Source organism: Stegodyphus dumicola, chromosome 4 (assembly GCF_044657685.1).
Source record: "Stegodyphus dumicola isolate Sdum_Otavi_A_Nest chromosome 4, ASM4465768v1".
Classification (NCBI taxonomy): Eukaryota; Metazoa; Arthropoda; class Arachnida; order Araneae; family Eresidae; genus Stegodyphus; species Stegodyphus dumicola.
Genome location: NC_140771.1, coordinates 189,116,254 through 189,188,342, shown reverse-complemented (window position 1 = coordinate 189,188,342; position 72,089 = coordinate 189,116,254). Strand labels below are relative to the sequence as shown.

General features: G+C 32.3%; 1 protein-coding gene across 1 annotated transcript; it reads right to left on the bottom strand.

Annotated features, from left to right (window-relative positions):
* Window positions 1-37,683: 37,683 nt before the first annotated feature.
* Window positions 37,684-57,358, bottom strand: LOC118182545 (kinesin-like protein KIF11). Its single transcript, XM_085814394.1, is given in 3 exon segments — window positions 37,684-38,814; window positions 38,816-41,020; window positions 57,080-57,358. Coding segments are annotated over 3 exon segments (3,615 nt in total).
* Window positions 57,359-72,089: the final 14,731 nt, after the last annotated feature.

The window sequence follows — 72,089 nt, the reverse complement described above, 5'->3', positions numbered from 1 at the left end:
TGTTAATTAATTAGTTCCATCTATAAATTTAATGCCCTATTATACGTCTTAATAAAATGGTCTCTTGTTATTTCAGGTAACATTCAGATGGAATTTCTCAAAATTTACGAGGTATGCGCAATAAATATAAGTAAGGTGTGTTTCAGACTGCATGTGCACAACTATTCAAAGCAACGAAATGTGTGTGCACTGAATAGACTGCAACTGTATTTTATGAAATAAGATTAAAGAAAAAACATATTACTTTTCGAAAAGGTGAAAACGTTCAAGCCATAAAACATCTTATATGCAAATAATTGCACAATTATGCAAAGAAATGTGCATGCACTGAACAGACTGTATCTTCGAATCTCACTGGGAACCTACCTTTGCCTCCAGTATGCTTAAAAATAGAATTCCAAATGAAATCTAATTTTATGGATTTTATTGAACATTATTTTAAAGCTTATTTAGCTTCTAGTATATATAAAATAACTATCGCGATTGCCTTTTTATCGCAGAAGATAACAGAGAGAAAATTGTATGAAATAGGTTTAAGCAAAGAGAATATTACTTTTTCAAAAAAGTGAAGATCAAGACATGAAATGTCATATTTGATTAAATTTATTTTCAATTTAAAAACAAGTTACGGATGTCACGAATTCCTTATGTTCTTAAAATGAAGGTGCGAAGATGACTATAAAAAGCAATCCAATGCAAATAAACTTCCAGGACTTTTCTACAATCCTGAATAAATACATCTGATTTATTTTGTAAACTAAATGCAAAAACATGATTTTAGAATGAGAATAGAGAATGTATTTTAAAGCGGGGATTTTAAAGAAAGTATAATACTTACATGTGAATCTATAACTGAATAACAGAATAAACTTAATTCATTTTTATAGCGACAAAAGTCACAAACAAATTTTATTTACTTCTTATGCGATTCCAATGTTCTTAGAATTTATGTATTATGTTATTTATTCTGATTCTGATAGTTATAGTATTTATAATTTAAAGAGCAGTATAAAAAGTAAAATGCTATTGAAAATACTGTTTTTCGAGGTTCTTGGATTTTCTAACTCTAAATTAAAATCAAGTTTAAAAATTCAACAATAGAATTCTTTTCGAACTGAATCTATATAAATTCAAAACGTATATAATGTTTGAAAAATGTATACGATCATTTGTAGAATCTAAAAAGAAATAAAAAAAATAAATCAGATTATTTTTATAATGCAAATATTGATGAAGAAAGGTAAAACTGGTCACTAGTAGCCTAAATTAAAGAATGAAGAAAATTAAAGAATGAATTAAAGAATGACATGAAGTAGGCATTCTATAAAATCCATAAAATAGTCATTTCTTGCACCTTTGGGACAGTATTTGGAAAGCAACCAGCTCGTATGGAAGCTAGAAAATTATGCTACTGTGTTTCTGTTGAAATATTTTTTTCACAATTTTCAGGTTTCTGAGTGCATTATATATATGCACATATATATATATATGCAAAGATACATATATATATATAAAACAAAGATCCATTTATATATTTATATACATTTAAATGAATCTTTGTTCTTTAAACATACAAATCCACACTTTAACTTCGATCTTTATTAAACGTGCCACATTCGACTTTCAAAAGAAAGAGGAAGGTTATTGTTTACATACGATTTCTTAAAACCCAGCTCATGGGGTCCGCACTCTTTATATACATATTTTTTACGCTAATTTAACGAACTGTGTATTAAAAACTCAGCGATTTAAAAGCTTTGCGTTGTTGCAAAGCCTAAGATGTATATTTTTCAAATTTAATCAGAAAATTCAACTATATATATATAAAAAAAAACTCTTGCCAATCGGGAAAACGCTACTATATTAATTTGACTCGAATAAACAAACTCGGTTATTTAAAACAAATGTGTTGCTAATGCCCAAATTATGTTATCGTTTTGTTTTAAAGGTTGCTATCTACAAGTAAAAATTCTACAGACATGAAATGAAACACAAAATCCCATACATTGGCTGAGTACTTAAAACCTCTGTTTAATTACAGTTTTGTCTGTTCTCACTTTCTACAAAACTAGCGGGCTGCAAGAAGCTCTCAATTTTGCCTTCACATGTAAAATTTAAGCGAGAAAGAAATACGAATAAGGCAGACACATCTAGCACATTTTGCCACTATGATTAAGTAGCCAATTAATTATATTAGGTTTCGAAGAATTCTATGATTCTACAAATAGTAAACTATTACTAACTTTGTTCTGGAATATGAAAGTATCCCTTTTAAATCACGATATCAAGTTACTCGATAAAGTAGTATATAATAGTTTGACTGAGACATCTTATCGCATGATATATCAGAATACTAAAACGCCTCATCCTAGTAAAGTACTTAAATATTCCATTTCCATAACTGTGTACTTTGCAATGGACTATTTTACTTAATGACGTACTTCTGGATGCTGTGTTTCAGGCTAAATTATGCAAACATCGTTTGAGGTTAATCAAAGCGAAAGGAAGCTTGTCCATGATTAAATCTGGACTCACTTAATTTATGGTCACCTTAATTCGCGGTAATAGGGATGGAAGAAACAATTTATTTTCTCCCCGGCTCAATTACATCACACAATAATCTTCACAACGACAGAGTAATTTGTCTCGTAATCTGGGCCTTCATCCCATCCCTCCCTGATATTGAAAAAGAGTATTTTCTTTTCATTCTTTATTTTTTTTCTTTTTTATGGGTGAAAAATGAGAACATCTTTTCATGCGTGTCATTACCCAAAGTAATATCACACTATTTGTTTGACTGGTGACGTAATTACGCGATGATGCTAAATAATGGTCAGCGTAGTACCAGCAACAAAGTGCACTACGTTGCGCAGAAAGTGATTAAAGATTCTATCCCTAAAGTGGGGCAGCTACTTTAATAGTGCCTGGTTACATTTTGCGTGTAGAAAATAGGCATTACATTATTTTAACATTTACGAAAACTCAAATTTAAATCTCTTCCAGGCAATGGAGAACTAACTCTCGTTACTCTTTTACAAGGCTATACATTGTTCTTTTTATCAGATAAAGTAGAAGTTTATTTTATGCATTTTAATCTGATTGTTATGTTTCTAAACCCAAATGTATGGTAATTTGTGCGTGTTTTAAAACGGTAAACGTTTTCTTGATTTTTATGTTTAATCAGTTACTTGCTGTTAATGTTTCTTACAGGCATGATTTTAAATAATATTTGATTAAATGTTGATTTTATAACTAATATATATATACTTATATATATGTCAGGTAATCGGTTTTTCTAATAAAATAGGATCCTTAATGGTTGATGTATTAAGCATCAAGAATGTATACCATTAAGGAATCAAAACAATACATACTAATAAAAAGAAAAATCGCCGATTTTTAAACTCATTTTCGCAGCTTGTTAAACTCAGATTGACAATGACTTATTTTGCAATGCTAGGATATTCTATTTATAACTATCAACGATTTTCCTTATTCATCTGTTTAGCGATTGAGCACTGTGGTTTTCGTTTTAAGTATGTAGTGTTTCAGGAAAACGAGTTTGACTCGAAAGTTCTTACAACCCGTCAACAAAAACCATTTTCTAAAGACACTGTAAATAATTGAACGTATCTCCTTGAATATCAGCTGATAAGATAGGAGGTTAAAGTGAAATTTCTGTATCTCATCTTTAAAGTTTTCCACCTTCATAATCCTCCGATTGGGAAACATACATTATGTTCAATGAGAGTTATAAAAATTTCATGAAATGGATTCAAAGCATTATTGTATGGTAAAATTCTACTATTCATTAAACGTATTTCTAATCATTAAAACTATTGGCACACAAAAGTTAGTTTAAATTAAAAAGAGTAGATTAAATTTTATTAAAAACATCATTAAAAAAAGCTTGTAAGATTCTCACTAGTGGCATTTCTCAGTTACTGTAGAAAGAGACGAAACTTAAGAACTAATTAGCGAATAATTGCTTACGTTCGTGTAACAAGAAACAACAAGATGGAAGGGTAACTAACCCTTTATTATTCCAACAAGATTTAACAAAACTCCGTCTTGGAGTGTACAATAAAAACCGACACTTGGGCTTGAACTTAAGAGACTAAGAAATAAATTAAAACTAAGATTAACTAAAGTGATATAGCCGAAGCTATCAAGATTCTAATCGAGTTGGCCCCTTAACTGTATTTGACTACGAAGCTTAGCAAGGGCCTGAGTACGGCCAAGTGTAATAACAGCTTTGAGAGAGAGAGTGGCCAAAAAGGGAGACGCCCGCAAACCAGAAACTCTGATTCTCTCTAATTCAGCATGTAGACTTCGCGGTTTAAATACCGCTCCTCCTCATTAAGTATTCAGAGTGATTCCAAAACTACGTTCCGGCCGGAAGTAGTAAGTTGAAGTTAAGAATTGGACAGGAAAGGAACTTAAAATTTAACTATTAATAAAATTAACATAATGCTTACAAGCTTTATTATTTTTGACACAAGTAGTATATATTTAAAAAAAGAATAAGCACTTGTTCATGAAGTTCTAAAATTGTGCAAATAACTTGGACAGCAATCACATTCAGAAGATATTTATGTTTCCAGATCTGTATGCATAATTTTTCATTTTAATCTGAAGTATGTATAATTTATCAGTTTTATTTAAAATACGTACTTATGTCTAATTTTATACTTTATAGCATTGATACAAGGTTAAATATAGTGTGTTTTTCACGTTTCTGAGAGAATAAATCATAAATTATAGATTCCTTTAATTTTTCATTTCAGCTGGTCACTCCTTCCTTCTATATTTACTAGTAATACAGAACTGACTTTTATGTGTTATACAGAATTTCTGCTTAAAACATTTCATTTAATAACACATATTGCAATAAATCACACATTCTTAATACTTTAAATCTAGAATTTTCAATACAAGCAGCATATTTATTCATTAGAAGAAACAAAAACTAATTAAGTCGGTTTTAATATTCACTAGCATACCAATAGTTGGATAGCTAAAGACAAGAAAATTAGTAGTTTTCCCTGGATTTTAATTTACGAACGCATGCCAGGCGCATTTTATACAGAAATGCTTCTAAAGTTTGTTACGAATACTGAATATTCTGTTTGAATTAACCATATTCATACATTAATAAGTATTTAGTAAAGATCACAATGAGACCTACCGTGATAAACAACTCTAAAGTTACCGTTGCTGGGCACAAAAATAAAACGTTGTAATTGAACACCCACTCTCTAAAACAATCTCCTTCACACAAGACCGAAATCATACGAAACCATAAACAGTCATCTTGGAGAGATGTACTTTTAATCTAGATTATAATTATGAGTTAATTTTATAGAAAACAACTATAAAATATTAAAAGATACTACTATAGTAGATTTATAATTACATGGTATTCAAAATTCTTTTATTTTTAATAATAATATTTCAAGTATTAATAATATAAATTATATTAATTACGTTTATTGCTAGACGTTTTCCACAAATTCCCTCTCTCCTCAAAGCCTCTTTCTGGCGGGTCCGTAGAGGAAAATGCTGTTATTCTGCTCCCAGTATGAATTTCGTTTCTATACATGAAATAAATTATATTTTTATATTTAATCCTGTCCCACGCTGCTTCAGTAAAATACAAGAGTCGGATCAAAAATCACTCCTTTAAATGCATAGGATATTATTTCATATCTTTCATTCTATAAATTTGGTAGTAGAAAACTAGCGTTTATAAATATTTAAAAACCAGTCATTTCATACAAATAGACTGATTTAAATTTATATTTTAGAAAAACATAATTTGACACCTTTAACAATGAATTGCATTTTGCCGTAATTTGACAAGAATATGCTGATATGGAGTAGCTGTGTTTTACACTTGAAAGTTACAGTTACGGTTTTTTTCTCAATTCCATGTTTATTGAAATATTTGTAAACTTTCATCAAGTACATTATGTTTGTTAGGTTAACTATCTATGAAGAAAAGAATTTTTCGAAATTTTCATATTTGTTTCTATGGGAAAACTGAATATGTGCCCCACAGCGAAACGTATAATAGAGATGTGTGTGTGATTATGGCAAAGCCTCGGGGGCTATCTGCCTAAGAGGAGGGATGCCTTCGTGGAGGACTTTCTAAGGGAAACTGGCTCGTATACATGTTACACATGGGGAAAACCACGAAAACGCCAATGCAGCCAGCCCGTTCGCGGGATTCGAACCTCGGACCGAACTACCAGTGTTCAGCGACTTTAGCGCTCGGCCGCTGGTGGGCAAAACGTATAATAACAGACTGATATGCTGATATGGAGTAGCTGTGTTTTACACTTGAAAGTTACAGTTACGGTTTTTTTTTTTTTCTCAATTCCATGTTTATTGAAATATTTGTAAACTTTCATCAAGTACATTATGTTTGTTAGGTTAACTATCTATGAAGAAAAGAATTTTTCGAAATTTTCATATTTGTTTCTACGGGAAAACTGAATATGTGCCCCAGAGAGAAACGTATAATAACTGACTGTTACAACAAACAAAAATAATAAATGTTACTAGTATCAAAAAACGTTTATGAAAATTTTGTTATTAAGAGCAATGTTTACACAGTTGCAATGCTCCTGTGGTATGACAAAGTTTCTTTTTGCTATGTACAGCTATGTTCTGCGATATGAAATTAAAGACTCAACTTTTCTTTTAATATGATTGTAAAATAACGCTATGTGCGCGGTTGTGAGACACATCGCCACGCATAGCTGCATTTTATAGTCATCTACATTTAAAATAACAGTTGGGCCTTTAATTTCATCGTCCCTAATGACAAAACTTATAACTTATTGCTTAAATGACAAAACCTATAACTTAAAGCATTATTACCTTCTCATTATAACTTAAAGCAACTGCATCTGAAGTTAAGCCTCGCTAATAACACTTAATCGCTAATAACTCGCTAATAACACTTAAGTACTTTGTCGGTATGTAATGAGACATAACCGACAAAGTACTTAAATATCAGAATAAAGAGAATTCACGAGGTTTAATAATACTCAAAATTAAACACATAAAATAATTATAAATAACTAGCATCAAGTGAATTATTTTATACAGTATTTGAAATATTACTTTCTTTTGCAGACAGTATGTGAATAGTTCCATAATATCCTCGCCAAATATGTAACACTGATTTGCACATTCTCGTTTAGCACGGATTTACTCTTCAAAAATCCTCCACTTCTCTTCATTGACTGCGAAGTGCGCAATCCCCTTTCCCCTTTAACCCAACCCTTCCTCGCACGCTCTCTCCTCTCTTCCAGACATTTGGTGCACTGATATATAAATTCATCAATTAAACGTTGAAAGATTAATAGCACTTTCACTCAGTGATATCTCTGTCAACATTCTTAAAAGTTACACGTGGAAGCATGATAAGCATTAATTTAAATCTAAGCGTTATTTACAGATATTAGTTAACTGAAAAGGAAAGAAAATGGTTAAAAAGAAATTAATAATTAAAGTATCCTATTAGCACATATGAACGTGAGATCAACAACACAGCTGATACAGTTCCACAAGCATTGTTTCGGAAGGTGTTTATCCGAAACTGAAATCATCAATATAAAAATTACATTAAAATTTAGAGCAAGCATTATAACTGGCACTGTTTTTTACTTCCTTATACGAAGTAAAGAAGTATTGTAATCACGAAAAATTCCAAGTACCATATTTCATCCAAAATATTAGGCATCATATTCAACGAAAATATCCATTTTGACCGCTATGGAATGAAATTTAACGATGTCTTTGCATGAGATCTGTACGTAAGAACAGAATAAAGGACTCTTTTTCCCCAAGCAAATTATAAAACTGATTTAAAATGGATTCAGAAGAGATTTTTTCGTGGCGTCAGTATGTAAGTATCTCACATAACTCAAAAACGAATAGCCTCATAAATTTTGTATATAGGACTGCTATAACATGTAGATGTGCACCTCCCTTTTTTGGTTGCAATCAGCCGCACCAAAAGTATTTAAATATACATATATCTACTCTGTTACTCGGCTGAGTGAGTTCGGTTTCTTTATTCTTATATATTTGTAAATTGTGCATTATTTGCTTTAAAAGTGATTGAATTATGTTGTTAATAACTTCCAGATAAGGGTTTCATGCCTTTCGTTAACTTGTATGTTATAGTTGTAGAATTTTCAGCAAGCCTATTTTTTTACCATAGCACCCATATTTGTTTACTTTTGAAACTTAACAGAATAGTCGAATTTGTTGCCAATCTAGAAAAACTAAACTTCACAACAACAAAGTAACGTCTTCTTTTATTATTGCTTATTAAATTACGCTTTACACATTCCGGAATTATCATTTAAGTTATTAAATTTTCTCATATATTAACTCGGCACAGCGTCCATAACAAATTATGTCCGTTTCTACGCCTTCAGCGTCTTTTTGCCGAGCGAGACCAAAAGTAAACTATCAGCTTTGTGAACAGAAAAACCTGCCTTCTTATCCGCCCGGCGAATTGCTTGTTTTTGCATAGAAACAGTAATTTTAATTGTAATTTTTAAAATTGTTAATTAATTAATTTATTTTATTTTATTTTGTGTTTCATGTTTTTTTACATCTTTCAATTTTTAATATAGATATTTTGAGTTTTTATCTATTTTTGCCTTGTCGCGAACTGAATTGAAGGAGAAATTTACCTCTAATGAAATTCGAGAAAATAAGTTTAACTGAAATGCAGAAAAAATGGTTTATAATTTAATATTCCGTACAAGGAAGTCATTAGGTGTAGACATCAGATTTTTTTTCAAAACACTTTTTGGTTTTCTTTTAAAACATATTATAAATCTCAAATGATAACACCAATTCATTCTTCTAATTGTTGCTTTTATTTTAATAAGTAGTTAATTTATACTCACGCTTTTTACATTTGTAAGACAGTTATCAATACTATTTTCAGGAAGTACTGCTCGAAAGGTACCTTACTATTATCAGAGTTCTTTGTATCCTTAAACAGGATTAATTTATTAAGTTCCAGAGGACATGTAACAGGATATTTATCTTTTTGACACAATATTTTTTAACAACCAGTTAATTTTCATAAATGTTATTAAATTTAGACCCGCGCACATATATACACCCTAAACAAACTACATACATATATATACTACATATATATATATATAATAATTGTTTAAAATGTTATATATATATATATATATATATATTATGTAAGATACAGCAAAATTTGATAGCTGTTTCAAAATATAATTGACGACCTCAAAATTAACATTCTAAATTTGGTAATCTGCCCCTAAATCCATCTCTTCTCACAGGTTCCAGACTTTTCTATCTTACGTAACGTTTTAATGCAGATAACTCTTGTCCAATCAAATTAATTGTAAACCAGAACTGTGAACTGAAACTTTTCCTACTCCCACCCTTCTTCCTCTGAAGTTCTATGATATTCTTCCGTTTTCTCCGCGTTAGCTCTCCTGCTGGTAAGACGCTATTCATCCATGCTGCTGCCGCTTACTTGCTTAAGATGACGTCGTACTTCAAAATGGGAGTTATTCTATTCAAATATTATTAAGAAATATCTTGTCTGAAAAAAGGATTATTTGATATGCATGGAAAAAGAAAAAGATTGTGATTTTTCAAGATATGTTGTGCTAAATTGCGTCATCATGCTTTCCACTCTGCCACCTTCAAGCCACTACGCTCTTCTCGGTCATCTACGCAGTATCGTAAGCTGTTGGGAGGTCCACTGCTTTCATCTACGCATTTTAAAATCATTACATATATATATATACATATAATAATTGTTTAAAATGTTATATATATATATATATATATATAGTATATAATAATTGTTTAAAATGTTATATATATATATGTTACGGTGAAACACCGAAATCTGGAGAATGTCGACTTTCACCGGTGAATGTCAACATTCACATAGTCGCTTGGTGTATGTCCGAAATACTTTCCAAATACTCTTATTTCTGACTTACATCGGTCAATGTCGACATTCACCATGTACTAATGGTGAATGTTGAACATATAACAATATTATATTTTCTTCTCCGTAATTCAGTCACGAAAAAACGCACTTGAGACTTGAAATAAGAACTTAAGAACATAAGAACCTGAAACACACAATATATTCAAAATGAGATAGGAAAATAATAGAAGTTAAAAAACTTACTTAATTATACAGTACGTTTTAAATGAGAAAATAAAATAACAGTAATAAAAAACTTACTAAATTATGTGATTCAAATCTTATTTATTGCAACAACTTAAACTATTATGACACTTGATGACCTCACTTTTCGACCTACACCAGAGCATATCTGTGATTGTCGACATACACCGGTGAGGGTCCGAATGTACAAGAATGTAGTTCAATATTCGATCTTTCACCGACGTATTTGATGAATGTTGACATTCTCCGGTGAAAGTCGACATTCTCCAATTTCGGTCTTTCACGGTAACATATATATAACATTTTAAACAATTTACATTCAAGTTGCTTTAAACCACAATTTTCGGAATTATACTTCCTACATATGGGTTCACTCTTTTTAGATACTTCTACTAAATTTATATTAGGATATAATATAATTAATATTTCTTTAGTAAATAAATTATATATATATATATATAAACCAATAATTCATAATAATAGGAAAACGTTCCATATACCATCTCCAAAGAACGCAAATTGAATTTAAAACCATGAATGAAAACTTTTTTTATCATTTAAAAAGTATTGTATGTTGTAATTTTAACTTCTGTTTAAAAATTTTCAAAGAAAAATCTTTAATTGCAAAGTCAAAAACCAAAAGTAAATTTTAAATATTGAATAAGCAGATGTTGTCATTTATTGCAGATGTGTTCTTTGGAGATGATATATGGAAAGTTTTCCTATTATTATGAATTATTGGCTTATTACTCTGCAGCTTTAGCGCAAATTACTTATTTGGAATTTATATTCAAACTAAAAGCAGGCTTTTAACGCAATTTTAGTAACAGCCTATTCTCTATGTATCATCTCCAAGAAGAATTCCAATTTTCTCGCCAATTTAAGCTAACATTTCTTAAATAGAAAACTACACTTTAGGGCAAACTTTTTTTACTTCTAACACTTAATACTTGAACTTCCAGTCATTTGGTTTTAAAAAAATTTAAGGTAAGTTTTTAAATTTTAACATACTAGTTTTATCTTTAAATTTCTAATTTAAAACTTGTTTTGAACTTAGCTTAAGATTGTATCATTTTTTATCTTCTTATGATTTTGAATTAACTTTTACTGTTCTAATTTTTTTACTTTTGTTTTTGAATTTGAATGAGAGTGAAGGGGATATGTCTTCTGAAGTAAGCATCACGTACAGATTAATTGTACTCCTAGTGAGAATATTTAATTTTAGATTATTTGCTATTTTGTTTTACAAGATTCTTTGGGCTTAAATGGACTAATGTCTTTATTTGGATTGAATATTAATTGTGACTTATGGTTTGAGTCTAGAAAATAATTTGATGCTTACTTGGAAGTAAGAGGAAATACTCTCTAAATTTAGTAGTTGTTGTTAATTGATGGTAGAATGGTTTATCCCCTTCATAAGTCGATTAATCTGCGATCAATGACAACAGCTGCTTATTCAATATTTAAATTTTATAGCAGATAGCCGATTTACCTCTACTGCAACCCACGACTCTCCACTTGTGTCCAATGAAAGAAACCTTATTTTCAATCAAGTGGGGCTCCTGCAGCAATACCAGGTCAGGGTAAACACCGGTGATTTTTTTCAACCCCCGAGAGCTGAGCAGCAGCCACCGCACAGTCGTTTAAATTAATATTAAGTAGATGCATGAAAACAGCAATAACAAAGTGTAGTCTGATGTATAAGTAAGAATACATTACAAACATATCGAAGACATGGCCGCTAATATTAAAATATCTCAGAAATCAATACAGTAGAAACGATAAAATTTTAAGAAAAACGTTTAAAATCTACATCCAGATGTTTCTTAAGAAATTCAATTTCTTTTAAAATTGTCGGGAGTCTTTATCAAAAGCTTTATGATTACGATATAAATCAGCTTTAAATTTCTGATTCATGGAAACACAGTTTTTACATCTAACTTTATCTTTGTTCTTACATTCTGACGCCAGATGATTACCTGAGCAAAACGCACAACAAACGTTGACTTTGCAGAACCTTTTAATATGTCCAAAAGCGAGGCACTTGCTGCACTGTTTAGGTCTAAGAATCTAAGAAAAAGTTTGAATAAGAGCGACCTGATATATGTTTGCCCTGACCTGATAGCTAGGCGCTGATCATGAAGGATGACTTTTTGATAAATAGAACTGACTACGAAGATGCAATGAGATGTTTTTTTCTGAACCACCAACGGCGATATTAAACAGATGACGCACACAATCCCCTTTGCACTCGCAGTTTCGCTTCAGGGCTTTCTTCAACTCGCCGTTATTAAGCGACTCTCCGATTCCATATATGTTCCATATATGATGATTTTTGGTCTGATAAATCGCCTGCGTCTGTTAACAATAAATTTTAGCAAGTTATCCTTATTTTCTATTGCATTTTCTAATCGCTCAACCTCAGCTCTGCTGCCCAGTTTCAGAAGAAAGTCACCATTTTCACGTCTGATGGATTTTTTAATATTGACCTTTATATCAACCGGCTTAATCATATTGTTGAGATCATCGAAGGCGTCATCGCCGTCAGACATCGGCTGCAGAATTATTTCATCCAGACCCTTTAATTTATTATTCAAAGGAATTATTTCATCCAGACACTTTAATTTATTAGTCAAAGGAATTTTTTCATCAATGCCGGTGAGGTTACCTTTAAACATTTGATAAACTCTACTTGCAATGAAATTTTTAAATTCAGCAATATCTTCTCGGATACATCTAATCTCATTGCCATTCGATTTTATAATGTCTGCCTCCACAAAATGTACACTTTGTGCAGATGCCATTTCTTGAATCTTTTCCAAAGCCTCTAAAAGTTTATCTGGCAATGCATTGGCGATCTGTTTTTGATTTTTAATTTGTTCAACAATTTTACATAATTCCCTTGCCAAAGCTACAATGTTATTAGACTCATTTACTAACAGTATCAAAGTCATCATCATCGCAAGTAGTCATAGCGTCGTTGTTATACAAGTCAAATAACAAATAGTTTTATCATAAAGTAAATTAACACAATATTGCAAAAGTGCGCTACTCTTAAAATCACCAAAACTCTACAAAATACTCATATAGCTGCAGATTTTCAAAAGAAAACATGCAAATTTACGTAATCAAATATCACAAATATGCAGAAAACCAAGTACAATTAAAATACAATTTAAGTTAAAACACATTAAAAAACACAAAAATCCTTTAAAATTCAATAAAATATAGTGTAAATAAAGATAATTCAGAATAACTCATATAATAAGAATAACTCAGAATAAAGTTCTACGCAAAGACAGCAATATTAATCAGCAGGCTAAAAGTCATTAAGAAACACAAAACCGTTCATTTTCAAGTGTCAACAACTATCCAAATTTAGGCCTAAGATTAGGCTCAGCTACGCTGCATAATAAATTGAGTCAAAGCAAGAAAAATACTGTAATTAATGCAGCAATAATATTATTTTACTAAAGCGGAACGCAAATTCAATCCAAAAAATGCACTTTCACAATGAAATAAAGTATGTTTACCAAGAAAAAATAAGTTTAATCGGAGCTCACAAATCTCGCTGATGCATCGATCCGGACATGCGCAGAATCCCGGAGTGGTAGAGATTCCTAATGTCAACCTGGGAAACATTCTGCCAGACATTCAAAAGTTGTCGCTCCAGATCTGCGGTATTTTGTGGTGCCCGAGTATGGCGGCCTACCATGTCCCAGACATGTTAGATTGGTGAGAGGTCTGGTGACCTTGCTGGCTAAGGAGGAGTATCAACCGCACAGAGACAGTCCAAAGATATGCGAGCGTATTATTGTAATTATCTTGTTTTTATCTTGTTGGAAAAATGTATTGTAATTATCTTGTTGGAAAATGGCCCTAGGATAACGTGCCATGAAGGATAATGCAACCGGCCGCAGGATGGTATCAACATATCGTTGAGCTGTTAAAGATGTACGGAGGGTGACTAAACATGACCTGCTGTCATAAGAAATAGCGCCCTACACCATCACACCAGGGGTTATAGCTGTATACCTTTGTAAAACAAAGGCTGACTGGGACCGCTGGCCCCGTCCTCTCCAGACACGAACACGGTGGTCATCTGCTTCAAGAGAAAAGCGGGATTCATCGCTGAACACTATCCGATGCAATCTCATGGCCGCCATGATTATCGGCTCGTGACACTACTCCAGACGACTCCGCCGATTTGTGGGGTCAAACGCAAACGTCTTAAAGTCTCCTGCGAGCGTAACCCCGCCTCAGACAAGCGCCGTGAGATGGTGGACGGTACCGCGGGAGGTATATTTTACTTATTTATTATTATTCCACCTGCTTTACCCCTCAATGGGCACTACAGGACAGTCATGTTATTCTGAACCTTGCTACAGCAACCTATTTTGGTTGTTTATCTTTTCAACCTTATTATAGATAAACAGATTTAACAATAGTTATTACTTTTGTTGGGTGCTCCAACTTACAATTTTTTGGGAATGTTAGTATAAAATTAGCAAAAAGGGTTAGTTAGCTTAGAGATATTTACATATATACATGAGTTGAGACTTGCTGCCTTTACATTTTGTCAAATGCTTAGACCTGGTTATCTGCTATGATTATGTTTCTCTTAGAATAGACATACTCTATGATAGTTCTGACGCGCCGCTGTCCGTAGTAATCCTGAAGAAGTTCTTTGAGGCTATGTGATCCCTGAAACTGAAGAAGGAAGGCTCTGATGGAAGGAGTGAGTGGACAGTCGTGGATGTAATGTGAAACGTCTGCTGAAGAAGCTGAAGCATGGCAGGAGGTATATACATGGCTGTAGTGCCGTTAAATAGTCGACAACGTTACCGTTGGGGTGGTTCGGGCCTAATGAACAATCATTCTATCTTGCCTCTCATTTGTGCTCCTCGGCCTTCTAGAGCCTTCATTTCGTCGGCAATTTCCGTGTAGCAACCATTGCTGCCAACATTGTTGTGCAACAGCGTCTGTACACTGCAGGTGACGGCCTATTGCTCGGTATGACGACTCTGCTTCACGCAATCCTACAATTCGACCATGTTCGAAGTCGTTTAGTTGTCTGTAAGGTCTTCGATATCGTCGTAATGGCATCTTTAGTTGCTTCTTTACGGAATTACAATGGCAGCAACTTGAGCCTTTGATATTTCCCATGTTCGATCAAGATGTTTTTGCATTCCAAATTTCGTCACTATCGCAAAAGTCCTTCTTCGTGTTTCGATTTTTTTTTTTTTTTTTTTTGCCAATTACAATTATGTAGTTTTCGTATAATAATCTAATCTCATCTAATTTTAATAGTTAACAAATAATCAATAATCCTGCTCTAGTATGCTTGACAAAAATATCGAGCTATTATTTTTAGCTTAATACTAAGGACTGGTGTTGATTATGAGTATTCCATCTTCCATATCACATAATTTTATGAGCAGAAGGAAGTAAAAGAGAAATTTCTCATTCTAAAGATGTGGATTAACAGCGCATGAAATGCCACTGAAAAAAGCTGCTAGAAGGTAAGTTTTAGAGTAAACGATAATTTATATAAAGAACGTGTAGTCATAAAATAAAATGTACCAAGGAATATTAATTCTGTTCTAGTCTATGTGCCGACAATACTAAACTATTGTTTTATCGCTTAATTTCGTATATTGTTTGGAAATGTGAGCATTTCATTCTCCACGTAACATAATTATATGAGTAGAAGGGAATAAAAGGTAAATATTTCATGTTCTACGAAGCATATTTATAGTGCAAGATGTATCATTTAAAAAAAAATGCTGAAATGTGATTAATATAGCAAATTTATATACAGGACATGTAGTTATTAAGTAAAACGTAGGGACAAATTTTTTAGAATTCATATGTCAAGCAAAAATTGATTTAAAGCACATTTAGGAATAAAAAAAAATCCTTCTTTAAATTTTGAACTGTAAAAAGAATAAGAATTATTTTGGGGAATTCTTAGGCTCTTAAAAAGCTATCTAGTACTTTCTCCTTTAACGTAAAAAGCTTCGAAGACTTTGGATTCCATATTTTTGTGTTTTTAAAAGATTCAAGTCAACTATGCAACGAATAAAAATGCAATTATTTTAAAATAATGCTAAAAAGCAATTATTTTTAACATATTTCATATGAAATCAAAAATATAAGTATGATTTAAGTTTGAATAACTCCCCATATTGCAAATACAAGTAAATACAATTTTTCGAAAAAAAGTTAAAAGTGTGTATTTCAGTTAGCCTCATGTAAAATAAATTTCATCTTTTTAAAATACAATAAGTTTCGAAATCACTGTAAGTTAGAGCATTATATATTAATGTTAAATGCAGTGATAAAGAGGCAGATAACTATTGGTTTGATCTGGATTTAGAAAAGCAGGATTGAGAAAATGCTTTGCATCAGACTACTCTGAAATCTACTTGACGTAAACTAAAAGCATTTACAATTACACAATGTTAACAAAAGTACAAGTTATAGCAAAACTTTTTTCAAAAAATGAAACCATAAACAGAAGAAAAATATTAAATTCGCTTTGTATTTATCGAGAGATATGTATACTATCCATACTTGTGAATTTAATTTTAATTGTCAATATTTTTAGGCAATTATTCGCTTAAGTTCTGAAATGAAAACTGATGAAAACTGCCTTAAATGTATTTAAATTGTACTTTTTAGTAAATATTTATATTTTGTTAAAAATCAATGTATATTTCTACTATTTAACTTAGTTTACAGATAAAACTGTTTGTAGATAAATCTTTTTGAGAAGTAACATAAGAGGCGGACTGTACTATATTTACATTTAAAATGGAATTTTTAAAGCATGAATTAAGAAGTTATCTAACTTTTAATTTGTTACTGTAGTGCATAAAAGACTAAAAGAAAGTAAATTATGTTTCTAAATGCACAAAAAATAGCACGCGAAAAGAACAACATTTTAATTACAAGTGCTGAAAGGAAAATAAAAAACAAATAAACAAACGCAATTTAATAAGCGCTGGAAATATTTAGGTGTTTAAAATAAATTCACTAAATTACACACTTTAAAGTCCTTACAGGTACTCAAACTATAATTTAAAATTTAATGCAGTACCAATTTATCTTGCTTACTTCTAAGGAACTTAAATAGTAATTATATAATTTAAAAATATTTTATGTAAAATATATGTATTATTTTATTGTAATAAATGCAAACATCCATTATTAATAAGTTCATTTTATCGTCATAATTTTTAATAGTATTAAGTTAATTTTTATCATTACTCATAAACGGCATAAGTAAAAAAATTCAAATAAAAATAAAATTGTAATTTAGTTTTATATGCTATTATATGCTCATTTAATATAACATGAAACGAGCAAACCATTTAATTAACCAGCAAAAGAATCGAGCTTTAAAGAAATTAAATGGTAAGAATTTCCAACATTTCTTTTGAAAGTAATCATATTAGAAATCAATGAGAAAAAAAACAATTCTATAAAGTTTTTACATTATATAAATGCACAAATGTTACTAAAGTAAAAAATGGATAAAATAATTACAGATTTCAATAAATGTTGCACGAAAATTGATTATGGAAATTAATGTTATAAATACATTTATAAAGCATTGAAAATATTATTATATCAAAAAATTACTTGTATATAATGAACCTGCGTATTTTACCCAAATCTTAAATTTCAGAGAAACATATGGAAAATTTAATAAAAAAACGTGAAACTATTGACGTCATGAACAAGTAATCAAGATAGACAGTCGACGAGCAAAACCAGTCGGCAACTAAATTTGGTCGGACTAAAATATATGGTATAGACAGATTAATTAATTAAAGTCTCCAACGGTATAGTTTTAACTAACCCATTTCGAGGATAATATCAAAGAATCCTTCGCCCAGCAGGCACGTAAATAAATAATGAACTCTTAAGCTTTCTTTCGATTTAAAAGTGGATAAGGTATTGATTAGTTACTGGCTAACACTGAACTCTGTTTTAAAATTTCGAATTTTTTTGGTAAAGCCGAAAAAAAAAATAATACTTTAAAGTACTAAATATTTAATGTCTCCCGATATGGTAAAAAAATCCTGAGAAAAAGAAAAAATATTGAGTTGTGTAAAAAATATTATTATTATTTGAACTGGGAAGTATTTAATTGAAAATGACTGTCGGGGTTGGGGGGAACAATCCACCTCATAGTAATTGAAGAAGGATCTCAAAATGTTTTGTTAGATAACAATATATGAAGTTTACGGACTTTTCACGTTCGTTGAAGAAAATAATATAATTTTCAATCTTGTACCGTGACATCTTATAATGTGTATACTGCTAGAACATCTACAAGACACACCCAGTGCTGTTAGCAAAACAGAGTAACGCAAAATAACTTTTACAAAGTTACCTCCCTTGTGAACATAACACTTCTTGGCAGATGGATAGTACGAAGAAGCTTCCGATCAAATAACACTATACTACTTTGTTTCTTTTAATTTTTTATCAAAGATTATTTTTTTTAATTACTCGAGTAAAATGTAATTAATTTTTTAATTACATTTTACTAAAGATTACATTATCAGTCATTTAGAAGTAATGAATAAAAAATATATTAGTATATATATATATATATATATATATATATATAACAACAAATCAAATCAATTAAATGTTTTTTTTTTTTTTTTTTGATTCAGTCAGGTTTTCAGCATGCACAATTGAACAAAATATTTCCGCTGGTAGCAAATTCCACAAGCACATATTTTAAAATTACAATTAAGACTAAAAAATCGAGATTTGTTTATAGAAACAACTGGAACTTGGAATACAAAATAAAGGTTAGGTTAGGTTATTTAATTGCGGCAAAGCCTCGAGGGCTATCTGCTAACGGGAGGGACGCCTTCGTGGAGGAGTTTCTAAGGGAAACTGGCGCGTATACACGGTACACATGGGGAAACCACGACAACACCCATGCAGCCAGCCCGTTCGCGGAATCCGAATCTCGGACCGAACTACCAATGTTCAGCGACTTTACCGCTCGGCCGCTGGCGGCCAAATACAATGTAAAGAACATGCGAAAACAGCGATGTTGCTTGTTTTGAACACGTTAAATGCACGGATTGTTATGAGGTCATGATTGCCAGAAAAATAATTATGCACATTTCTATCAGAATTTGGCGCAGTCAGAAAATTTAGAGCTTTCTACCAAGTTGGTTGCGATAGCACGTTAAGTACGGAAAGTTCTTGATGCCTATTGATGATCTCTCCAGTCGAAAAGAGCACATGAAGTTATTCGCAGTTCCAAGACAATGAAAATTTAACAAATTAAATTGATCATCAATTAAAGTCTAATGAAAAAGCAGCTTAAGTCATTTATCAACTTAACATTACAACATTCAATCTAACATAATTTATCAACTTAACATTACAACATTCAATCTAACATAATTTATCAACTTAACATTATAAACATTACAACGTTCACTTTAACATAATTTATCAACTTAACATTACAAACATTATAACGTTCACTTTAACATAATTTATCAACTTAACATTGCAAAATGCAAGTTAACATAATTTATCAACTTATTATTACAACATGTAATTTAACATAATTTATCAACTTAAAATTACAACATGCAATTTAACATAATTTATCATTTAAAATTTGTGGAAGGTTTTGAATTCCTCTTACAGAAAACAAAATTTTTGAAATTTATTTACTAATATTAGTCTTTACTTTTAATTAATATTCTGTTTGTTTTTAGCTGACACGTCTAAGACTGCTTCGCATGAAACGCGACTTGCATGACTTGGTGGTGATTTTCAAAGAAAACAGTTCTATATAAGACCACTTTAAACATAAACTTGATAGTTTCTGTAAGTAGTGTAATTAATCAATTTAATTGCAAAACTTTGAATTAAAGCTATGTATTTTTTTTATTTTTTGAAAATAACAGGTAAGAGACAAGCTGCCTTAATATATCTCTAAATGTTATATTTCACTTGTAAGAAAAGTAAGATTTCCAGAGAGGACGTTCCAGAGAGGATATTTTATTATAACAGATAGGTTTAAAAGTTTACAATCTAAGGCTTGTTTATGAAATCTTGCCCAAATGCAAATTTTCTGGGTTTACCCATTATCCAAAAACCACAATTGCCTATTGCATAGCCGTAGTTTTAATAGTATTCAAGTTACAAAAAGCACATCTGTTTGGTTAAGTTCGAAAGCTGAAAATGTCTATATACGCTTATGGGTTTTTCAATTTTATTGAACAAGAGCAGGTTTAAAATTTCGTAACTCTTATATTATCCGTTTCGTACATTTCTATAATGAAGTCATAATGTTTGTGTTTTGACTATGTTTTACAACAGAAATTTATGTACATAATTTTGTCTTACATCAGTGGCAGGAATTATATTGTCTTACGAAGTCTTATCGCCCATAGCTTCAGGATTAAACCCTTGCGTTAGATCGCTTGAGTTATATTGTAAGGCTCTTAAGTTTGACTAACATTTATTTTGTTTTAAAAATTTACTATTCTCTCTTATTTTCCATTTCTGGCCAGAGTAAACGCGTGAATATGTTTATTTAAATTGTACTTGCTAACGATTAAGTACATGGCTTAAGTACAATGCTTAAGTCGTGGCTTTTTGCCAAGAGCAGAGTTTAAATGGGGAGAGAGTGAGCCTTCTTGCGACTATACTTCACTCGAGCTTCAATCAGTTGCTGTCTGCCTTTAATGCCAGAGGTTTTAGTCATCTTGAAGCTAAAGACGTATTGTAGTTTTCCGCAGTTTGCGTGCTGCGTACTACATACATGGTAATTTAAATGGCCAGTCTCAGAGTTAGTCATCTGTGTAAAATATCAAAAGTTAGCTCTTATTTAAATTTTAGTTAGTTAGTAGTCTTATATTTTTACGTTCAGACCACAAGTGGTTGGGCTTTGTATCCCGAGGTGCGAAAGCGCCGGTAATATCAGAAAAAATGAAGGGTAATTTAAACCTCCTCATCCTGTCGCCTTTGCTGCACTCCATAGGACATAATTTGTAGTCAAACTCACTGTCTAGTCAGGATACATCATGCTAGCCAAACACATAAAAAGAAGGTGGTGTGGTGTGTGGTGTATTTAATTATGGCAAAGCACACTAGGGCTATCTGCCTAAGGGGAGGGATGCCTTTCGTGGAGGACTTTCTAAGGGAAACTGGCTCGTATACACGTTACACATGGGGAAAACCACGAAAACGCCCATGCAGCCAGCCCGTTCGCGGGATTCGAACCTCAGACCGAATTACCAGTGTTCAGCGTCTTTACCGCTCGGCCGCTGGTTGGCTCCATAAAAAGAAGGAAAAGCAATCCTAATCATATTAGCGAAATATATATTAAAATTAACTAAAATTTAATGGAAATCAGGAAACTTTTATATTTACAACAAAATAATTAAAATAATTCATCTCCAAAGAAAGGAAGTAATTACTAAATCATGCTTTTTACAGTTTTCTAAAAATAAAGTTAAGTGACAATATCCCACCGTGTTACAAAGACTGTTTGCACAGTCTCTGTCCTTACAGTTACAAAAGTGAAATTTTTCTCCTCAATCGAAATGTGTGAATGAAAAATAATGGGAAAAATGGGATGCAGGTGAAAACGTCGTGGACGGAAACGTTGCGCATTAAAATCAAGGTAAGAAGAAAATCTTCTTTTACAAAACATCATGAGTGAAAAGAAATATCGCAGTAGATTTTTTAAAAAGCTTTTTTACAAATTATTGCATGATGATAACATCGCAGACATGTGTTTTCGGACTAAAAATTTTTAGTGAATTTTAACGTAAAGATTTTTGAGCACAAGAAAGAAAACTCTAGTAAGTTTTCCCCCCCTCTGTGTTTTAAATCTCTGTATTAACTAATAAATTTTAATTGAAAAAATAGAAAATAATCCTACATCTAACCAGTTGATACGTCTTCCCTTTATTTAACCTTTTATACACAACATTTCTTCATGAAAATCGACTAATACGCTTTTATAAAAGCAGTTAATAAAATAATGCATTTTGATAATTAACAACATACGTTTAAAATGCTATTAACTGCTATATGCAGTATTAACTTATATTAGTTAATAAAATAATGCATTTTGATAATTAACAACATATCCTATTAACTGTTATATGCAGTATTAACTTTTATTAGTTTCGCGATTTTAAATGAAGTTTCCTTCTTGCTTTTTCACTAAAAATGTATCAGTTAATTAAAAAACATGAAACATAGAGGTAAAAATATTACTTAATTTTTTTAGTTCTCACAAATCATTCCATAAATGTTGTTTTATGTCATAGAATCGTACATAGAAGCCTTACGTGGTGTTACATCCTTTTTTTTCTTTTTTCCCCCTTACAATGTTGCGTTTGAGCTATTATTTGAAACACCGAAAAATGTCCATAATGGATTTTGGTAAGTCCTAAAAATTCCATCCATCCTTACAGTGGTGCGAGATAATATTCTACATTTCAAATTAAATGAAGTAAACTGATTTATTTAGGGGAAGTTCGATGCTATAAATAGTATAAAATATTTCTGCTTATTTTACTATTATTTATTTTGTATTTTACATTATTAAATCTAGGTTTGAATATAAACTTGTCTAACATAACAGAACGACTTTAAAAATTAAGTAAACTATTTTGTTAATTCTTTGCATACCTAGAATAAAATTATGTTATTCAGATGTAGGTCTGCATCTGAATAGCATAACTTTATTCATTAGTTATCATATGAACTACGCTTGTAATACTTTCAGTTTTACATATAAGTGCTTAAGAATCATTATTATAAAAAAGCTCAAGAATCGGTCTTATTATAATATTTTTCCCTTAAAAAAGAATGACAGTGAAAAGAATAGTTCTGGAAGGCAAATAACGATCTTATAACGTTTCTGTCTGAATAAAATACTGTAGATTACCTAGAAATTCAAACTGTTCTAGTATCGTGGAATTTAGTCTCTAATTATCGGTCTTCATTAATATTTAATTTGGCAATTTAAAGTAAAATAACAATTTATAGTACAGGACAAAAATATAAAATTTTCTGCTTTACGAAAACATGTAACAGTAAACATATAAACACAGAACGTAAACAATAAATTAAAATTACAAGACGTCCGAGATTGACTCGGAAAGTCCAGAATCCTAATTACAACTGAAACTGTGTTCTGTATTGAAAAAAAATTCCGGAACCATTAAAAGAATTACTAAGAAAATTGAACAAATATTTTATTTATAGAAGAGGAAAGAATCCTGCGAATACTTATTAGTGTTTCAAAGGCAGTGCAGACCTTTTCAAATCAAATCAAGAAATTTTCAGGATCTTCAGCTGAATAATTATGAACAATTCCCTTGACAGAGTCTCCCATGATCAATATTATCACAGCAGACTTTCTGCAGAATATAAAGCAATCTCGTTTTCAATACTTTATTCTTTGCATAGTTATTTTCTTTTAATTATTTTATCAACTTCTATCTGTCTCAAACGGTGATAACGTTTGCATAACATACTTGTGCTGGATTATCTCTTTCATAATACAGTAAACTTATGGCACTTTTGCTGTGATTTGCTTTTAGTTGTTTGGATTAATGTTACTAATTCAGCTAGCTTTATTGAACTTAATTACAAAGTGCATTAACTTCCTTTCCCGAGCTATTGAAATATAAGAGAGACTTGCTTGAAGACCACGATTTAATTTAGCATTTAATATTAAAACTTTAAAGGATCCTTTGAGCATTACAAATAAAATCTACAAATAAAAGTCTACTTGACAAAAGTAAAATTCACGTTTCAAAGATAATCCCACGAGGAACCACAATTCACTACGTTTTATCAACCTAGCTATAAAATCATTATCTTACCGATTTGGACAGGACTTTTCTCGTCACCACGTTCTCTAACATACAAAATCAACGACTGCTGCTTTTCAGTGATTCCATACATCTGAACTGCCACACTCATGACCAGACTCAGCTGCCCTTCTTCAGTTCTTCAGTGTTCTTCAACTCAGGTGTGTTCAGACATGCGACATAAGACAACTGCAGTCTACTAACCGAATGACCGACTACCGGTTCACTGCTTAACGCTGTTCTCAAAATTTGCATAACCCCTTAAGGACAAACGCGCGGATAACAACGCGTAATCATGGGACCAAACCCCAACCTCCGAAATGGAACGTTTCCACCGGCCCACGTATTTTCAACAGTTTAGCTTAATTTTATGAAAAACATCCATATAAAATCAGCCTTTCTATGTAATGACACAATTTTTGAAATTGCGTATTTAATACAGTAATTCTTAATATATATTAATATGAAGTATGTCACTTTACTAAACTTATAACTATACACATGGAAACAAAATTACAAATGCGAAACTTAAAATTAAGCAATAATTATCTGTAGGTAATTATATTCCAATTTAAAAATTCTGCTGTGTGTGGAATAATTCGAAACGAGATTCGGCACACATGATAAAGACGGTTCTTTTCGAAAAAATGACGATCGAGTAAGACGTATCATTGATCGGAGAAGCTGATGTTTATATTGCTCTAATGTTACTTTTTCATTAACCAAGAAAGCCCATGTTCAATTTTAAAACAATTAAGAAAGGACAACTGTTCTGAGGTTTTCGATTACGGAAGTTCAGGGACGTTACACTTGCTATTGTAGTCAATAGATGCTTTTTCCCACATTCTCCTAACAAAAAAGCAAATAGCATAAATGAAATCAATGAGCTGGATGAAATTCCCCACATTCTAATAACGAAAAAAAGCAAAGAACAAAAACGAAAACAACAACACAAAAAGAAATTCCTAAGGAAATAAACAAAAACACCCGTGTACCTTTAACTTAGGAGCTGTGATTCCCAGTTTGCTTACAATAACAAATCTATCAAACCCAGAAGCACAGAACAGAATACATAAAGGTCAAAAGCCATACAACTGAACAACAGCTGTAAAAACTGTTATGATTTAGCGCCATCTACTGACGCTACTCTGGGCTGACGCGACTGATCAAAGCTCGCGTAGAAGCGACGCGGTGTTAGTAAAAGTTGAATCGCTGCATCGCCATCGTTGGTCATAAGTGGGTTAAATCCCTACGCTGTTCTCAAAATTTGCATAAAATTCTGAAAGGAATGAGCTCGTGACTAAGTTCCAAGCAATAGAACAATATGCAAATTGTCGCAAACTTACTTAGAACACAACATTGATTATTACTTTATTCCATAGTTTCTGAAAATTTTACACATTTACAGTGTGGAGGCAACAATTTTGAACAGTAACTTCCATTCGAAATTGTATCTCTAGGTTTTACCTCCAGATATATTACTAGGAAATGTGTTCCCTTCAACTTCAACTGTCCAGCAAAGGAAGCAAACTAGATCTGAGCTGTCTGGAGAGAGCTCTGTAGTTTTAAAAACTGAATAGGTTTTTGAGTTTGGTGTTTTTATTACATGCATCACCATGGGGAAGATGCATGCTTATATGACGAAAGCTGACTACATTTTTGTTATTATTCTTGCTTTTTAAAGCTTTTTTTTTTTTTTTTTTTGGTTCCCCTAAAATACACTGCAATTATTTTCAGTGACTGTTGAAACAAGTCCTAGAGACTTAATGAACATAGCTTGAGTATTTCAGAATACAGTAACCTTAAATTTGGCAGTTGAGGAAAAGATGTTCAGCAGTTTTTAAGAGATACAATGAAAGATGTTTCTTTTACGCTAATGGATACTTGGTATGAGAGTAAAATGATGCCTACGCAATAGTGAATATAATTTGCACGATCTCATTTTATTCGTTAGACAAAGGAAATTTTAAAGCAGTAATTATATTTTTTCATCTTTTAATTACTTTATCATTCTTACTGTCAGGATTACTTGCAACTCCTTTTTTCATAAATAATGTTGTAAACTATCACCTGGAAACAGATAAGGAAATGCATTTTATATTTAATCCCGCACAACCATTTATTCAGATCTTGCTCCCATCAGAAAATCTTTCACTTTCTATTATGTGTTCGAAACGTGCCGCCCTTTCGTCATAAATGTAGAACTATTTTTTTGAATTCCATATGGAAATTATATTTACATCGTAAAAGTCATTGCATAACTTCTAAATCAAAACTTTAAATTTGGCGATGAAATCCACCAAGTTTAAAGATGCTTCTTTAGCTTGCTTTAATGATTGCATTTCTACCCCATTTATTATTTCATCTCTATAACATCTAGGAATGACATAATTCGAAAGATTTTGCAGGAGCCTAATATTTCTTTCTAGCTCCTTAATTATCTAGCTTAATTAATTTCGGTGAGGTTACATATTTAATTTTAACTAATTTCTCAGTTTTTAATATAATTAATCTGATTTTTCCTAATTTAACAATTACAAAATGAAGTTTTGAATCTTAGGATTAAATCAAGAATAAATAGCACGATTTGGGCTTAATTTTGATCACATTTTATATACAAACCTTAAATCGTCGTTATACTGAAACCTTAAATCGTCGTTAACTTTGAAGTAAATAAACAGTTAAACTAAAGAAACATTTTAAGTCTCAAATTTTACGTATTCTAGAACAAATGTCGAATTACCAACTCATCAAACCAGCTTTAAAATTTAATAGAAAATTTAAATCTTTCTCGAAATACGTCCAAAAGTTTCAGAATTTCGAAAAGAGCAAACATAAAGATTTCAGATCTTTCATAATTGCAGTTGAGCAACATATTACAGAAACATGGGAAATTAAACAAATCTGCACTACATAAATTCAGTTTAGATAAGAATTTCATGATGCACTTTCAAATTCTCAGAGAGAGCATCTTAAAGGTGCACATACATTTGGATTCATGGGTTTAATCTTAATATTAAACATTTGAACGTGATGCTGTTGACGGTGAAGCCAATCAATTAATTGTTCATGTTTCAAATATTATGCTGAGTTTAAAAATTAATGTTTACATACAAGCAGCATAATATTGATTTAAAGAAGAAGTACTCAGTTTTTTTAATTAATTATTTTAATCTGAAAGTTAAAAATGCGTTCCAGTAACACACCTATTTGTTTAAAGTATTTCTTGAAATGTTAACATAAGAAGGTAAATAAATATTGATACGGATTTTGTATAATGTAACATGAAGCTGTGCTCAAAAAGTAAGATTAAAGGGTAAGTCTGCTTAACATTGAGGTAAGTGGCTATCTGGCTAAATTGACGAGATACTGCCAGGCTAGCAATGGTTTTCGTCACCAAATTTGGATCAAAACCGCCAAAAGTCGCCAAACGTAGCCACCATTTAACAACATTTTGGTCTGGTCCTGTATAACTGTAACCGATACTTTAACTGAATAATTCTAATTGATCTAATTGATCCCTATATGTAACTGTAATCGTATCTGACTCATATGTAACTTTTAACTGCATACCATCAATCAGTTCGGAGTTTTTCACTTCAGAGTACTATATACTTCGGAGTATTGAGAGATTTCCGTGCGAGTTTCGCTCGTTAGATGCACTTTGCATGGCGCTGCCTTTAACTTCCTTCGTAGTTTCACTACTGATTGTGTTAACTACTGAAAGAGTTGGCTGAGCGTTTTTGTGGAAAATTTCCAGACTGCGAAATGTTCCGTTTGAAAAATAAACTCTTTCGAGCTATCATCAGTTGTGTGTGCATTCAATCCATTATGAACACATAGGCAAGCAATCAATAAAAAGTATGTTATTTAATATTTAAATATTTTTAAAAAAATGTTTCCCCTTATTTGTTCTCATTTTAATTCCTTTTACTTCGCTTGGTTCAAACCCAGACGGGCTGGCTGCATGTTTGGTTTGCGTGTTTTTCCCATGTTTAACGTGAATACGAACAAGATTCCTGCAAAACATCCTCCTCTTAGGCAGATGGTAGCTTTGCCATATTTAAACAATTTAAAATATCTAGACCCCTAAGCGAATTCTCCAAATTTGAACCTTTAATGTTCGAAAGCCGAGTAAACGAAAAAGCGTAAAAAAAATCTCTTCTCTTTACTTTCAGTACGGAAATTATATTACATACGATGCTAAGTTATTTTTAGACTGACTAACTTTTACACTTAAAATGAAAGGACTTGTATCTAATATTCCTCAATATCCGTACTGCTTATATTCGTATTGATTTGAGCTGCGTTATGTTATATCTGTAATCTTATCACATATTTACGATTGTTCACGGAAATGAATGTCATATTAAATATTGTACGTTAAAGTCGATTATTTTTTTAACTGACTTGTTTTGAAATGAATTGTTGCTATTATCTTCTATGCCGTGCAACCACCGAGAGATCAGTCTATTGCTTCGATAGAGCATTGTAGGAATACGTCTATATGTTAGTTTTCAGTTTTAATTCATAAAGTTCCATGACCTTATATTAATAACTATATTGAGTTCTTGCATTGGAGCATGTAAGCTATCCATTAGATTTACTAGGTTTAGATTTTATTCTATAAACATAGAAATTAAGGAAATTACGTTTCACTCTGGTTTAGAGGAGAGGAATTTAAACGAAAAGCATATAACCGCTATGTTGACATTATTCCCGCAAAATGTTTCTAAAATTGCAAACTGCTAAGTTTATTTATCATGCATTTTAAGTCCTTTTTTAGTGTTCTGGAAATAAAAGTGGCATGAATGGATTAAGTGTAAGCTCGACATTTTTCTGTAAAAGGTCTAGAAGTAAGGTGACATTCCCTTGTATACAGACCACAAAGATTCAGTTTGATTGGACAGCAAAGCGACACGAGAGCTATCTGCCCATGGGGAGTGGTTTCTTCGTGGAGAACTTTCTGAGGAGAAATACCTCAAAGTTCCTTTTGCACACGAAAAAAACCACGGTATTTCCTATGCAGCAAGCCACTTCGCTGAGACTTGAACACGGATCCAACTATCAGAGTTCAGTGATCTTACCACCTCAGTGGATCTTCAGTGATCTCGGCCAATGGTCGGGCCCGTTGCGCTCAGGAATTTGCGAAAATATTGTAGCCTATAAGAATAAAAACGTTTTCATCACAAATTGGATACGACTGCTTGAAATCTCGGTTTCACTCGGAAACTATAAAGCTATACATGAGCGCTTAAAATACCCAGTTAGAATTTCGGCAGCAACGGATGATTGAGTACTCTACTCCAGTTCTCCGCAACCTTTTCTCACCTGCGATGCACAAAAAATCTTTCTGGAATTTCGTGGCACACCGAAGAGTTCCGAGTTATCAAGGAAGTGCCGAAAAAATTCAAATGCTGACACACTTACACACACAACCACACAACAGTGAAATACATAAAAACATTTAAAATAGACATTATTAAGGAAAAAATGTCATTGTGTATTAAATACATGATAAAAAATTGCAAAATGTCAAATACATGTATTTGATTGCGGCACACCTATATGCTACTCATGGCACACCGGTTGCGGAGCACTGCTCTACTCGGCCATCCCTTGTTCCCGACAAATCACAAACTGTTTCTCCAGTTTTCCTCATCATACTTCCTCTGTTCTGAAATCCTTGACTCTGCTTATTCGGATGGCTTACGGTCATAAATTTTCCGTTTTTTTTTTCAATTACATCTTTTTTTTTCCTCCTAATAGTTCAACATTATTAATTTCCATCATCTGAGTTTCCAACTTTATACTTAGAAAACTTAGTTCCTAAATTCTTATAAATGTTAAAATGCTTCTTATAAAAGCTAAATGATTTGTCATCTAGGAGTTTCATTTTATTTTGCCTATGAGGCTTAACTGAAAAAAAAATGTACGATTGGAATTTTTGAAGGTATGTTATGGAAAATCTACTTAAAGTACCATTTTTGTTCCAAATAAAATTTTAAAAAATCAGGGCAAAAAACACATGCTTCCCCGTTTTGCCTAAAAAGAGTCATCTCCACGAAAGAAAGGAAAAAACACCGTTTTTTTAAAAATCCTTATTTTCAAATGACATTGATGGATAACAGAATTCAAGAGACGAAAGATAAAAGTAAACAAATAAATGGCTAAAAAAAGCTAGCTATGGCTTAATAACGTTCAATGCTGAAAACTACACATTTTTCGTATGTCTAGTCAAATTAGTTTTGACACAAACTAGTATTCGAACTCAGTGACTCAACCGCATTTATCCTCAGGAATTTTTATTCGAAATCTGACAATATCACGAACTGCCATTTCTTTTGTTAGCGAGATCGAAAGTAGCGTTAAGTGTGTTGGGGAAAATTACTACAAGGTATCACGATTATTCTATCGGCTTCTTAGTTATTCCATAAGTAATTGTATGAAAATAATCAAAATCTAAGTACACAAATCAGAAAAATTTATATCGTAACAAAAATGTATGCTATTATCCAAGCATATAACGACATTATTTTCATATTCTAAATTGCAGGGTAGTGTTTTATAATGTGTCAACAGTATTCAGCAAATTTTAATTATAAATAGGTTTACTTTTGAAAACTTAGCTGCATATTTGCCTTTGAGAAACGAATGCTGTGCTTACGCTGTAGGAATTTATTAATTTTTATGTAACCAGTTATTTGACGCTAAATAGTTTTACTGCCATTCTCTCTTTCACTTTTCCTGCCAGAATGCTAATTGCTAGTCAGCGCTTATTCAAATGAGTTTAAAGAGATTGGACATTTTAGTTTGTAATCAAAGCCCTTCCACCTGCGAAAGGCTATGTTATTAGCTCCAATTATTTGATAGCATTCTGTTGTCGTTGTTGGTTGTTCTTGCAAATAGCGCTTGTCACGTTGGTAGAGTCTTGAACAAACGTGCGTGTTATTTATTCCTTAAGGCATATCTTAAGGTAGCTTTTGGGATATCTTAACATTTAACTTAATTTTAAATCTGAATTCTTTAACTTTGAGTTACTCCATAAATGCTATATTTGTAAGAAAAAGACGTGCCTTCTGTCTAATTATTTCGAGTGCTGAATAAAAGCGCCTTTTACTTCTGTCTTAAGTTCTGTTTCATCATAGACAAGTCAATGAACAAGTCGCTTACTCGTCTGTTCAAGGATTGTCTAAGTTGCATTTAGTTACAGGCACAATCCGTAAAGTGCATTCATATTTGTATTAAATAAAATGCAATGCCTTCTTGAGGGCCCACCAGCGGCCGAGCGGTAAAGTCGCTGAACACTGGTAGTTCGGTCCGAGGTTCGAATCCCGCGAACGGGCTGGCTGCATGGGCGTTTTCGTGGTTTTCCCCATGTGTAACGTGTATACGAGCCAGTTTCCCTTAGAAAGTCCTCCACGAAGGCATCCCTCCTCTTAGGCAGATAGCCCTCGAGGCTTTGCCATACTCACACACACACACACACACACATACGCAATGCCTTCTTGCATGTGTATGCACTTTTATTTCAAGTGATATAATACCCTACTTAATCTTTGTTTCGATATTAAAAGTAGCAAAGCTTAACCCTGTCCGTTCTTAATAGATTAACTCTTTATCAGCAATCCTTAAATTTCACTTGAGCTTCGGAAAAAAATCAAATCTATCAGGACTATTATTTCTTCTTATTGACTGCGAACATGCTAGAATCCTGAGTAGAACAGGGAGTTTGCTTAAAACTATGTTCGCTGCAATTGTAGAAGATGCGACACAAATGGGAAGGGATTAATTACCCTTTATTCTTCACACAGTTTACAGACGTTCCCGCGCTTCGGGATACAAAGACCAGTACTTATGGTCTGAAACGTAAAAATAATTTAAATAAGAGCTAAACTCAAATAGTTTGCAAAGATTAGTAACGCGAAGATTAGCCTTTTAATCTTTACGTATGCAGTACGCAGAATGCGGGGAATTACAGTACGTCTTCAGTATCAAGAGGACTAAATTCTGGCCTCAAAGGCGGACAGAAACTGACTGAGTGACTGAGTGATGCGTGAGATAAGGTAGCGATATGTCGCTCTCTCTCATTTTTGGCTAAAAGCCTCAACTTAAATACTTAAAAGTTTTGCATGCTCAATTTGCATAAACTAACTGCGTTTATTCTGACCGAAAGTGGAAAATAAGAGGGAATAGTAAAGTTTTAAAATAAAATAAACGTTAGTAAAACTTTAAAATCCTTAAAACCTACCAAATATGTTTTACAAGGGCTGAAATAATGTAACAATATGTTAATCTATACTACTAACCATAATTCCAAACGCACGACGGTATGTGTATTGGAAGTACTTCATGATATTAAGTGAATTTATCCATTACAATAAACATCCGCTCCAGAAGTTGATTTGATTTCCATAACATGACGCTTAATTAATGCAAAATATTTATGCTCTGAAGGAAAATACATTATATCAGATAAATAGTAAGAAATAGTGAACTAATTAAAGTACCAGTGTCCGAGGTAATTTCATCCTGCTGGCGATTAAACACCACCATATATAACAGCCATCTAGAGTGAGATGATCGTTAAGTTGTATGTTAAGTTTTGTAAAATTTAAATACTGGCTCGTATGGTATTCTCCTTCAGTTATAAGCAATGTATTTCATAAAATTTAGCTCATCGTGGACACGTTGATCTGTTGAGTAAAAGAATATCTGGAGTTTATAAGCTATAAGTCGAAAATGAATCGAGACTTGGAATAAAACAGCGAGTTTCGAAATAAATTACTTAATTTTTGTGTCTCCTAAACCATTGTAGAAATCATGATGCAAATCATTAATTATATAAAATATAAGGAATATATGTATGCATGTGTTAACAAAAATGCAATGCAAAATGAATATAGAAATTGATGTAGTGCCAACATTTTTTGTAGTGCCTATGAACGCTTTACAGAAAGCTTCCTTTTCCATAAAATACTATTAAAAGTAATACCTAACAGAAAAAATATTAAAATAATGTATACCACATTTTCCATTCAAATTTGAAATGATGCGCTTAATACACTTGCTGAAAAAAAGGAAACTCCAAATTATGAAACTGTATCAAAAATAATAATAATAATTATTATTATTATTATTATTATTCTGGAATTTTCTTTTGTATTAGTAATTCTAGAATTTTATTTTCATGTCATAGCTCTCATGTGATTCTCTGCGCCCACATATCGGTTTGTAGTGGTGTGATGTAATGAGAATACGGCAAAATACACTAGGGCTATCTGCTTAAGGAGACGGATGTCTTCGTGGAGGACTTTCTAAGGAAAACTGACTCGTATGCACGTTACACATGCGGAAAACCACGAAAACGCCCATGCAACCAGCCCGTTTGCGGGATTCGGACCTCGGACCGAACTACCAGTGCTCAGCGACTTTACCGCTCGGGCGCTGGTGGGCCATATCCGTTTGTATGCATTACTATTTCAATAAATCAATGTTTATGAGGTCTTTCACCCCATTATTTCACTATATGAAAGGCAGACTTACTTAATTCGCATAAGTTATATAGCGAATAGCGATTGAGTCGCAATATTTTTTCTTAAATTCTCTCTATCGCTGAAGCGGAATAAATATAAATGTAAAGTAATATCTGTGTCTGTTTGCAGAGCTTAGTTAAGTTCGTGATGAAAACTAGCCGAGAACCTTAAGTAATATTTAGATAAATCGTAATTTACCATATAAAAGATTAGAGAAAGCCCCAGATTGCAGTTTGTTTGTTACTTTAGAACTGGAACTTAAATGTAAATTTTCCTTTCCATGGTAACCACGGTATCCCCGACTGCGAAAGATTCTTGAATCCCGTAACCTCTTTTCCCCTTCGTATACGAGTACATTTTAGCAGGTTTCGCTTCTTGAAAAGCACACGAGTGAACTGCATCTATACAACAATGAACTGAGGGCTACTCGGCCTTCGACTTTTAAGATTTAAAGTTTTTGAAGAAGTTCTTCAGTAAGAAAAAATGAATTTCAAAAGTTATAAACTAACAAGTAGCACACTTTAAAATAAAAGAAAAAAAAACAATCTTGATTTAGCTTAGATTTAGGAAGGAATCTCCATGGATTTCGAAAGACATCTGTCACAGATCTCATTTCTCCAGGAACACTTGTTTTCTCCTAAAGAAGATAAACCTTTTTCTGATCAAAAGAGTTTTTTTTAATAAATCTTCGCTAGACTAATGTCATATTTTGCCTAGTTTTAAATTTTATTTTGATATTTTTCTCTTCCAGTTTAACAGCAGCACTTCCACAATATGCACCTATACGAGAGAAGTATTGAAATTCATATACATTGCAAATATTTACAATTGTTTTCTGTATGGAACGCCTATCACATCATAAGATATTCCCATAGAAGCATTTTGATTGTTGTCTGGAAGGACCATTGTAACTCTAAAATATCTCGCTGTAGGGAAGGCAGATGTATAAATTATTTGATATAACTCTATCGATTAAAGAATAAGGAGAAGAATTTGGAAATCAACTGCATGACGACATACCGGTCGACTGTAAAATATACTGGTGATCAGTTGTAAGTCCCTGATAACAGAACACGGAATCCAGAATCCAGAAACTCCGGCAAGAATCCAGAAACGAAACAATAGTTGTTTATTTAGTTTCGCAGCAAATTTTGAAGTTTCCTCATCAATCGATAACTTCCACTTCCCCCTTTCTCTCCTCTTTGCTCCTACAGATGGGACAGATGTTAAACGTATGTTTATTCTTACTGAAATAACTGCGTAACGTTGACGTGTTTCAGGTTCAGCCAACGTAAATTCAAAATGTTAATTCTAATTCTTTTTTCTTAAATAAAAAAATGCTTTTCGTTTCTAAATAATTAAAAATAATTTATTTATAAATAAATAATTACTTTTCATAGGTTATTAAAATATTAACGGAATTTGCCTTAATATCTGATTTTGATTTGAGTAATATCTTTAACATGGCTTTCAGTCTGAGATTTTCAATGTGTTTATTTCTTCAGGGATTTCGATAACCATTGTTAAGTATACAATTTAGTAATATATTTTCTTAAAAACGTTGTGTGTCGAAGTAATAACTAAGCTAATCGCGTAATAAAAATATGAATATCTAAGGCTTTTAATACAAAAAGCTATTAAAAGTAAGAGTTGTTTCTAATTTACTTTATATTCAAATACCACATCAAAATCAAACATATCACAAACGAGGAATTTTATTGTGTATGAGAAATAAATAATTACGACACTTGTGCAATTAACCTACAGTTAATATATTTCGACATTTTCTCGACAAGCGTCCACAAATAGTGGCATGCATAATTAAATCAGAGACTTTCAATGCTAAATTCACTGCGCTAGAGAAAATATTGAATTTCCGATACGAAAATCTTCACCTCGGCAATGGGATTTGCAACTTCATACGAAGATATTGAATTTCCAATACCAAGCATGACAGTGTTGACTGCTCGTTACCATTATTTCGCATGAGCTCTTCCTTTTATAAGAATGTGTTTATTAAGATCGATCTAACGAGACAAATTTCTGATAAAGCAAATGCTGGTATTCTTTATTTCTTCCTCATCCTCATTTTCTGCGCATTTAGAGCTATAATTCGTTTGTTTATACCACCTGGAAAAAATTAATTACATTAATTGAAAACCCTGTTTTCAAATACAGTATTTTTTTAAATGCGAAAAAAAGAAAAACTATCATAAAAATTCGTTATTTTGACATTTTAGTAAATAACCGATAAAATTAAGCCGGTACACTTAAAGTTTCAAATGAAAAGTACAGTTGATGTGAAATAATGTCAGGTATTTGAATATGTCACGAAGATTTAAACAGGAAATAACCAAAACGGTAAATAAATGAATTTCCTAATAGATAATTTATATGTATTTTAATAATTGCACGAACACATGGCAATTTCAATCAGGCTAGGTATTGGGAATTTATGTTTTTTTCTTATTTGACGCAGACTTGAATAAAAATATCACGAAGATCTGGTATTTAGCCCAATCAATATATTGCTTCAGTCCTCAACAGCCTGACAGCAGGATACATCTTTAATTTACGATGCAGATGCGTGGAATACGCTACATAATATCAAGTAGCTCCAAGGCCACAAGTGCTGCTTACAGCAGTGTTAAATCCACAGAGGTAACAATAATACATCGATAGCACAACCAATACATGTTAAGTGGACGTCCTACAAGCTTAGCTAAAGCGTTTCTACATCCTACAGTTTTACGCAAGTTGAAGGTAAGATTTAAAGTACTGACGGATAATTGATTAATCAACCCAAAGAATAATCTTTGCAAGATTACGTTATTTGAACATCGCAAAACACACAAGGGATAACTGTCGTTTGGAAGGGATGCTTTCGTAGAAGAATTTCTAAAACAATCTGGCTAGTATTCACGTTACGCAGGAGAAATTCCATAAAAGTCAACCATGTAGTCGGATGGGCAAGGTTTCGAATCCAGAAGAAGGTAAGGATGTTGATAAGTGTATACTGCAGCAAGGGGACAATCAATATAACGTTACGCTGAAGTTTTGTCGAGAGTCTCTTTGTAAAGAAAAAGTTGTGGGAGACCCTCTGACCGCTCCCATTGTGGTCTTCTTCAAACTAGGTGTGTAACTGCACAGTTTGTGTGGGGGGAGACCTGATTGTACATTGATGAATTTTTCTTTTAACGCTTGCTTCTGCCTGTGCCTCGTACAGTGGGACGCTGTCCTGATTAGTATAGCGGTTAACAACGCTGGTTGTCATGTTGGGTGGGAGCGGGTTCGAATCCTGCAGAGGGCATAATACTTGTAAGCTTGCAGTGCCTGTACAGCATGGAGGCACTTAAAATATTTACGAGTGCAGTTTCCTTTCACATCGTTTGGGGAAAAAGATGTGAAATCTTTTGAATCCGTTCCCCATGGTAGTCTCTATCAAAACTGAAACCGAGCTGCACAGATCATGCGATATTATACCTGTCTAAACCAATGATGAAAATCTGCTTGTAGTTCCAAGTACATTCCAACTATATACCAACTACATTACAACTTGTATTTCGAACTACATTCTGCTTGTAGTTGGTAGACGATGCTTAAGAAAGAATTTGTGTGGATTTGTGAAAGTGTGTGGATTTGTGAAAGACTTTGTGTGGATTTGTGAAAGAATTTGTGGAAGTGTGATGATCTAAGACACTGGCATGTCATGGAGAATTAGAACAGAAATTCATTCTGCGGCATTTCATTTCTGGGAAATAAAGAGGAAGTAACCTAAATATAGTCAATATCCGAATATGTTTGGGAGTACTTCTATTCATGGGTGAAGCGGATTCCAAATCCAACATCTCTGCTCCTGGGCGAAAAAGGGGAGGGAAATCAACTAATACGGTAATTCGTCCGCAAGAAAGAATAGCCAAAAAAGATAAACATTTCTGTTTAATACTCGCAACTGTGCTTAATTTGCTGGTCACTTAACATGTGCTTACTTCTAATAGTTCCATAACTTTCAGATTAAATTTAGCACCTGCTAAGCTTGGTTATTTTGAAGTTTCTGCTCACAGCAGTTATTTTCTTCATTACAGAGACAATTCGTTTTCTTCTCAAACGTTATATAAGGAGTCGATTTTGTCTTTTTAGCGTCTGATACAGAAGAGGCAGTTTCGCAGCTGGAATTTTCACTTACAGATGAATTCAGGTTTGTAACTTCAGGACTTACATCATTATCTGTGTTTTTCAGCTCTTCACTTTCATTTAAACTTGAATCTAAAGGCAAGTTTACTGCAACAGCGGTGTCAGCCGCCAGTTGTGTGTGGAACCTCTGTAGTATGCGGTCATGAGATGTTGCAACAAGCATCTTTGAATAAACATATGTTTTTCGCACAGGTGTTGTTCCTGTAGGAACATCTTTAACTAAGTCTTCTGCAATGAATTTCTCAAATTCAAGATCTCTTTTAAATATTTCATTTTTAAGTTTTGCTGCTGCTTCATTAATAGCCTTTTCAGACTCATTAACAGTATTTGTTGATTTCAGAGTAACGGTCTGCAATACTTCACTGCGTTTTTGAAGTAGAGAGCTATCATTTCTGACTTTATTTAGCAAAGATGTTTCAATATCTTTAAATATGTCTCCTGCTGTTTGCTGATTGTGAGAAACAAAAGATGAATGATTTCCAAATGCAGTTTTAATGTCTGTAAAATTTTCCTCTTCTGCCTTTGTATTTTGCTCCAAAAGATTGCAAACAGAAGAATTTATATTCTGTCCACTTTCAAATATGCTTTCATTTCTTGTAACAAACTCTTTTACATTTATTGTACCTAATATATAATCTAAAATAGCCTTCTCTTTTTCAGTTTCTTCTGATGAGGGTATTAACATTTCCATAGGCCTTTCAATGTCTTTTAAGACTTCTATATTATCCTTTATTTTAAAACAAGTTCCTTCGAGCTCAAAAATACATTTATTCAATTCTTTTTGACATTTGCTGTAAGTCTGAAGGGATGACATGATTTCTTGCAGTTCATTCAATTTCTTTGAGAACTCCTCTTGCAGATTAGTTTGAGTAGTCGAAATAGATTGTGTCTGCTGCTGGAATTCTTTAAGCAACTGCTCATGATGCTCATAAAATGTCTTCAGATTTTTCTTTATATTATTCAAAAGTCTTTTTTTTTTCTTCAGCTTTAAAAATAAGTGCACTTTTCTGTTTTTCTATCTTTTGATGTATATTATAGTAGGCATTTTGAAAGCAGTCTCTCATTTCAGTGTTAACTGCATTTAATTGATTGAGCAATATTGGGAATTCCTCATATAAAAACATGTGTTTATCAGATATATTTGAATCCTTTTTACATTTTAATTTTTCAAGCAAGCAATCACCCCACTGAATATCATTTGCTGCTTCAGCTTTCATGTGCGATGATAGATTACTCATATTAATCTTATGATAATCAAGCAAATCAGTTAAACATTTAACTGATTGTTGCTGATACTCATGAAAACCATGTATAGCAGTATCTAAATCCTCTTTAATACTTTGAAGATTTTCAATTTGTTCCTTTTCAGCATTTGAAACCATATCTTCCAATTTAGCAAACTGTTTTTGATACATCATTCTAAAATCTTGACATCGTTCTTCATTAGTTTTTTCCACCATTTGTTTTCGCTCAAATTTAGCATGAAGTCCACTCACATCATTAGTTGTCTGATCTTCAACTTGTAATAACAGTTGTGCTTGTTGTGATAGCTTCTTTTCAGTAATTTTTTGAATGCCAATTAAATACTGATTTTCATCTCTCTGTAGCGTTGTTTCACTAAGGACCTTTCGTGTATAGTTTAATGCGTCAGTCTTGCTAGAAAGTTCGGTAGCAGTTTTTTCGTACATTTTATGAGTTTTATCCAGTTTTACACACGTCTTGTAAGGTTCATCTTTTGTTGAAGTAAATAATTCTTCAATCTTTGTATTTTCTTCCGTCAACTCCTCAATCTTTTCAGTAAGTTCTCTGATAAGTTCTTTCTTAACCTCAATTTCATTAATCATATTTGTATGGTTATCTAAGTCAATGTAAAAACCTTCTTTGCTTCTTAAGGCAACAAGGTCTTTTCTCAGTCGTTCAATTTCTTCAGTGTATTTACGAATAAGAGCTCTTTTTGTCATTTTTTGGTTCACTTCAGGCTTTATTGTTATAGTCTTTGCCTTTGTAGCATAGTCCAAAGTGCTTATTGTTTCATCAATATTACATGATGCAGGAGATATAGTAGCAATGATAGATGTTTTTGTATGCCCACCAAGAAAGTCTTGAAGTAGTCTAGTTAACTTACTTTCCCTATAAGGTACATGTGGCTGTTTCTCAGTCAAAGCAGTTATCACTCTACCTAAGGTCAAAAGGCTCTGGTTTATGTTACTAGCCTCTCTAGCTCTTTTGTCAACAGCTCCAGAACGTCCAACATTTTCACTTCCGGCAAGGTCAACCAAATTTAACTTTCCAGTTTTTAAAAGTTCTCCTTCAATAGTATTTTCTTTTATATGCACAGTTATTGAAAAAACAGTATGACTACGGCTAGACGTAGCATTTAACATGGTTGCAGCTGTTTGTCTGCGAGATGTGCGTTTTTCTAAAATAGCATATACTTCATCTCTGCTATTCACCATGATTTCTTCTAAACCTTGAATAATTACAGAACCCTTACGGTTAGAATCCTCAAATAAGCGCAATCTGGACAATTCAGTTGAACTGAGCAAATCAAATAACTCTTCATTATATACTTCAAGGAATGACACACGAACAGAAAATTCTACATTTTCTTCTTTATTTAATTCTTCAAACAACTGATGCAAAGAACGGGGAATAATTCCTGCTCCTGAGTCATCTTCCCAAGAACATGTTGTACTGTTTCTTTCACCTTCCATTGTATAGGTTTTTCCTCTTCCTGTTTGACCATACGCAAAAACAGTACAATTATAACCCATCAGAACTTCCTGAATCAGTGGTCCAACAACAGCTTTGTCCACAGATATTTGTTTTGTATCAGGAGGAAATACCTTGTCAAAAAAGAATTCTCTAGTTGAATTTCTGTCCTTTACTACAATTTCTTTTTTTTTTTTTTTTTCTGGTATAACTTCCACCACTGATGTACAGAACTGTTTACGTCTTTTTAGCGTAACGTTATAGTTTCTTCTTTCCGTATTAATTGTTTTAGTTTTTCTTCTCTCCCGAATATGGCAAGGAAATCCAAGGGAAAGGAGGGCAAGGAAATCTCTCTCCCGGATATGGCAAGGAAATCTCCTTCTTGAAGCGTTGCTTGCTACTGAACCGGTTTTGTAACAATTTTCGGAGCAGAATCTCTGTCGACTTGATTCATTCCTATTCTGTTAGGTTAGTTGTTATAGTTAGTACCTCTTATATGTTCTTTGTTGTTCGTTGCACCTGCATATATGTACTTTGTGTAAATATTTTGATATTTTTTCACTGTAGTTTGACTTTCCTGTATTTTATAGCGTTTTGTATTGTGTTTCTTTACTTATTCTTTTATTTTGAACATTTTATGTAGTAACTTAAGAATGAATTTTTATTTAATTAAATTTTTTGCTACTTGTGATTGTAAGTGTTCATTTCATATTTTTATTTTAGATAATGTAATTCTAAATCTATCAACATTTAAATTAGGAAAACATAATAATTAAAAGCCGAAATAAAGAAGTAAACTCTCCAGATGAACCTTGATGATGCTTGAAGACTTCTTGAGAACGTCGCGACTTTCTGGAAATTTACGGAAAACACATCATTAAAACAAACAACAAATGATTTTTCGTGAAGCTTGAGGATGCCTGTGCTATAGTGTATATATGGCTCGATTTGTTATGTGACAATGTGTTAATAGAATTACGTCGGTAATAACTGTTTTAATATTTACACTGTAAATGTTATCAGCAGTCCTCGATATTCTTCTTGCGTGAAGAAGGATTTTTCTTATCTGTGTTATTCCCCTTGATGTATTTACAGCTTCATACTTTGTCAATAATTATTACGAAATAGGTAAAGGATTTGCGTCACTATTTGTTGGATAACTCTCGTGCTGGATCCCATGGAAAGAGTTAACGGACGAGTTGGAAAGAAAGGTTTTAAAAAATTATAATGCGAAATATGCCCCCATTCTTTGGCTTAGATCATATTTTTAAAATATCTCGACACATAACTAAAAATTACAAAAAGACAGGAATTTTCATGTACAGAGCAGATGCACCTTTCTTTCGTAGCGTTTTATGATACGCATTGATTTACCAATACTGATCATTGCATCTATGGGTACATTGGATTTCCAGATCTCTGTATAGCAGAATGCTCCTTATCGAAACTTATTAAATTTCCTGCAGATAATGCCATTTGTTTCAAAAATTCCTTATTAAATGAAGATATCTTGTTTTCAAAATTTGTAAATTAACGACTCTAATTTCTGCAATTCAGGAAAGGTATTTGCCACTTCACTTAAATAGTAACCCAGTAAAAATGTATAACATATTAAATAATGTGAGCATTGCAAACATTGTGTAAGACAAAAAAACTAGTTTTGGGGTGTTTAGAGTAAATCAAGCTATTAAATGAACGATCAAATTAAGTAAAGTTGAAGATCAAAACGTTTATTAAATAAGTAAATCTAAAATATGGAGTTACATAACTACAGATGGCAGGACTAAAATTTAGTACCGAAGAGATCTACACACACATGCACGCGCGTGTGCAGAAAAAGAAAAAAAAAACACTGTTTACTTCTTAGAAAATTTAAATAAACCAGTGGGAAGTAGGCCTATTTCCCAATTCAAAAGACATACCAAAATTACTACAGTTGCCTTTTCTGTAAAATACACCACATTAATATCTAGTGTAAACTATAGAGGCGGAGGCATAATACAAGAATTTATAAAATTAATTTCTTCACTAATCCATTATAGTAATTAGAATAAACAGAAGTAGTGTTCCCTATGATGGCATTTAAAACAGGATGTCACCGGAATGAGTTAAGTTAGAACAAGATTCATGTTGAGAGATGTTCTGTATTCAAATAATAACTCGGTCACTACAAATCAGAATCAACATCACACATTTTCAAACAGTGAACTTTCATTAAGCAAATATCTCCCTATTGTTGGTATACAAAATAAATAAAAAAAAATATTAACAGGATGAACCAGGAGTCAATTGAGTTGATTTCATTTTTCCTTTCCCCTCGATATATGTGTCTAAAGCCGGATGTCTCCTGGTCACAATCTTCAAGATTTCCATCAATGTTCCAATAAAAAGAAATTTGTAAAAACTAAAAGTGCTTAGTGAGGAAATGCAGGACAGAAATTTTATTGAAACAAACCCTTCCTTCTAGTGGATCTTCTGGTTAGTTGTTCTCACCTTCTTACTATGGCGGCTATCATCACGTCTTTCTGCGACTCGAGGCATGTAATTTTCGGACGAGGTCTCAGCTTCGAATCTCCCGCTGATGCTATTCTTCTCACAGCGAATATTCTAGCACTTGGCTAGGACACTGGGAGAAGGAACGCCAAGTACCAACACCTATTATAGCGCCTCTTCGATATAACGTTGACGTTAAGCTTCAGGAAGTTGGCACATCTCTCCCTTTCCTTCTATCACTGCACACGAAGGACAATCCAGGTAAATAACCCGACCCTCTGTTCTCGAAACAACAACCGAATTCCGCTGCCCTCTTCCTCAGTTCCACATTAACAGGGATACATGCAGAAAAACACCAATTTCGTCCATAATGAGAAAGCGTTAAGCATAATTGCAGACAAACTGTTAGCCTCGCATCGAGGTCCAAAAAATCAACTCCGGCATATGGTATTCAAATCATAAAGGATCTACAGATAAAGACAAGATTACAGATGATTTTATAGCATAGATTAGAAAATAATTTTAAACAATTCTAAGTACTGAATTCAATGCTATTACATGCAGATTTATTGCATTACAAATCATTGAAATTTAGTTTTAAACAAATTCCAACTAGTGAATTCAGTTCTATGGCACAGAGTTTCACTTCGTTACAAATTGTAGAGAAATTAATACCTGAGTCAGAAATGGAGATTCAATAACTTCACTGGAAAGAAAGGTAAAAATTAAACAGAATTAAATTAGCAAAGCTATTGCGTTTAAACTTCAACCTAGTGTAACTAAACAAAAATTAATCATTAGTTACTTTAAATGTCATCCAAACAAACCACCAATAAAACCAAACAAAACTAAATTAAGTTTTTCAAAGGTTAAAAAGGAAATTAAAGAAGTTAAAATAAATACAGCTTTTAAGTTAAAAATATTAACAATACCAAAATTAAGTAACACAATTACAGCTCTTTAAATAACCACTTTAACAAAACTAATCAATTACTAAAATCAATAATAATCAAAATAGGTAACAATTACACACCAATTCTTTAAAGTTTCATTATTTTATTTACAAACTCACACACAGAAGCTTTATTTTGTAAGCATAATGTGTAAAGGCTTATTTAAAAAATTATGATTGTATTATTTGAATGATCTATTTTATGATTGTTTGAAAAAATTTTAGTCCATGAAATCCATGAAATGTGGACGTTCTGAACTTTTTTTTTTTTTAAATGAAATTTCATTTTAGTTTTAGTTTCTTATTTTTTCTTCATGTAAGTATATTTCAAACTATAAAGTTTTAAGTTTATATTGTAATGTAAAAAATGTAATTAATTTGGTTATTTAAAATTAAATAACCAAATTAATATATAATATATATAAAATTTAAAATTAAATAACCAAATTAATATATAATATATATAAAATTTAAAATTAAATAACCAAATTAATATATAATATATATAAATTAATATATAATATATAATAAAATTATTTAAATTAATTATTATTTAAAATTAAAACAAATCTAATTAATGATGAATATGGGATTATACCTGTTAACCAGTGGTAGAAATTAGGTGTCCCCGTTTAATGCAAACTGAAACGATTTGTTGTTTATTTCAATAAAATTTTAATTTATTCTATCTAATATGTCATAGTTATTCAGTGAAATTTCCATTAACCTGAAGTTCACGACTCAGTTGCTTGCTAAAGTAAATGTGTGAAAGCTTACTTCACAGATAATATTTACTTTCATTTGCAAAATTAGTGCAGTTGTTAAAAGCTTTCCAAATACCATGCATCTTGTGCACTAAGGGATTATCGTTTGCTTTGGTGAACAACACCGCTGTAATTTTTCATTCATTTTAAATAAAGAAATCGGAAATATATCATTTTTATGCAAATTCGGAAGCGTACATATCCTAAAGACTTGATATCGTCGTACATAAAACATTAAGTAAAAAATAGTTGTTTTTACTGACTTTTTTATGCTTAATGTTTTGCGCATTAATATGTTGATCTAAAGCATAGTAAACATTGAGGATATTATTTGCATATTTTATCTATGCCACCATTTATTATAGAAAAAAAATTCTTTTCATGTGTTTTGCAGTAATAGAAAAATATTTCGAATTATTCAACATTTGAAAAATCTCCATTATTGTTTTGCTTATTTTTTGCTTTGGCTTTATTATATTTGCTTTCAAACACCTTGAAAGATTATTTTTTCCTAAAAGTAAAGATCATCTGCATTTATTTCAACTCGACTTTATTCTTACGTAAGCATCATTTGATATGCAAATGGATCATCTCCTTTCATGAAGGTTGAAAATATTCTAGAAACTATAGTTCTTTATTTACTTTGAAATCTGGAGAATATATTCTTTAATTCAAGCACTATGATAGGTTTTGTATGAAATATGTATTCTTTAATTTCAAATGAGAAGAGAGAAAATATTGAATTGGAATACTAACTTTTGATGCTAGCATTTATAAGCAAAGTTCGTGCATACTTAAATACCGTACAGAAAAATACGTAAATGTAAGAAATATACTTATATTTGACATATTTGACTTTACAAATTTTAAACTGGAGTGCTATATCTGTATTTTACTTTCTCTAATCTTACTTACTAACTCTATTTTACTTCCAAGAAGGACTAAACGCATTTGATATGATGAGCGGAATTTGAGGACGGACAGTTAAGAGAACATTTTCATAATTTTATTGTTATGTATTATTTATTATTATTTTCAAGCTTTAAGTTTTGCTTACTTAATTCAGTTTTGATTAGTAATTGAAATTATTAATTATTACTTTAGTTGTTTAAAGTTGGTTGTAAGTTTAAACTGTAACTTTTTGTAAACTTTAAATTTAGGTCTGGTTGCTTTAAATGTTTTCTTATGTTGAAGTTGTTTATTTTAATTTGAGTTTAGGGGCTTAAGTTTACTTGGTTTTTGTACTTTTTGTTTTGACTCTTAAGGTTGTTAAACTTTTAACATTAATTTTAGTTTGTAGCATTTAACTTTAATTATTTTAAAGCCTTGTTGCTGCACTTTTGATGTGTTATTTTTTTTTTAATTTTATTTGAGGTAACTTAATTTTCCCCTTTTTCAATTAAAGTTTATTGAATTCAGATTTTCTGGCTGGTGGTAAGGTAAATCAATAGTAGTCGAAACTCAATCTAGATAATGAGTGTGTATACTTCATTTTTGCTGAAGAAAAAAAAATATATTGGGCTGACATTTTTAATGAATTTAATTGTTATGTAAAAGTCTAATTTTTAATGTCCTAAATTCGTTTATTGTGTTGAAAAACTATTCACTGGTTATGTAATTTTCGCACCCCAAACCGTCGGCTTGGAATTCATTCGAAATTGGATACGAAGGAGTTAATGTCTCTAAATGAATGTAAGATTGATTTTACTTACTTTTGTATTGTTTTAATGTTAGTTATTTTACACTGTACCTTAGTCATAGAATGGGTTTAAAATGATAACACAACGCAAACGCTTTTTTTTTTTTTTTTTGTAATTTAGAATTGTTTTATTATTTATGTTTCACTCTGATCTTTACTCGAATCGTTATTTAATGTGATTGATACAGTACTGGTTGAGAAAATTGTTTACTGATGTTGAACAGATTCACACATCTTCCAAAATCCATATGAGCTAAAACATGAATTTTCAATTACACAGTGAGGATGTTTAGTAGTACCTTTTGTATATGATTATTAGTTATAGTGTTCTATACTTAATAATATAGAACATTATCATATATTTAAATCTATATGATGTAATTTAATCAATGTTTATATTTTTTATTCTTTAATGTACCCTTCTAGTTTAGTTCTTTACCAAATGTACAGTAAAATAGCAAAATTGTAGGGACTTCCATAATTAGTTCGTTATGGTAAAATTTTGTTATTCTTTCAACAATTTTAGTCAGTGCATAATCTAAATTACTTCAGCGTGAATTTTCATTTGGTAAGAAAGTTTAACCATTTTCAGACACTGAAGAAAATAAATGATTGTTCTGTTAAAATATTTGAAAGAATATCATTGGATAAGGGAAGCAAGTCTACTTAAACTGCCTTTTTTTTTACTTCGTCAACCATATTTCATTTTTTTTAAAATTGAATTTATATTGTGAGAATTGTGCCTAATAATAAATTTGTAACACCTATATGCGACTAAATTTAATTCCTAAGCCATTTAAAATATAACCCTTAACGTTTCAGTATTACTTGGATGAATGCTTAGTTTTTACTTACAGCTTAACTACGTCTGAAACAAGCAAATCAAGGATTCAGTTTATATGAACGTTATTTTACCTCACCGCTTGTGAAAGTTAAGCTAAAATTAATGCAACACTAGTTTTACCAGTCGCCTAAACTTGGTATAGAATAAACAATAGGCCTTTAAAAGTCTTGTAAATACAATATCTAGTTTATTTCTAAAACATGTTGCAAATTTACAGATCGCCTACTGACATTTGCTGAAAATCTGAACTTACCATTCCAGTGGGCTTTGAAATAAACAATAGGCCTTTAAAAGTCTTGTAAATACAATATCTAGTTTATTTCTAAAACATGTTGCAAATTTACAGATCGCCTACTGACATTTGCTGAAAATCTGAACTTACCATTCCAGTGGGCTTTGAAATAAACAATAGGCCTTTAAAAGTCTTGTAAATACAATATCTAGTTTATTTCTAAAACATGTTGCAAATTTACAGATCGCCTACTGACATTTGCTGAAAATCTGAACTTACCATTCCAGTGGGCTTTGAAATAAACAATAGGCCTTTAAAAGTCTTGTAAATACAATATCTAGTTTATTTCTAAAACATGTTGCAAATTTACAGATCGCCTACTGACATTTGCTGAAAATCTGAACTTACCATTCCAGTGGGCTTTGAAATAAACAATAGGCCTTTAAAAGTCTTGTAAATACAATATCTAGTTTATTTCTAAAACATGTTGCAAATTTACAGATCGCCTACTGACATTTGCTGAAAATCTGAACTTACCATTCCAGTGGGCTTTGAAATAAACAATAGGCCTTTAAAAGTCTTGTAAATACAATATCTAGTTTATTTCTAAAACATGTTGCAAATTTACAGATCGCCTACTGACATTTGCTGAAAATCTGAACTTACCATTCCAGTGGGCTTTGAAATAAACAATAGGCCTTTAAAAGTCTTGTAAATACAATATCTAGTTTATTTCTAAAACATGTTGCAAATTTACAGATCGCCTACTGACATTTGCTGAAAATCTGAACTTACCATTCCAGTGGGCTTTGAAATAAACAATAGGCCTTTAAAAGTCTTGTAAATACAATATCTAGTTTATTTCTAAAACATGTTGCAAATTTACAGATCGCCTACTGACATTTGCTGAAAATCTGAACTTACCATTCCAGTGGGCTTTGAAATAAACAATAGGCCTTTAAAAGTCTTGTAAATACAATATCTAGTTTATTTCTAAAACATGTTGCAAATTTACAGATCGCCTACTGACATTTGCTGAAAATCTGAACTTACCATTCCAGTGGGCTTTGAAATAAACAATAGGCCTTTAAAAGTCTTGTAAATACAATATCTAGTTTATTTCTAAAACATGTTGCAAATTTACAGATCGCCTACTGACATTTGCTGAAAATCTGAACTTACCATTCCAGTGGGCTTTGAAATAAACAATAGGCCTTTAAAAGTCTTGTAAATACAATATCTAGTTTATTTCTAAAACATGTTGCAAATTTACAGATCGCCTACTGACATTTGCTGAAAATCTGAACTTACCATTCCAGTGGGCTTTGAAATAAACAATAGGCCTTTAAAAGTCTTGTAAATACAATATCTAGTTTATTTCTAAAACATGTTGCAAATTTACAGATCGCCTACTGACATTTGCTGAAAATCTGAACTTACCATTCCAGTGGGCTTTGAAATAAACAATAGGCCTTTAAAAGTCTTGTAAATACAATATCTAGTTTATTTCTAAAACATGTTGCAAATTTACAGATCGCCTACTGACATTTGCTGAAAATCTGAACTTACCATTCCAGTGGGCTTTGAAATTCTAGTCTTCCGCGAGGTAGCGGCTTTGCGCCAGACGACAAGCTGGACCGACGTTAAGCCAAACTCTTATACGTTTACGAACTATTCCTCTAACTAAGCTGCAAGCATGTTGAATATTTATAATCTATGGAATGAGTAAGCCTGTGACGAAATGAAACAATAGGAAGGATGTCAAACTAAAATCAAACTGATTACTGAAATTCAAATGGAATGCCACATGTATTAAGTTAAATTATAACTTATTTTTCTATGCTCGTAATATTATTCCTTCATACCAGAACGTTCACGCAAAGTGCATGGTAAACTGAATATTTTAAGAATAGGATAATAATTTTTACCCAGAAGCTATTGAAGCATTCAATAGCTTCTGGTCTTCTTAGCTTCATGCTTGTGAGGTCGCATACGGTGATTGTGAAAGACATATTGAGCATTATTAGTTATGCCTAGTAAATTGTTAAATATGCGTGCTACATATGCTACATGCTACATAATGTACAATTATAAAACGTTGATTTCTCTTATGTGTGTACTGTAAAACATTTTTTAAACTCTTATAAAGTATTTTCTGCCTTCTTCGTCTTCTGATGCCTTCGTGGTGTAACGAATGTAACGGTACCACACTCGTGGTGTAACGGTACCACACTCGACGCGTATTCGAGAGGTTCAGGTTCGAGTCCCAGCAAGGGCCTTGCATATGTTTCATGTCCCCTGCTTCAGAATAACTTAATAACTCAACACTGGCACCCAAACTAAAATTTGGTGGGTGATGATTCTTCACCATCAGGATTTGGCGATTGGGTTCCCTAATCCACAATCGCCCTTTAAAAGGGAGAGTATATAAGCTATTGTCTCCCTCCTTTCTGCATGTCTTGGTGCTGTAACGGTAGCCCACTCGGCGCGAATTCGAGAGGTCTAGGTTCGAGTCCCGGCTAGGGCATTGCTCATTTTTCACGTCTCCCGTATCAAAATAACCTAGTTACTCTATACACTAATTATTTTTTGCTAGACTAAGACACTGAAGAACAGGAAAGCTCTGGATGGCAAACAACACAACATGAAAGTAAGATTTAAATTTTAAACACCATCCCATTGAATTTGCACCCTATTGCTGCCACCTTGCCTGAGCAAGCTTCCTTGTGTTAACTGTAAATGAGATATCGAAAATTATTGGCTGTACTGATAAGTTGTTTAATACGGCAGTTGTTTCAGGTGTTGTAAATTTAAAATTTAGGTTATTATTGTAAATAATCGGAATTTTTACATCAAAACAATAGGCGTACATTGCAAGTTTTATATATTAAGATTCGTTTTAATTTACTCTACAATTTAGTATTTGTAAAACACACTAGGAGTAATTAATAAGATTCAATTTATGTTTTAGTTTGAGAAAATTGTATGTGATTTTAATAGTTAAATGAATGTCAGATGCGATAGTTGCTTAAGTGTTTACATAACATATGTCGATAATTAGAAAGTTGTTAATGCTAAATTATTCCGAAATGCCAAAGTTATAATATGCCATGAATTGATAATATTCTTTCGTTGTTTTATCTAAATATGCTTTAATTCTTTTTCATTTGCTGCAGTAAAATGTGGCACCATAATAAAATGCTGCATTATTAAACATCCCAGCAACTTTAATGTGATAATAAATTTACCTTAGAGAATTGATACTATTCCTTTAGATAAAAACATCGCTCAAAGCAATTTCTAAGTAGAACTGGGTTACTGCCTGCATGCCAAAATCTATGATATTGTTTGCGCCATTTTATTCGGAAGAAGACTTGATTTTTTTTTTACCCGCATAAGGAAATGAATGAGAAATACGGTCAAATTTATTTTTTATGCTGAACAGCAATTTTTATATTAATTACACATTTGCGTAATCCTTTCAAGCTGACATTTCGATTTTCGGCCTTATGCAATTTAGGCAATGGAATAAATTGCAACACCTGTTAAATGTACTCAAAGTTGTTATTGGATTATCTAATAAAATATTTAGTCTTATATCTTGGATGATTCTTATTCTATTAAATGCATTACGTGGGACGAGTATTTCAAGGGCCATTTTCTGATTCTCTTTTGCTTTTTAAGAGCATGAGAAAAAGTTATATTTCAGTATAAAACTATTTTAAGTTTCTTTCACTGATTTCAAAGAATAAAATATAGAGAACAGCTCTTTACTTGTAATGGCACTTTCGCGTATAACACGGAGAGAATCACTAATGGAATGCTATACAATTTACAAATTGAAGTTGTTCCTTTTGCGGCACTGAACTTGTCAAGACATCAAGCACACCTCATTTACTCCTTCTCTTGACAAGAGATTGTCGAGCCCACTGAATAGATATCTTACCTTTTCTAAAGCAATTACAGTATATAGACTAAAAGAATATTTTATTTTTTTAGATTAGTATTTGAATTATTGAGGAACTCAATAAAAGTGGCTTTCTGACGATTCCGCTCGTTGCAAATGACTCGGGCATTTACGACTGACATCATTAGCAGTTAAAAACCTTTCTGCATCATTTGTTGATCTTCTATCAATCTCATACAAGAAGGTCATTTAATCCACACTAATAAAGCCATTCTTAAAAAATTCGCAAAATGCTATTAGGGCTGAAGTAAAGAATATGAGTCATGCTGGCATTTTTTTACATATCAAAAAGCATCTTATCATTTTGGCAATTATTCAAAGTTCAGCTGGCATGCGGTTTTTATCTTTGTGCATAAACACAACTTCACCTCGATTTAGTTTCCGATAAACTTTTCAGCGTGTATTTTCTTGATTTTTCTTTAAAGGAGAAACTGTTAAAGTATGTCTGATCCTTTAAATAAATCATAATTTTATTAAAACTCTTAGAAATTCTTGTGCTTACATTTACGAACATGATTTGCAAAACATTATGTCTTAACCCTATAACAAAATAAATGAAATACAAATATTAGAAATTATCTGTTATAATATCAAGAAGGAGGAAAAGTAACTGACATTATTTCATTCGTGGGGAAGTATGATAAATAAAATAAAATTCCATGAGCAAAATACAAATCGTAGAAATAAAATTTTAAAATTCTAATATCAGTAATATGTTAGGTACAGATCTCTGTTTTTTATCACTTAAATGAAGATTAAGGCTTGAATTATGGACGAAGTAATTATTTATGACGTGGAAACCACTTAATTTTGACGGCAAATACTAAATAAAAAGTAATTTCACCTGTGCTGCCACTTAATTACAAAAATGAAGGTAATTAGGTTACTTATGAGCAGCAGTTTTAAAAAATCATATATAGCTTTAATGGATTCGAACCCCAAACCCTCTGCTAACTAGATATGCTTATTGCAGGATTAAGACACACAAAACAGAAATTCTTAAATTCTACCATCCCAGTCAAGCATGAAGAGAGGGAATGGAACAAAATTTGAAACTCTGTCAGATCAAGTAACTTCGAAAGCAATTATCATGCATCATGTTTCATGGCCTCATTGCAGAATTATTATGTTTCAACTCGGACCTCAAACATAAAATTTTTTTTTCATCATTCACAAGCAGAAATATTAAAATCTCAATTGAATGTCACATAAAATCCAGCACAAGAACTTTTAATAAAGAAATATTTAATCGTTATAAAGTTTTAATAAAGAAATATTTAATGTGTATATAATTTTAAAATACAATTAGTTTACAATTTGAAATGAGATGTATCTTCAGGTACTTTTAATTATTTTTTTCTTTCAAAATGTTGCATGTAAACAAACTGTGAGTTGAAGGATATGCTTATGCTTTTACCGAAAATAAATATTCCCATTCCGTATGTCAAAATCGCTCTGAAATGCATGTTATTAAAATTCCAAGCGCAGAATAAACAACATTATTAATCGGAAAGGAAAAAACATCAATCATTACTTCTATATGGAATGAAACCTCCAAACAAATAACCATAAAAGGTACGTACATTCTTTTATATCTAAAATTAAATCGCTGGGAACAAAAGAAAGCTCCTTTGACACATAAATGAATTGGCTAAATAAAATAAAATAATAAACAAAGATTTATAACTTAAAAAAGCATGAAGTTCACCAACTTTTGTCGAGACATGTTGCTCAACTCAGAACAGTTTTTAAATGCAGTAGGAAAACTATTGAGGAGGAGATAAATTGAAATACATTGTAACCCTAGATGACGCGTGTGTTTACCTGCATAACTGCAACAAAAAAATAGGTTCATTTATCATAGAAAGCGAAGCGAAATAATGTCCAAACCTTGTAGTTTCAGTAAAATGTCTGTGATAGCTGCAGGATTCTTTTATGATGGGAAATTAAAAACTCGAATAGTGGAAAAACATTTTAAATCAACGCAACGTATAATGAAGAGAAATTTTTGCATCCGACATCTGCAGAAGAAATAATTTTTTAATGAACTTTAAAGAGTGAAAGTTCATCAAAACAAAACAGCAAATCATACTTCATAGCGGATAAAAAATGAAGACTTGTACACGTACTACATATATACCTCTTCAACGTATTCTTGCCAAGCTGACTGAAGTTTCATTTATGAACTATTTTGCCTTTGATAGCTTGAAAATAGCTCTTTCTAAGCGCAATCACACAACGATGGAATGGCTAAGCAAAATAGTGAAAGAGGAATATAAATCCTGGAAATTTTAGGAAAAACTACTTGTGTCATGAATCAGGATGCAGACGTATATTATGGAAAAACGTTTATCATGTCGAAGATTAGAAAAAGTATTCTTTACATTTTAAACATTCATTAACTTAATTTAAAATTAATTAATTAAATTCTTTATATTTTAACATTAATTAAACTCCCTCTGCAGTTATGCTAAGCAATACACTCCGCATAAAGTTTGGGAGGTAATCTTTACATAAAGCGTTAAACAAAGAAATTTTAGCTAGAGGGAGATATTTTCAGAATAACTGAACCTTGTAAATGTTTTTAAAATGGAACTGGGACAAATATGTAGCAAAGTACTGGAAGAAGATCAAATGTAATACATTGATATTTCGCTTTTTAGAGGAATGGATTTTTTTTTTTACCTTTTGAAAACTCACATTTGTAAGTATTTTCAAAATATATATCGAAGTCTCCTATAATATTATTCAATGTTTTCAGGTGAATTGAAAGAATCCCTTTAGTAAATCGCATTTTTAAGAAATACTTGTACAACTGCTAGGAGGAAAGCGAAATAAGGCGGAAATGTACTAAAAGAAAATAATAAATACAGTTTCTGTATGTTAATCTATTAGTACTTTTCATTTCAAAGATACATGATCCAGCTTAAAGCTACGCTATTAAACAAAGGTATTTTGGGTGGAGCAGAAATTTTTCAAAACTCCATTTGTATTAAATTTAAGCAAATGTAGCTGAAAGCAGTTTTATTGAAATTCATGTATAAATTTGTCCTGTCTTTGGTGACATGTGTATTACTACTTTTAATTTAATGCGTTGGTATATTTTATATTTAATTTCAATAATTTAATTGAAATATGTTTCCAAAGGAAATTTTCGCAATCCAGATCAGAAATTCTATTCATTAGAATAAAGGTCAAGTCATATTTTCCAGTTTCCTTTTCTATAGTTATTTTGACTAATGTAAAAGAAAAATTACTACAAAAAACATAACATTGTTATTTGAAATATATATTAGTTTTAAAATTCTAGTTCGGACGCCACTGTAGAGACTATTCGGAAGCAGGAGACATGAAAAACGAGCAATGCCTTCGCCAGGACTCGAACCACGGAACTTTCGAATAAGCACCGAACGTGCTGAACACTACACCACGAAGACATTCTAAGAAGGCGGGGAGAAATACCTAATAACTTCTGTATACCAATGAATTAAGGTCACTCTATAATAAAAAATCTCAAGGTTTGAAGTCTGGAAATCTGGATAAACATTCATATTGGAAAAAAAAAAAAAAAACACTTTTTATTTTATGATTCATTTCTGTCGCAAAAGAAAATGGACATATCAAGTGGTAATTCATCCTGTTTAATAAGAAAATAAAAAATCTAATGTGTACACCACATGACTTCCTTGTACGGAATACTAAATTATACGCATTTTTTCTTGCATTTCATTTAAACTTATTGGATTGAAATAAATCTACTTCGTCGATAGCGCGTAAACCACAATAGAATAAGTGCACTCTTTAAAATTCACTATACTTGTTTACCATAGCGACACTCTGTCACTAGGTTCACTTATCAGCGCTATATTTCGTTCATATTATAACACAATGTACAAAATTTATAGCATTTGAAGAATTATCTAATCGTTGCCACATGTCCTATTCAAATACTATAATAAATCTAGAACGATGTATAAAAGAAATTAAGCAAATAAAACAAAAAAGAAACAGCTTTTCACAGACGATTCAGTATTTCTCATTCAATTAATTCAGTTCTCATTTCGCGACAAGGCAAAAATACATAAAACCTCAAAATATCTATATTAAAAATTACGAAGTAACTCTTAAATACTTACTTCCTCAAAAAATTCCAGGAAGGATTAAGCATGATTTAATTCGCAATAATAAATGAAGGCGTTGTCTTTGTTGTTGCGAAGCTTAGTCTCTCTAGATTGGCAACAAATCTATTATTCTGCTGTTTCAAATGTAAACAAGCATGCACGCCATGTTATTTAAAAATTAGGCTCAACCGCACTTACACAGCTTTTAAATTGTTGATAATTCTACAAATATTGCTTGCAGATTTCCTGAAGGCATAATAACCTTAAACGGAAGATAAGAACAGCATAATTCAATCATTTTTAAAGCAAAACATGCACAATTTGCAAACATATAAAAGTAAAGAAACTGAGATCACTGAGCTGGGTGATCAGTTAGCAAACCTTACAGAAACATCTATAATAAACAGAAAACTTTTCATAAAAAACTTAATATCACTTTCAATCCAAGCTACAACAGATTTACTAACCTCTATGCACTTCCCAAATTCCATAAAACACCATTAAAATTCAGATTTATAGCAAATAGAACTAACAACCACAAGAAAAATGTAGACTATTATTTTTCAATACAATTTTAAAAAAATTTTAAATTTATTTTCAACGATTGTAACACTAATCATAACTATTGCTGGATCATCCATAGTAACACTCCTGTCATTAATGCCATTCTGACAATTGACATACAAAGCATTAACTGCTATGACTTTGAAAACTTATCCTTTAGAAGAAATTTATACTAGTCTACTAGATCTGCCTAAACTCTTCCCTGATATGCTCACAATTATGAATCTTAGTAAATGGAAACCCTACCTAAAATGCACACTTTTTCATAACTACATTAAATTTCAAAATAAACTTTTTAAACAAGTTAAATGTCTTCCAATGGGCTCCCATTCCGGTACCGTGATCTGTAATATCTTTTTATTTATCAAAGAATTTAACTTCCAAAAAAAATTTACAACAGCAAGAATTAAATTACTACAAGCACACTTACAGATATATATATATGATCTTATTACATTTAATAATTTTAATAAGATTGAATACCCCGAGATTTATCCGAATTGCCTTACACTTAATAAAACTAATAATTCGCAAAATAATAATTTATCTTTTTATAAACACATAATACAGCTGACTGGACTACTGACTAGTCCGGAAGAGGAATGACTTCGATGAGTAGGTGACAAAGCGGTATGGTGATTATCTTGACGGGCTAATGCACTCCTGCTCAAAAAATAAGCAACAAAATCAAAACACGGAATAGAACGAAAAATATTTAATGGATATGCGTGCCATTCATCCAAGAAGTCGGTGTCACATTACTAGACCACATAGCAAACAATAAAATAATACATGTATTACGACCATCACATCTCGAAAGACCAAATGGATTGAAAGAATGTGCAATGGAAGCATCACGCTACCCTCTAGCTAAACATGCATACTTGACAACGGCCGAAGCAAGTTGCGTCGGTGATAGCTTGTGGCAGCAGCGCCCATTCCTGTAGTAATGCATGTCGGAGCTCGTGGAGAGTGCCTGACAGCACATAGCGCCCTAGTATCCGTTGTCCTAAAGTGTTCCACAAATGCTGTATGGTATTCAGGTCGAGTGATCTAGCAGGCCACGGCGCATGTGGAATGGTTTCACTCTCCAGATAACTCCACACAACTGAAGCTGTATGCGGACGAATGGTATCATTCACAAATATCGTGTCAGTATCCATTGTAATGGCAAAAAACGAACAAGACAGCATTGAATTTCGGCGCGATATCGTACGGCTATGCGGAAATACAAGAAATCACGCAGAGGTCGGTGCGGCTTTCTTCTTTTTTTGCCTCTTTCGACGATGTTTGGTGTCCAATAGTGTGTCCCTGTTAATTTTTTTTTTTTTTTTCTTTTTCTTTTTTTTTTTTTTTCATTTTCTTTTTTTTTCCGTCCTTTTGTTTTTGTAAGTACAGTTAAAGTAGTTTACGACAATAAAGAGCTTTGATGCATTTTCAATGTAAAAGAAATTCTTTATTAACGGAGTCTTGGATTATTTTCAAAAATGTCGGATTATTTTTTAAAAAATCGTGATTTGGGCTAAATCACGAAGAAAGCAGTTGTATTATGATAGAACAGTTGTCAATCAATATACGAATATATAACATTCTCAAGTTAAACACCAAACATATTAAAATTTTAATAGCTTATTTTGCATATGCATATAATCCGAAATAAATACAGGAATATTTGGCAGGCATTTAGACTGTATGTAAATAGACGCACGGATACATGCTCAGTTATTCATTCATCAAAATGTGTGTTACATTTGTGATTGTTTTTCTCGTTAAAATAAGCTTCATTAGTCTATTAAAATATTTCTTTTCAGCATTTACAAATTTAACCATAATTTGATGTTAAAATGTACCATGTTTCGTCTGTCTCTTGAAAGTTGACTACGGTTCCTTTAATTGTAAGCATTTTTTCTTATAATAACTTTTGTCTGAATTATTTTTGCAGATTTTTAAGTTATTTTCTGCTTTTTTAAAGTGTCGCTTTATTTTATAAATGGAAAGCACGTAAGGCTATCAATCGAAAGGCTCAGAGTTCGAGTCCCAATGACGGTGTTGCACATTCTTCCTGTCTCCTGCTTCGAAACAAAATACATGATTGCTTCTATGTATTTTCATAACCATATAAAGTTACTTTTAAAACCGTTGTCTATTGTTTGTTATTAATTTGTGAGCACTATGGCATTTCCCATACCATTGATACAGTTTTGATCGAAAACCATCAGGAGAAGAAAAATTGTTGAAAGATGAGCTTCTTGTTTTCTTATGTAGCAGCCACAGGATTTGGAACTAAGAAAGACAGATTTTAAGCGATCCTTATGAGTCGTAGGCATGATGATCTGAGATCTGCAAATTTTACTCCACAATAAATCTCACGTGTGAGGACTTGAGTGTAACTTCGTAAGCAATTAGTCGGAAGTGTAGACTATAATAATAACCATTTATATCACATTGTTGTTGGTTTTATATAGCTCAGAATTTGACATAACTAATTAACCCTACTAAAGGTAATAAGCCGTTAAAAACTTTGAGGAAATAAGATGAGTTACTGAGTACGGATAGACTAAAATTGTTAACTAGAGCACACCAAATTATTTGCTAAAACAAATTTTTAAAAACATTTGGTGGAATGAAATGAATCTCTTATTAGTAGCTTATTAGTATCTCTTCAGTAGGTTTTTAATTCTCGCTCTAATTTTTCTACTGTTTTCTTTAATTTAATAATTAATGTGCTTATCGCTTCTGACTGAAGCTTGGGATTTATAAAATGCTTTTAGCAACATTTGAGTAGAAGACTGTAACGGGAAATAACGTCAGCAGCTATATAAGGGTTTATAATAACATTGCTCGAATTAAATCCTAATAAAACTTGCCGTATATTTAAGTTTAGGGAATTAATACATCTCCTCGTCGCATTGTTTTCAAGAAATCAATACAGGACATTAGTTATCCACTTACGTTATTAGTTGTTTACCAAAAGAACGCCAAAGATCACTTAGGAAACATTAATGTAAGCTCACGTGAATTGAGTCAAGTCATATAATTGTCAACAGACAAAAATAATTCCTCGAGATATAAATGTGATTTCAAGTATAACAGCTACCTCATCTCTACATCAGCAAAATATTCATTTCATGACAATGAACTCCAATTCAAAGGCAAGTTTCATAAAATGAAATATAACAACACATAAAGGTTTATGAACAATGCAAACACTGTTATTTTGTTACATCAGTTACAAGCTGATCCAAATGAATTTTCTGATTCTTTTCATTCTAATTTCAATAGAGTAAGGGCCATTAGTTTAAATAATAAGCATTTTCTCTGTACAGATTTCTGTTTAATGCAGAAATGTGTTACTGAATTTGATTTCAAACGTAAATGAAATCACAGCGGAATTTAAATCTACTATTCTTTTAAGACTGCTTCTTGAAATATTCACCATACTTTTGGCACGAGTGAGGTTTATATAAATAACGTTTTTTCTTGGGGGAAAAATGGCAAGCCAAATAAAACTAAATGGGAGAAACATAACGTTGATTAAGGTAGATTGTATTTTAGCAGAAACGCTTTCAGCGATATAAGAGTTTTTACTGCCTTCTCCAATTGCAAATACGTAAAAGACAAGTAAAACCAATAAGAAGTGAGAATGATATGTTTTTGGAAACTCAGTCTCCCATTCTCATTGCTTTCGTCTAGTGCAACAGAAGAAGGCGGCTGTGTTGATTGTTTGAAAGCTCTTCCTATTGCAAAAATCCACTTCGATAATTGTTGTAATTACTCATACTCAGATTTAGTTGCTTTCGAATCCATCATCTCTGAAATACATAATGTTCTTGTAAAATGCTCCCAGGAAATCATTGTCCGCCTAGATAGTTTAGATGATAAAATTTACATAATGACTGCATATTTGTTATTTGTGTTGACCATATTCCGGACTAAAAATCTAGCAATACGTTAATTCAATTATGTACCGCATGTGGCCTACAGATCTACGCACGCATCTTATAGGGGTTCTATACAAACGCTATTTCGTTGAAATTAGTTATTAAGCTCATTTTTGTATTCATAATAAAGTTTATTAATTAACAATATCGTCAAATACTTTTCCGAAAAGGCAAGCTATTTCTGAGAAATAATTATTACGAAACAGTTTTATTCTATCTATCTATACATATATATATATATATATATATATGTATAGATAAATAGAATATATATATATGTGTGTGTGTGTGTGTGTGTCTAGATAGATAGATAAATAGATTTATAAGAAAAGGAGAGGTTAAAAATTTATATATATATAATAGATATGTATGTACAACCTTCTAAATTCTCAACTGTATGAAAATGCTTTAGAACGTTAGCATGAAGATTCTGTAGGATTTTTGTCTACATCAGGAGCACCTCGGCACAGTATGTGTATCAACCTATGGTAAAGTTTTGGAGTCCCGTATGCTTATTCATTTCCTATCCTGTTAATTTTCTTGTTTTCTAAGTTTTTTTTTTTAATCTTCAAAAAAAGGGGTAGAAAACGGGGGAGATTAAGATGTGTCTTCAAATTTCACGAAGAATGTCGAAGATTTACAAGAAGTATTTTTATGTTCAAAATGGAAGTAACGCGGGCAATAAACGTTTCAAGTTTGGAGATTCATATTTCTAATTTTATCAGAAACCAGTCATGAAGCAAATGTTATATATGACATTTTTTAACTGAAAAACAATTTGTTTTTTAATGCAGTTTTATAACGTTGAATGTAAAAATAGTATTTATATCCAAAGTTTTTTTTTTACCGACTCCGATAGGTCACAAAACGAAAAGTAAGTACGTTAGTAAAAATAAATAAATATAAAAAGAAAAATAACTATGGAAATGACTGAAAGCTTTCAGACTTTAACGGTGGCCCTAAAGGTTTGTTAACATTTTTTCCGCTCTTGAACTCATTTCTACTAACCTATTCATTATTTTGTGTGTGTGGCTCATTTTATCATTAAGCATAGTTTTTCGAGATACGCCAAATGCATTCTAGAAAACACACAAGTCGCAAATATTTTAACAGCTGTATAGCAGCAAGTGTTTTGAATTCCCAATGTAGTCTTAAGTGTTGGTATGAATTTTATACATTTTTCATTCTTTTCTATGTTCAACATATTACACACATATCAATATTCAGTTTTCTCAGTCAGTAAGATGGTAAAAAAAAAAAAGTTTGTCTCTTTCTTATTACCTTTTTATGTGCGCAAAGCAGTGGGTTGTAGGTTTACTCAAATTTGTTTTCAATTACGTTCTATTAGTGAATATTTTTTAATTGTTATTATAATTCTTATAAATCATATAACAGTTATTATTCCAGCTAGATACTAGCAAGTAAATTAAGTAGTAGTTGAACTCATAAGACAATTAAAGCAGGTAATTTGCATACTCTTCTCTAACTGACTGCAGAAGCGAAAAATATTTAAGTACCTCCTCTTTGTGTATCGTTAAGTAGAAACCTCTCCACTGGGCAGAAAACTCTTCGACATTATATGATACTTCCGAGACTATTTATTCCAATGGCTAGGACGTGCATTACTGACAGTGTTGGCTCTTAAAGCATATTTTTCACCAACTTTGTTCCTGTTTGTAACCTCTGGCCAAGTTGGGAGATGAATAACTCTCTTATATCAAGGCAAAACTGGACGAATAGAATTGAAAATGTATGAAGATTATTTAGTTACAAAGAATGTTTTTGAAAAATTTAATACATCCTTCCAATAGATTTGGCTTTGCTTTTGATATAAGTAATCCAACTGTTGATGTATTTGATATTTATACAGATGGTTCTAGGGTCGGAGGGAGCGTAGGAGCTGTCTTTGTTGTTTTTTTTTTACTATGCAACTGAGATGGATTATAAATGTTTATGTTGAATATATATAATTCAGTTTTCCAAGCAGAAAGTGAAGCGTTTAAACAAGCCTTGTTATGTATTAAAAATACCTTGTTTATACCCACGTCTGTAAATATTTACACTGACTGCCTGTCACTTCTCCATGCGCTCTCCCGTCCAGACAACTTCAATCCATTAATTGTCAAAATTAAGAGTCATTTAGAAACTTTGAGTTCATATTGAAATATTAAGCTACATTGCGGGTTAAAGCCCATATAGGCTTTATTGGTAATGAGAGGGCCGACAGCCTGGCCAAGAACGCGGTCTCAAATGTCAGTGCAATGGATATTGAAGTAACAGGTTCGAAGAGAATTGCTATTCGAAGAATGAAAGAATTTTACGTTAACAAATGGAAAATACAGTTTATTACGGTTTATACAACGGCATATGTTACATGGTGTGTCAAAAATATAGTGTGCCTTTTGTCCTTGTAGCAGTTTTATGTTTAACTGCGTGCCCCGCCAAATGACGTCATGTTGTTTTCGTAATAACTGCCAGCGCGACCAGAGAACTCACCCACATTATCCTTACCTCGAGTGAAAGGATGTTAAACTTTTTGTGTAGAAGATTTTCAGTTTTAATGTATAGTTGTGTTAACGTAAGACTTGTAAGAATTTGAGGCTCCCTTCAGCCCACTTGGACACGAATATCCCCATATCTCAAAAGAAGGGGACCCGTATCTCCACAAACGAGGGCATCCAGTAAGCCAGCCACCCCCAAACAACAAACAAAAATAAATACTAAATTCAAAATAAGTAAGATCATCTAACACAAAATTACAAACCAACCAACAAACAAACAAAAAAACATAAACACAAATTCACAACATAGAACACCACAGATATCTAAAGGCCATTTAAATACAGAATCCAATTTTAAAAGAAGATTCCTACCGGCGCCCTATTTTCATTGATAAAATTCATTAGAGCAATAGAATATGATTTAAAAACTTTAAAATTAATGACAGTTACATTAAAATCAGTAATGTTAAAAATCTGTCTAATAGGGGCTGTTAGACTACAATCAACCACAAAAGACATCCCCATCTACCCGACAGAACCTCCAAATTAAATCGGTTGAAATAGAACGGAAACCTACCATGTGCAGTTAAAACCTGATTAACATCCGTATTGTTCATACATTTCATTTTATTCGTGATTTTAATTAGTTCCATAAATCCATTATATTTAGTTAAAGAGAACTACTGGATTTTCCATTTGTTAACGTAAATTCTTTCATTCTTCGAATAGCAATTCCCTTCGAACCTGTTACTTCAATATCCATTGCACTAACATTTGAGACCGCGTTCTTGGCCAGGCTGTCGGCCCTCTCATTACCAATAAAGCCTATATGGGCTTTAACCCGCAATGTAGCTTAATATTTCAATATGAACTCAAAGTTTCTAAATGACTCTTAATTTCGACAATTAATGGATTGAAGTTGTCTGGACGGGAGAGCGCATGGAGAAGTGACAGGCAGTCAGTGTAAATATTTACAGACGTGGGTATAAACAAGGTATTTTTAATGCATAACAAGGCTTGTTTAAACGCTTCACTTTCTGCTTGGAAAACTGAATTATATATATTCAACATAAACATTTATAATCCAGCTCAGTTCCATAGTAAAAAAAACAACAAAGACAGCTCCTACGCTCCCTCCGACCCTAGAACCATCTGTATAAATATCAAATACATCAACAGTTGGATTACTTATATCAAAAGCAAAGCCAGATCTATTGGAAGGATGTATTAAATGAATATTAAATTTTTCAAAAACATTCTTTGTAACTAAATAATCTTCATACATTTTCAATTCCATTCGTCCAATTCTAAATAAAAATTTCTCGTAATAAAATTCGAATAAAATTGAGAGAGGAGGCAGCCCATCCAACACAAAGACGGCCTCAGTAGGCACCGTTCTAAAACATCGGGTTAAACCTAAACCCCAAGCTCTATGAATACTGTCTAACTTCATTCGTAATCTAACAAGTTTTCCAGCCCTGGATTCCCAAGCTCCAATTCCATACATGATGATTGGAAGCACTACCTTTCAGTAAATCTTCCTCAGAATGGAGGATTTCAAGGCTAAAATCTCAGCTTAAAAAGTTCTTCTATAATTTAATAAAACCAGATCAGTTCATCTTTGTACCAACTCAAAATGTTCTATAAAATTTAATTTGTTATCAATCATAATGCCAAGCTATTTCATATTATCTACAAATTTGATTCTTTTGCCTTGATATTTCAAATTTGGTGGTCTAGTCTTTTTACCTCCTCTGGGAAAAAACAATGCACACGCTTTTTCACTATAAAATTGTAATTTTTCTTTGTTTTGCCAATCACTTAGTATTAGAGCATTTTCATCAAATAATTTTCCCATTTTTTTCAAGGGAATCATGTTTTATAAGAATCATAATAACATCAGCATATGCAATTAATTCCGCATTTTGATAAAACTTCTGCTTCAGCAAGTTATCCACAATAATGTTCCAGAGCAGGCGAGCACTGCAGGAGTCCTGAGAGCATCCCTTACAAATATTCATTACTAAGTCTTTACTCTTATCCTTAAAACAATTAAAAACAATTTTTCTATTACTAAAATAATTTTAAATAGATAAAACAAATTTCTAGGTATTTTCAATTAAACCATGCAACAAGGAAGACCAATCAACAGAATCAAATGCAGCCGAAATGTCTAGAGAAATCAAAGCTACGTTGTTGTCTAGAGAAATCAAAGTTGTGTTAACGTAAATCAGGTGAAACACAGAGGTATCATCCCTTACAACTTATAGGAGTGTCAAGTTATGTGTTAGTAATATGGAGTCATGTCTTCTAAGAACATTTACTGAGCCATAACCCACTTACCATAATTGGCGACCCGTCTACACAAGCTTTAGAGGCTTGGTTGCAAGACTTTCGTGTTCTTCCACTGTCATGAAGGAAACAGAAGCCTTGAAGATACCAATTTAAAACAATCCTATCGACCAGGCAGTATATAAGCATTCTGTAACGAGCCACGCATATGAGGAAAAATCAATCTTCGTGATTGGATTTAACTTCCGATGACATCATTCCTTCTGTGGTGATCCACGGTTTGAAAATGGTTTCTGAATCAGAAAAGATTCGTGCACTAACCTAGTGCTTCGCATTAGAGAGTAAAGAACATCTATGATATAAAAATATACTTTTATTTACACAGCGAAAACGCGCAGCAACATTATTAACGAAAGCTCATTCTCCTAATAACATACTTCTTTTTACACTCCGCTTGCGCATGCGCAATGACAATTACCAAAGGAGCTTGGCAGATACTGCCATCTGTTGGATAAACTATTCGCTACATATTCCTCCCACCTGAATTTACTGGGAGGTAAATTCACACATCTGTTAAGTATAATATATGCATAATAGTACAGTATACAATATTGAAGTATAAAATTATGCCTACCAAGATGTTCTAATTAAATTGAAATACAAATTTACCTGGAGATGCAGCATTCCATAATTTTCTAGACATATTAACAGATAATACTAAACCTAGAAAAATAAAAATAAATCAAATTATTAAAAAGTATTCAAACAAGTACAAAACATTTCACAGACGTATCACTGGTTTCACAGTTCTACCACTGCTGGTAGTCATAGGAATATTTTCAGTCATATCCTTTTGGACTGGGTTATCCAGCTCAAGTCTGTACAGTCTTTGCACTGGTCTCAGAAACTCAGAAGTCTCTGTTTTTATGACAGCAAGTCTTATTTGTCCATCACGACCAGGTAGCAGCTTTATGACACGCGCCAGGTTCCAAAAAGCACGTTTTCGTTCCAAAAAGCACGTTTCAATAATTCGTTCCTTTAACCAAGTTTTAAATACTTCCTGATAAACTTTAATTTGATTCGAATCTAATAATTTCCTTCGCGTATTAGTCAGGCGTTTTTCTGCCAACGTTTTATTATTAGACAAGCGAGAGGGGTCCAGTACCCAAGGTAATGCAGTTTCATATCTCCCGTCTGAATCCAAATTCAAATTTTCCTCAAAATATTGCATGGTCTCCTCATGAATTTCAGCTTTCTTTTTAGACTCAACTGGGTCATTTATACCAATAACGTCTAACTTCCACAAGTTTTCTGCTGATCTTTCGTTTAGCAATAAAGAAACACATGCAAGAGAATCATTTATACCCGAAGATTCCTTCGCTGGAATTTTACCCATTAAAATCCATCCCAAACTTGTTTCCATCGCGACCGGACCACTTTGTAAACATTTAATATTTCCGGTGAATAATTTTCCAGCAATATCAGAACCTATAAACAATTTAATGTCACTTTCGTTTTCGAGAGCATTACCCTCTACATCTGACACTTGAATATTTAATTTACGAAGTTCTTTCAACCAAGGACCTTTAGGTATTTTCTTAACATCAGAACAGATAACAGATTCACTTAAACAATGCAGACTACATACATATTTATTATCAAGGCTACTCAAATTAACTATATATTTAGAATGCAATTTTTCTTTTGTTTCTACACCTCCGAATAATTTATGAACTAATTTCACTTCACCAACACTGTTACATTTCAAAGAATCTGTAATATCTTTTGTTAAATAACTTCTCTCGCAACCCGTATCTATAATCCCTCTGACTATCCTTTCCCTGTTGCCATTTTTTACCCTTACGATTAATGTTTGTAGTAACACATCGAAGCTCGCGGATCTGCTAGCCAAAACATTGACCTCGTTTTTCGCCACAGGCTCTACTTGTTTAGTCTCTTTCAATTGAGAAGGAACTTGTTGACACATTACTGCCAAATGCCTTTTCTGGCAAATTAAACACTTAACCTTGGACTTACAGTTACGAGAAATATGGTTGTTCTTCAAGCATAATAGACATAAACCCTTCTTAAATATTAAATCTTTTTTATCCTGATATGTAAGCGTACTAGCTTTAAAACATTTTTCTGTTAAATGTGGCTTATCACAAAATAAACACGATTCCTCAACTTTCTTAATAGGAGCATTTTCTTTAAATTTGTCTCCTGTATACAAATCATTACAAGTAGGAATATTAGACTCATCATTAATGTAACTTTTAGATTTTCTACTTTTATCAAAAGAAAAACGCGCTAATTTAATTCTCTCTTCAGATATCACTTCATTTTTCAAAAACAGAAGAATATATTCAAGATCGCTCTTACCTTGTTGTGACGAGCTCTCCCGTTCCCTCTCCCACGCGTAAGATGTCAGGGGGCAGGCAAGATTCAACTAACGGAAAAATAACACTAGCGTATTTATCTTCAGTCACACCGAGAGATTCCAGAGCACGCAGTTTTGTTTCTAAACTGTCGTACAACGATGATAGCGCAAAGTCCTTTTTGGTTGCATTATTATTTATCAACACAAGATTCAATAAATCCCGAACGTACACTTGTATAAGAATATCTTCACGTCCAAAACGATTCTTTAAATGTTCGATGACTTTCGGATAATTTTCTTTAGTTGTCGGGAAACTCTGCACTATTTCCCGTGCTTTCGATTTGGCAGCAGTAGCCTGGATCAGATATACGAATTTCAAATGATCATCTAGCACTGGATCTTCGTGTATCTTACTAAAGGTATTCCAGAAATTCAACCATTGTCGTGGATCACCTGTAAATTCAATCAAATTTATTTTCGGAAGCTTCAAATTCGTTGCCGTTGTTCTTGAATCAACAGTTCTGGTTTCATTTACCGATGCATGAGTCAGCAAATTTTTCTCTAGTTTCACAGTGATTTGCTTCACTTTCATCCTGGCTGCTATTAATTTCTCCTTGTAAGTCTCACATGACTCAAATTCTTTAGTATATTCTTCTTGCGAGACTTCTTTCGATTTTGATAGGAGATCCAATATTTCTTCATCCAACTGTTGTAGTCGAATTCCTTTATCTTCCAGGATTTCCAGGGACGATAATAGAACATCACTGTTCAATTCTGACTCATTCAAATGTCCATGTAGGCTATTATATGCTTTCGTGAAGGCTGCACGCAGTGGTATTCTTCTTACTTTCAAGGCTTCCATTTCTGCTGTTAAACCATCAAAAGTGTCCTTTACCCAACTAATGCGTCCTGTTAGACGGACGCCACTTTTTATTGTGGTGATCCACGGTTTGAAAATGGTTTCTGAATCAGAAAAGATTCGTGCACTAACCTAGTGCTTCGCATTAGAGAGTAAAGAACATCTATGATATAAAAATATACTTTTATTTACACAGCGAAAACGCGCAGCAACATTATTAACGAAAGCTCATTCTCCTAATAACATACTTCTTTTTACACTCCGCTTGCGCATGCGCAATGACAATTACCAAAGGAGCTTGGCAGATACTGCCATCTGTTGGATAAACTATTCGCTACACCTTCTACGCTTAGGAAAGCCTTGACTTTGCTTAAGTTCCGAGAGTACCGTTTACATCCATACCGTTTGTTTACATTTTGATAGCAGTACCGAAAAGATTTTTATGTGCGTTGTATTTTTGTTGCTATGAGATTACACATCTTACATGTGGTGATCTTAATATAAAAAATGTAGCAATTCTCCCCCCCCCCCCAGAGAGAAAAAATATTATTTCTTTGTGTGCTAGCTCCGTAAATGTGTATTAATCACACAGATTTTTAATAAATACATTCTTAATTTAAAACCCTCCATATTTAAGGTGTTGTGATTATTAATTCATTATTTCATGTTCACTATGTACCATTCTTTGCATAGATGCAATCTCCGAAAGCATAAGATAATGTTTTATATATATTTATATATATATATAATATAATTTTTATATTATATATTAATATTTATTTATTTATATATAATATAATTACGTAAATATTAAGACATTTTTCTTTGATTTAAGGTAACAGAATATTAGAAATGTGAAAGACATGGACATTAACATGGTAACAACATAACATTTGCAAAGGAATTATTTTCTGCAATATGAAAGCAACTGAATGCAACAAAATTGCAATAATAATAATATACTTACTAGCGCACAATGCCTTTACAGTTGGATCGAGATCATCGTGTTCTGATTTTTGCTCTAAATTCATGAACTCAGGTATTTATAAATTCTGAGCGCTTAAGATTGCTTCTGATTTTAACAGCATCTTTGAAAGATTTTATAAATTTATTATTCCATGAAACGGAAGGAAACAAAGGATAATTTCCCCGCTTCCGTGCCACTCATGCGCGTCATTCAACGAAAACAAAACTATAAGAATCCTGCCTAAATGTCATTATGCCTAGAGAAAATGATGTCATCTGAAAGCTATGCGACTCGGCATCGTGGTTTGCTATGTGCAAATCGACTTTTGCTTTAGCCGCACTCAAGCCTGTTAGGGATCCCAAGACGAAATTTAACTATTGCGTTGCGCATTTGCCTCCAGAGGTTGTCTCTTTGGTTCAAGATATCATACTTCGGGAAGGCGCAGATTCTTCTTACGAAGACCTGAAACCTGCCATTACGGATCGTTGTGGGGAAAGCAGTACCAAAGAAATCCGGAAATTACTCGGAGGGGAGAAACTTGGAGACAGAAAACCATCTGAATTGCTTCGTGTCATGAAAAGGCATGCGGAAATACACGATATAGTTGATTCATTGTTACTAGATTTATTCATTCAGAAAATGTCGTCAAATCTTCAAGCTATTGAACCACTCGATTCTTCGAAAGCTTCCAGCATTGCCAATAGAATATTGGAGATTACACCCGCTCAGGTAAGCGCAGTTTCTTCACCTCTATCTCTCGGTGTATCTAATAATTCTAAATTGTATTCCCTTCTGAATGAGGTCTGCAATTGCGTGGTGATGTTTTGTCTCTACGAAGATCACGCAGCGTTTCCAAAAACCGTTATAACAGATAGCGAAGTTAAATATGTTTCAAATATATAAAATATTAAATATTTTAAATATGCCTTCAGTTAAATATGCTTCGACTTGTACTTATTGCTGGTATTATCGCAGATTTAATGAGAAAGCCAAAACGTGTGTACCACCATGTACGCTCCAGGAAAACAAAGCGTGGAAAGTGTAATGGCGACTTGTGCTTTAGCCTCTGAGTCTCGTCGCCTCTTTATTAGAGACAGAAAGTGAAATAAAATATTTTTGTGCGACACAGGCTCAGATATCACTCTCCTCTCAACCCCCAATGATGAAACTCGTCAGACACCTATTATGATGTTTTCTGATGCCAACGGTACTCCTATTCCGGTTTACGGACAGAAGTCTCTAAGTATTGACCTTGGAATTCGTCGCAATTTTAATTTTACATTGTATACGTGTAAAGTGTCAACAAATATAACTGGGTCTAATTTTTTGCATTATTTTGATTTATGACCTGATTTAAGGTTCAAAAAGTTTGTTGTTTTAAAAATGCACTTAAAAATTAATTGTAGTGTAATTACTACACACTTGTATTCTATGAAAGTAGTTATTGCAAATAGTGTATATGATAAATTACTGTCTAACAATCCTTCAGTGTCAAAGCTTTCTGATCATAATGAGACTGTTAAACATAATACTATGTATTTCATTGAAACTATTGGTCCTCCTGTTTCATGTAAGCCTAGGAGACTAGCTCCAGACAGATTAAAAACTACTAAGAATGAAATGAAAAAATGATCAATTTAGGCCACATGCGACCCTGCAAAAGTAATTACTTCTCTACTCTTCTCATAGTGTCAAAGAAAGGCACAAACGAATGGAGACCTGAGCATTTGATACACTTGAAAGCTCTTTTTGAAAGAATAAGTAATTATAGGCTAAGAATTACTCTATCTAAATGCAATTTTTGTACGTACACTTTAAAGCATAACTTTTGTTCGAATGTGTTTATCTTAAATTGGAATTCTGCAATTAACCCTTTTTGTATCTTGACTGTGTTACTGGGGGGGGATACTCTGTGACAGTCTTATGTTCGAATTCGCGAGCCGCCAGATGACGTCATATTGTTTTCGTAATAATCGCCAGCGCGACGAGCGAGTTCACACACATTGCCCTTAAATCGGTGCAAGGATGTTAACATTTTTGTGTAGAAATTTTTCTGCTTTAATCAATAGTTGTGTTAACGTATAGTTGTGTTAATGAATAGATGTTTTAATGAAGTTGTTTTTTGCAATATGGAGTCATGTCTTCTAAGAACATTTATCGAGCCATAACTTACTCACCATATCCTCCTAAAGAAACCAGAGGCAACCAGGATTATGCCAGAGTAAAATCCGCCACTTGGAGGATAAAATCCTTTTGGGGCACGCCAAATTCCCTGTCTTTATATGAAGACTTTTCTTAATGTCTCTACTTAGACAGAGTTTGATGGAACTAATATGTTATCCGACACCTAGGCGATTAGAATATCTTATTTAATTAAAGACACGAAGGAGATTGAAAATAAGTTGATCCCTGGTCTTTGCATTATTCGCACAGTAACTAAGAGCTGTTAACTATGAATGTTTTCGTTTCAGTCACAGCCGAGTTTTCCTAAGTATAAATTTCATCAATTATACTAAACGATGTGACGGGAGATTAGAGAAGTGAAGATAAGTTACTAAAAAATGAGTTTCATTGTGTTTTTTAATGATCTTATATGGTGTCTATTTAATTGAGAACTTAAGGTTTGGCTTATACATATTGCTATAATAGAAAAGCATTTAGGAATCTAAATGATACAATGTTGTAAATGCTTCATTTTAAAGCTAAATGTAATTTTTAAAGCTGAACAAATTTAACTTCCAATAAGTTTTGAAAAACTGCATGTAAATTTTGATGTAGCTTAATTTAGGTTAAAAAGAACTAGAAAATCGCTTCTAAATTGAAAAACAAAATAGTTTCCCTCCAAATTTATAAAAATTTGCTTTAAAGTACTATTCTAAAACTTGATTTCTCTATTTATTTCTCATTTTCTTCTGCCCGAACACTAAATAAGCAGCATATATTTTTATTGAAAT